The sequence below is a fragment of the Trachypithecus francoisi genome, unplaced genomic scaffold, assembly GCF_009764315.1.
Source record: "Trachypithecus francoisi isolate TF-2019V2 unplaced genomic scaffold, Tfra_2.0 Contig00208, whole genome shotgun sequence".
Taxonomy (NCBI): Eukaryota; Metazoa; Chordata; class Mammalia; order Primates; family Cercopithecidae; genus Trachypithecus; species Trachypithecus francoisi.
In genome coordinates this window covers 67,315-139,403 of record NW_022680507.1, presented here as the reverse complement: position 1 = coordinate 139,403, position 72,089 = coordinate 67,315, and the positions used below count along the sequence as shown (strand labels likewise).

General features: G+C 38.6%; 1 pseudogene; it reads right to left on the bottom strand.

The window, feature by feature from the left end:
- Positions 1-23,478: 23,478 nt before the first annotated feature.
- Positions 23,479-24,130, bottom strand: LOC117078240 (annotated as a pseudogene).
- Positions 24,131-72,089: the final 47,959 nt, after the last annotated feature.

Genomic DNA, 72,089 nt, shown 5'->3' with positions numbered 1-72,089 from the left:
TTTCCTACAGATCAGTCTAATTTGTCTATAATAAATGTTAGTTTTATATATGTTTGTATTTCATAAAAAGAGAAAGCTGAAATACATAAGACCAGAAAATTAGTCTTTAAATCAATGAGCAGGACAGTCAAAACTCTATAAAATATGACAAAAAGGCAGAAAAAAAGAAAATTTAAAAATTAGACATGACAAATTGAATAGGACAGAGAAAAGTTATTAAAGAATTTTAAGGCAACACTATTTACAAATCCCTAAGACAAACTGGAAAATTTTAGAGAAACATCATTAGAAAATATAAATTATCAAAATTAAATGAAGAATTAAAGTTAGAAATGTGTATAAATCAACAAAGGAAAAAATGGAAAGGCAAAACAAAAAAAAGGAAATGATATTCAAGACTCTGGGGTCACACAGATTTGCTAATGAGTGTATTCTAGCTTAAATAAAAATTCGGTCTGTCTGATGCCTTGCCTGTGCACACACTCATACACAGTGGGAACCCATTGTATTGTCAGACACTTGATCTGATGAATACAGAGGAGAAAGGCATAGTACATTTTGGTGCATTTAACTCTTACACACTTGCTTTTAACTGTTTTTCAGAAAACTAAAATGTAGAACAGATACAAAGGGAGCTGTTCTAGATGGAAAGGAGAATTGTGGGTGGGAGAGAAGGCGAGACAGCAAGTGGAACATCACCTGCTGTTCTCAGTTGTTTGGCAGAACCTCAACCCTCATTAAATCCACTTCATTGCCTCTTCCACACCTGCACCTCAACAGCCATATATAGCTGGAGAAAACTCACAGCCTAGCAGACTGGTCTCTTTAAAGACAGGATCATTATCCTCAAGGGGGCTTTCCCGAGTTTATTTACTTGTTTAACTAACCAGAGCATTCAGTCATCAAAATTGATTTCATGCTAAAATCACCTAGGTAGTTTTAAAACCTACTGATGCTGGGGTCTCAATCCCCAAAATATTGTTATGAAATTGGTCATGGGTATGACCTGGGCATGCAGATTTTTAGAATAGTCTTGATTCATTCCAGTGTGCAAATTTGAGAAAAGCTGGCTTTGAAATCACTTGGAGATCTTAATAAAGTGCAGATTCTGGTTTGTTTGTTGTGGGGCGATTCTTCATTTCTAACAAGCTCTGAAGTCACGCTGTTGCTGCTGGTCTATAGACCACATTCTGAATAGCACAGACCTAGAGTCTTATTTCTCACTTGTTCCTGTGTCCTCAGAAATGTCCAATAGTGCAATACCTTCTTTCTCCTGTCCTTACTTTCCATGCATGACCTTGCTTCCCATTTTACTAGGAAAATCCAAACCATGAGTAGGGAGATTACACAAGCTGTGACCTCAATTCTACCCACCTACATGCCATCATGCCCACACATTCTTCCCTTCACTCTTGTGATTTCAAACCATCTTTGTTCCCATCTATTGAAAGCACCCCACATTCACACCAGAGTGGACCTCTCTATCCCTTTGACAAGTCTCCTCTCTCTGTCATTATCAGCTCATCACCAAGGACTAGATCACTACATTCAGAAGCAGTCCAGAACTCTATCATACTAACAGGAAGAAAGGAAGGCAGGCAGGAAGGAAGAGAGGAAGGGAGGAAGGGAGAGGGGAAGGGGGCAGGAGGGGAGGAGGGAGGGAGGGAGGGGGAAGGTAGGGAGGGAGAGACGGAGGGACGGAGGAAGGAGGGGAGGGGAGGGGAGGGGAGGGGAGGGGAGGGGAGGGGAGGAAAGGGAAGGAAAGGGATGGTCTCTTTCTTATCCCAATTTCTTCTTCTAAACCGGGTTTTCTTCACAACTGACCAGTGAACATGCTGTTTTTCTCAATCACCAATGATCTTCACATTGCCACATGCAATGCCAACCTCAAACCTCAGCTGACTGAAGCTACAGCCTCATTTATTTGACAGAGTCATCATCACTCTTCTTACCTTAGGAAACTTTCTTGGTGTGGATGCCTCACACTCCTGGTCTTTTCCTTCTACCTCCCCTGCTGTTTCTTCCTAGCCTCTTTTATTGATTTATCCTTACCTACACAACCTTTAAACATGATTGTGGTACAGCCTTACCGTTTGAATGTTTCCATTTTCATATCTATACACACTCCCGTCCTGGTCTTATCTAAACTAATTACTTGAAATCCTATTTGTCTGCTGGTAACAAAATTTTTATCTCCAATTTATACTTCTCATCTGAACTCTAATTTTGTGCATCCAACTCTTCCTTAATAGTTCTACACAGATGCTAATATTCACCTCAATCTAACATGTCAAAACCAGAAGTCATCACCACAACCAAAAATTAAAACAAAACAAAACAAAAATGGAAAAAGAAGAAAGTAAAAATCCCTTCTTCCCTTGCAGTGTTTTCCATGTTAATTATTGTCAATTACTCAACTGAAGACTCAGGTATTGTTTTTGAGCTCTTTCTGTCCTTCCCAACCTACATCTGATCTTTCAGGAAATCTTATACAGTCTGTCTTTCAAGTACAAGCAGAATCTGACCACTTCTTCCCACTTTCTCTCCTCCCTTCTCTAAACCATTTCCATTGTACCCTGGAGGCATAGCATTCACATTTTAACTGGGTTCCTGATTCCAATGTTTTCCCTTGTAGAGTACTATTAACACATAGGCAGAGAGACACTGTTCTATGATAGAATGGATCATGCCAGCCTCGGCTCCAGCTTTCCAGGAATTCCCCATTTCCCTGGCAGTAAACATCAATGTCCTTAGAAAGATCTGCAAGGCCCCACATGACTTCCCTCCCACCACTTTATTACTCTTTCTCCCTTTATCATTCTAATCCAGCCAAAATAAGCTTCTTGCTGATCCTTGAACACTCCAATTGCCCTTCCAAGGCATGGGCAATACCTGCTTCCACTTCCTTTTCCCAGAATACTCTTCCCCCAGGCAACCAAATGGCTGGCTGTTTCACCATCATCAGGTTGTGTGAAAAATGAACTTTTCAGTGGCTCAGTCAAGTAGGCAGTAATACCCTTCCCCAAGTATTTCTCAATACTTGGAATTTACATTAAGAAAACAAAAAGTTAATGACAATATCAGGTACTTTTTTAAAAAATGGAGAGATCCATTTTATGAGTTATTACAATGAACTTTTTAAAAGTAGTACTTCTCAAACTGAATTTTACATGTAAAACACCCGGGGATCTTGTTAAAAATGCAGATTCATATTCAGTAGGCCTGGAGAGTCGGCTGAGGATTTTTGTTCCTAACAGGTGCCCAGGTGATATCCATGATGCAGCTGGTCTTTTTGCCACAATTTGAGTAGAGGGTCCTCAGAGGATTTTTAAGAACTTTTAGTAATATACAGAAATACCAAAAGTAAAAGAAGAAAAAGAAATCATCTGTGTTTTACCTACTCATAAATTGTTGTATGTCTTGGTCAGTACAGGCTGCTATAACAAGTCACAGACAGAGTGGCTGAAATAACGAATTATTTTTCCTCACAATTCTGGAGATTGGGAAGTCCAAGACTGAGATGCCAGCACACTCAGGGTCTGATGAAAAGAACCCACTTCCTGGTTTGTAGATGGATGTCTTCTCTATTTATCCTCACATGTTGGAAAGAAGGAAAAGAAGAAGGAAGCTATTTTGTGTCTCTTATAAGGGCACTAATCCCATCCTGGGGGCACCACCCTTATGATCTCATCACCTCCCAAAGGCCCCACCTCCAAATATCAGCCACTGGGAGTTAGAGACTTACGTATGATTTTATGGGGATATAAAATACAGTTCACAACAAATTATAGCATGTTTAGTATCACTGGGTTTTCTTCATCTATAGAGATTGCACATTCCTTTAGTGCATTTATTCATTAAAATAAGTATCAAGGATATACCATGCAACACGCAAGTAGTGTATTGGATGCTGAGCATACAAAAATAAGGAGAGGATCGACGCAGTAGCTTATGCCTGTAATCCCAGAGCTTTGGGAGGCTGAGGCAGGAGGATCACTTAAGGCCCAGAGTGTGAGATCAGTATGGGAAACATGGTGAGACCCTCATCTCTACAAAAATTTTAAAATATTAGCTGGGTGTGGTGGCATGCACCTGTAGTTCTTGCTACTTAGGAGGGTGAGGTGGGAGGATTGCTTGAATCCAAGAGTTCAAGGCTGCACTGAACTATAATCATACTACCGCACTCCAGCCTAGGTGACAGAGAAACACCTTGTCTCTAAAACATAAAAAATAAAACAAGTGAAGACTCGGCCCTTCTGGTCAGAGATTTCACAGAAATATTGGACTGTCGGTCTTTTCTTTCCTTTCATCTTTTCTGAAGACAGACAGGTAACAATTCAGCATTTGAGGACAGACAGAAGGTAACAATTCAGCATTCTGTGATAAGGTGAAGAGAAGCCAAAATTCCATGTAAACATGTGGACACTGTTTAGAAAATACTGCAACTTAGCATTGCCTTCTGGACATTAACAATCAGAAGTTTAAAAATAGCTCACGATTAACTCAAAGAGCTTTGCACATAATTTCTCTGTAAAATTCAGGAACAATTTCTATTACTGATATTTCATCTGAATAATATGTAATTATACAGTGTAGACAAATTAAGTGTGAGATATAAAGATATTTCAAGAGAAGTATTTCAGAAAGTTCATTCTGAGTGAACAAACACACATCTTATAATATTTTGTTTGATTTCCTTTCTAGCAACAATTTTATTCTGCTGAGAGACACAGTTACTGTAAAACTATCTCATAATATTATATTTGGACATAAAATTGGATGTTTTGCAAATTGATAATGAGCTAATTCACTTCTGTGGTTCATAAAAATGTAGTATTTGAACAATGGTTTGAATTGTTGTAGGTTAGTTTTTGATATTTGTTTTGAGACGCTGCATTCAGTCGCTCCTGGCAGATACATGCAGAAGAGGAAGAATGACTTACACTTACACTGCACCTCTGCTGGTCATTCCTCCACTGACTTGCAACGTGTTCATTGCCTGCACTTCTGCTGGGAGTCAGCTAGTGTGCTAGTCCAGCCCAAGGATGTAAAGAGGAATAAGACACGGTCTCTACCTTTGAACATCTTGGTTCAGAAAGAGTGTCATGTGAATAAATAAGTATTCTTTCTCAGGAGAAAGGAGAAAGAATGGAAATAAAGTATTGTGGGCAGAGGAAGGTAATAGGGAAATTGACTGCCTCATCTGAAAGGAACCTTAGTTTTAATTGGTCTTGAAGAATTAAAAACTTAAAACAACCTTATTCCAATTTTTTTATTCTACGGGGGCAGGTGAAGGAATTTGATATTAAAAGGTGCAGAGCATTAAAAAATTGGGGGCGGTTTCATCTTGGCCAAGGTGAAGGAAATGGGAGAAGATGGTTGAATGAAATCTGAGAAAGAATAGGCCAGATTTTGACAGACTTTTCTCCACAAAGGAGAAGTTTAGCTAGAAAGAAAGGACACAGCTTTGCTCAATGATACCAAAACTTAGAGGATGAAAAATATTTAAAGATTATGCAAATTAAACTGACATTTGCATGTAACAATGCGTGTATTCCTTTAGCAATATAGGGGAAAAAATCTCAGGGCATTCTCAACCTTTAATTTTGTAAAAATGTTAATTTCAATATAACTGAAGTTATATATATATATATATATATGTAATTTATTTATGTATGCATATTTTAATGAAATTGTCCTTATTGAGCTACAATAAAAACCAGTAGTTCCTTCCATCACTCTTCTCCATTTCTGGCATTGCAAATACATGCATTTTAACTACTTTAGTTGTTTTCTCAAGATATTTACTTCCTTTTTTTAAATAGCAAGCTTATGTTTTTGTTTGTTTGTTTGCTTTTGGATTTAGATATTATCCACCTATTACTTATTGATTTATCTCTCTTATCACTTCCACTACCATTTTACTTCTTTCACTCCCTCTCCACCTATAATGAACACAGGAATTGGCTAAATCAAGTATACTTTGTTTATGTTATTAACACTATATTTCAGTTATTCACAGTCAAACCATATGATGAACAATGATTGTATTCCCTTCTAGTACATCTCTTTGGTTTTCCTTGGAGTTAGTAATTGCCTTTTGTTTACTTGTCTAATTTTTATGTAACTTTTCTTGAATTGTCTCTGACTCTCCCACAGAAATATATGCCTGTTTTCAAAATAACCAGAAACATCTGTATGTTCTTGATCCACTGAACTCATTCCCTCTGGACATGCTGCATAGCTTTGATATTGGAATTTCTTATCTCCATTGCTCCTGTAATTTATTTAGTTTCTCTCTTGTGTTGCCACTACTACTTCTTTACTCTCAGTCCTTTTCTGTTTTGGTAAATCACTCCCTTGAGTAATTTCCTCAGAAAAGATGATACATTTTTCAGACTTTAAATATGTGAGGATATTTGTATTGTATGCTCACAGTTGATTGGTGACTTTACCTGGCATTGTATATGTTCTAGGTGGAGAATAACTTTCACATAGTTTTTTGAAAGAATTGCTTTTTTAGCTCCCACCCTCAAGCATTTTATTGCGAAATTCCATATCAACATTATTGATTTTTTTCAAAGTAAACGTTCTTAACCTTGCAAGTCTGAATTAGGTTAAATTCTTTATACACAATCATTAATTGGTTTTTTTTCCTCTTGTTCACCAACTGCTGACAGCCAGAATTCCTCTCTCAAGAAATTGACCAACCCAAAGTAAAAAAAAATGAGATGCTGAGAGTGATGGTCACCCAGTGAAATAGCAAGGTCTCTAGTGAGTTATTGTACTGTAAAGGTCACCATTAGAAAACAAGAGCTACCAATTGACATTTTAGTGTCACTCTCAACATGGATTGAGCAGTCCAGGAAGACCAAATAGTTGACATAGATTTTAACATGATATATAGACTAAGGCAAACAAAAAAGAGAAGATTAAAAAAGAGACTCAGAGGAAAGAGGAAAGCTGTCCTTAAAGGAGTATCTCTACTATTTCTTTTTTTTTTCTTCTGATGTTAGATACTTAGTGCATTACTTTTGAGCCTTCCATCTTTACAAACAAATATGACAAAGATAGTGAATGTTATGGCATAAAATATTAAAGTATAAAATACGTTTAGGGACAAAGGCAAGGAACATCTTCTAAAATAAAATCAGCATAGAGCTTAGACATATTGGACTACTGAATGAGCCTCACTCTGAAATCTTGCCCAGTGTCAAATGCTACTAATAATTTCACACAGCCAAAGCAAAGTCTGGGACCATCCACACTCCTCCTTGAATCCTTTCTTCTTTCATTAGGACACTTTTTGACCCTGGGTTCCAACTATGAGTTCTCTAAGCAGTGCTTGTGGAGCACCCCTTATGCAGAAGGGAGATGCTTCTTTCACGAGACATTTCCAAGTAGACTCAATTACACAGCTTATGTAACATTTTTCAGAAATCCATGTCCCTAAGTCTATAAACAGTACTAACCAGACCAGTTACAACAGTCTGCTAAAAGTGGATCGTAAAAACTTTGTAATGGTATCTCCCTCTAGGAGATAAAATTATAGTGTTTTCCAAGAGGTCTGACATTTGCAAGCTTACAGGTAAATTGCCCAAGTCATCTTTCTTTCTTTTCCTTGGCGTCCCCAGTAAACAAGAAAAAGAATACCTAAACTACTGTTAGCCCTTTTTTTACCAAAGGTTTTAAGATTTTGGCACTAAGGTATTTTTTTTCTCTAAACTATATCTATTTTATTTTTTTAAAAAATTAAACAAAAACATAAAATATGAGGAGATATTTTGAGTGTTCATATAATTTTTTAGGAAATTAGGTGAGCTAATATCAATATTTAAGATATGCACACAAGAAAACAATAATAAAAGTGTGCTTAGCAAGAAAGGCACTTCTCTAATAGAAAATTATTTAGAGACTGAGTGGTAGTTCTGAATTAATCCTGTGTCTTTGTTTATCATTATTGTTGAAAAGTCTGGAGATACGGTTCATATTGCCTTTAAATTTCTTCACATTGGTAATAGCATGATTTCTGACTTAGGGTAAGTGTTTTCACTTTAATAATTGTTGCAATTTATTTTGAACTATTACCCTATTCTTAGACAATATTCCCAAAATAGTCCTCGTATGTTTCAGATTGTTACACCTGCAGAGAGTTATTTTGTGGCTAAACCAGATGAACCCCCCTGTAACAGTTGTATGCATGGGAAAAGGTATTCTCAACAAATAGAAACTTTCCCAGCAGTTAAATTGAGTATGGGGCCAAGGAATCACTACTCTTCTGACTGAGGAAATGTTGTATAAATCAATGGTACTCTCTAAATAATATATGAGAGTGGATACTCAATCTGTTTCACATTGAGTTTGCGGGGGAGTAGGTTTGGGTTAGGCAGAGTAGAGATTAATGAGACCATGTGTATTTCCTGCTCTGTGGGTAAATAGCTCAATATTCACCAGGAAGTCAGTGAAAGAAAGCAGTGGACCCTGCGTGTAAGTGTTAGATATTTTGAAACCATGCTCAGTGGAAATTAATTAAGTACTCCAATGTCCATGATTAAATAAGTCTTTTGGGGGAAACTAGAAAACTCACTGAAAAGGAAATGGAAGAAAAATGAAATGAATTCTAAGCAGCAATGACAGAAACAACTGTAGACTATATTGTGACCAGGGCTTGTGCCAAGTGTGGTCAAAATGCCTCTGTATCCTTTATATATAATAGTTCTCACTTGCTTGTGTCATTCAATCAGTATTTGTCAGGGCTTGTACCTATAAAGAATGATACTTGAGTCCTCAAATAGGAGAGTAAAATAGTCAAGAGAAAGTCCAAGGCTGGTGGGACTGGGGTCTTGGAAGCGAGAACAATGAGGAGAACTAACTGGAGAGATGGTAGAATTATGGGAATATGATGGTGAGCAATGGCAAAGCCATCCCTGTCTTTATTGGGATGGCAGTCATATGGTGAGAAACAGACATATTTTCAAAAGCTACTACAACGTAGTATGATGAGTGTCTGAAGACGTCAGTACATGTGAGTTTACCTGAAAGATCCCTGATATGGTTTGGCTCTGTATTCTTGCCCAAATATCATGTTGAATTGTCATTCCCAATGTGGGGAGGGGGGCTTGGTGGAAGATTGGATCTTGAGAGTGGATTTCCCCTTGCTGTTCTTATGATAGTAATGAGTTCTTGTAAGATCTGGTTGTTTAAAACTGTGTAGCACTTCCGCCTTCGCTCTATCTCTCTCTCTCTCCTCCTCTGCCATGGTAAGACATGCTTGCTTCCCCTTCGCCCTCCTCCATGATTGTAAGTTTTATGAGGGCTCCCAGCCATGCTTCCTTTACAGCCTGTGGAATTGTGTGTCAATTAAACCTTTTTTCTTCATAAATAACCAAGTCTCAGGTAGTTCTTCATAGCAGTGTGAGAATGGACTCATACAGTTCCTAAATCAATTACAGGTGGAAGTCAAACTTCATGAAGAAAGTAGCATCTATCAGGAACCAGGAATCTGAAAGGGAGCAGATGAAATGTGGCAGAATTTTTTTTTTTTTTTAAACTTCCATCTTGGAAAAGATGTGTTTCCTTGAAATAGGAGTTGACATTATGTATGTGATAATCCAGAGAGGAGAATAGGGAGGAAATGGATGAATATACAATAGCAGAACATCCAGACAAAGGAAGAGCACATTCAAAGGCATTTGCCCTTTAGAGTAAAGACTAGCTTTAATTAAATATGACACTGGGGTCTCTATAAAATAGACCCTGCAAGACTGTCAGCATCATCTTTCATCACCCACTGCAGCAGACTGAATGTTTATGTCACCAAAATTCCTTTCTTGAAATCCTAACCTCTGGCTGGGTGCAGTGGCTCATGTCTGTAATCCCAACACTTTGGGAGGCCAAGGTGAGTGGATTGCTTGAGCTCTGGAGTTCGAGACCAGCCTGGGCAACATGGTGAAACTCTGCCTCTACTACAGATACAAAAATTACCCAGGCGAGGTGGCGCGTGCCTGCAGTCCCAGCTACTTGGGGGGCTGAGGCAGGAAGATCACTTGAGCATGGGAGGTCGAGGCTGCAGTGAGCCATGATCTTGGCACTGCCCTCCAAGCTGGGCAACCGAGAAACCCTGTCTCAAAGAAACAGCAACAGCAACCAAAAACAATAAAGAGAAGAAAAAGAAAATCCTAACTCCACCAGATGGTATTAGGAGTTGCGGGCTTTGAGAGGTGATTAGGTCATGAGGGTAAAGCCTTCATGAATTAGATTAGTGCCCTTATAAAAGGGATCCCAGAGAACTCCCTTGCCCCTTCCACCTTGTGAGGGCATAGCAAGAAGGCGCCATCTCTGTTAACCAGGAAGTTCGTTCAGCAGAAACAGAATCTGCCATGCCTTGATCTTGGAGTTCCAGCCTCCAAAACTGTGAGCAATAAATGTCTGCTGTTTATAAGCCACCCAGTTTATGATATTTCATTATAGCAGCCTTAACTGACTAATATACTACCTTGCCATCTGGGCATTCAAAGCCATACAGCTACTCTTGACTTTATTTCAGATCAGATAGCAACAGCTTAACAGCTGGTGGGATATGGGCAGTAGGGTAGAGAATTCAGTGGAATTATCAAATGGTAATGGAAGATTGTAAATTGCTACAAGCATTTCGAGGGACAACTCACCTTATGGTCTGCTAAGTGCCTTACAATTATTTTTTCCAGGTATTGTTGTCTCCATCCTACATAAGATGGAACCACAGCTCAGAAAAATATGGTGATCAACTTGAAGTCACATGTCAGAGCTTGGTTTAGAACTCACATTTGCCTGGTTTCGATGCCCTTCTTCCTTCCATTGTATCTAACTCTCAGCAAAGCCAAGATACAAACATAAATTATGCAATGTTACGGTGCTCGTTTTGCTAATGTAAAAATGAGATCTTTTTATTATGCAAAGACAAGACACCAGAAACTCATATCCATGATAGAAATGGCTATTTAATATGAACATTGTTTGTGTTCATCTAAGAAATGACATTGTGATGGGAAAATTGATTTAGTCATGGTATTTTGATTCCGTCATAATAATGCTTTATGTTTTTAAATGTGTTTGTATTTGTGATGGATTGGGACTCAAGTAACCTATGAGGAACTTTAGACCAACAATGGGCTTCATATATGTTCCAAATGGGTTTATTTTCTATCCACTTCTAAATCCATATTGGATAAGAAAAACACAAATTCTAAAAAATGAAACTCAATTGGTTAGTTCTCCCAATATAAAGACCATGATAAATGTATTTGTACTTTTGTAGGATTTGCTTCTTCATCTAGGTAAATTAATAAGACCAAATCAAAAGATGTACAAAAAAATGACACAAAGGAGAAGCCCAGTGAAAACACAGTTGGAAACACAAGAAGAGAATGAATTTAGCCACAAGTTGTCAATTTCTAGTTAGAATGTGATTAGTCAGTGAAAGTGAAATGCCAAATTAAAAATAATTAACACACTTTACATGAACTGGGACAATAATTAACCACACCACACATCACATACAACTCAGATTAAATATGTTGTGTCTGTAGACTGGGGAAAGAGTCTAAAAAAAATACAATAAAATAACAAAATTTATAGTAGTGTTATCTCCAAACCACAGAAGGTTAACTCTAAGAATTTTTATTTTGATAGTAAAGTCCACTAGAAAGGCACATTATTACATTCAATTTTTATGCCACAATCTTTGAAGTTGTGTCTTAAGATATAATATATTATTATTCAAAATTGTTTTCAATATATTCATTTCTCTTATTGAATAAGCGTATCTGTCTACTGTAAGAAATTGGAAAATAATTTGTTATATAGAGAGTCAATAGTGAGGCAATATTAGATTCACACACAATAAAAAAGCAATAAAGCAATTATAGAACATCATCTTCATGTTAATTATCTTTAAACATTATAGATAGCACAACAATATGAGTATTGTAGCAGTATCATTACTGCACTGAATAAATTAAAAGTAGAAATGTATGTTAGCTATCATTTTAACGTTCATACTTGCTGGTAAATCCACCTGAAAGATATTCACCTTCAGCTTAATTATATATTTATGTGGATTCAAAATTCTTATGAGCGTTAATGTGAACTTTGACGCTTTAATAAATGAAAAAGTAGGATGTTAGGATGAGATATTGGATGATATATTCAATTTATTCCTAAAATATATAATACTGCTTGCTGTGACTCTTCCAACTGGAGTAATTGTTTGCAATTAAAATAATGAGATATTCCAAACAGTGATATATGCATTACAAATGTAGAGTGATAAGTAATTTGTAATTCCTATATCATTTTATGCTGATACATTTCTTTCTAATTACAATAATCTTTTGAGCTAATAGGAATATGTTTTGTCATATGGATTATATTCTGGGATAATTACTTTTTTGTGATAGCTAACTTGAAAAACTTTTGACTATACGTAAAATATAGTATAAGTATGTATTTTGGAAACAGAACTTTGGGAAACTGTTCAGAAGTATCTACAAGCTGAATACATGCATGCTCTATGACCCAGTATTTTCATTCCTAGGTAAATATCCAACGTGAGTGGGTACTTGTGTTTACCAAAGACATGTGCAAGAATGGTTATAGTGTCATTGTGTAGTAATTTTAGCTATATACTTTTAAGCTTTGGCCATCTGACCTGCTTGAGTGTGAAGGCAATAATGATGATTTGAAAATTGGATATGGGCACTTAATGGCAGAATTAATATTTAATTATCGTCTGTGATTTAAAACAAGTTAGTTCATATCCTGAATAATATGATAGTTAATACTAGTCCACCAACATTTACTGAATGCTGTGTGGAAGAATAAATTGATTGCTTCTGTGAATATTTACTCTCAGCACTTGATGTGTATTAACTCCTTTAATACTGAAATCAACTTCACGAAATACGCTCTTTTTAAAGGCCTAGAACATAAAATGTAAAAAGATGACTTATTCAAAGTCAAGTAAATAGTAAGTAATAAATTGCACGAAAAAAATACATCAGGTAAATGTTAGGAAGACTGACTGGTAGATGGCTTCATTTTGTAGTGTCAGGGCTGGCTTTATTTATTTATTTATTTATTTTTGGGTAGATATATAAACTGCAATCTAAAAGAATGAGTGTGTAGCCTGAGTGTTTAGGCCTGAGTGTTAGCTTTAAGTGTTTAAGGAACAGAAACATTCAGCTAACAGAACTGAAGCAATCATGATTGAGAGGAGAGTGAGAGGCAATGAGGTTGCAGAAGGGCATAAGCCCTAGTCACATAAGAACTTCGCGGCTAGGTAAGAGTTTCACTTCCATTTTAAAGTATGTTTGGAAGTGCCGGAGAGTTTTGATCAAAGGAATAATATTTTATAACCCAAAGTATGGCGGTTTTCAGCTAATGGTGGCTGGAAGACCACTTAAGAAATTCTTGCAAGAATGAAGATGAAAGATGATGACTGCATGGAATAAGGTGACCCTAGAAGAAATGAAGAAAATTGAACAGATGTGGAATATAATGTAAAACCAGAACTGACAAGAGTTATTAATACAGCCTGTTAATGGATGTGGGATGAGGGAAAGACAGGAATCACGTGTATATACCTGGGTGCACATGCTGTTCACTGAGACACAGACACTGAAGAAAAGAGTTGAAGTTTGTGTGGGATCTAGAACCAATAGCTTTATTTTGGATGTGCTGATTTGAGTTGCACTGTAGGCATCCAAATGTAGATATGAATTAGGCAGTTAGATTTAGGATTTAGGAATTTAGAGGAGAAGTCAGAGCAGGAGATAAGAATTTGGGGTCATCCTGATACAAACACTATACACAACCATGGGAATCGATAACATTGTCTGCAGAGACATAAGAGCTGGAGGAAAAACAGGTGTCAGGAATGGGGCCTTGGGAGAGTTCAACATTTGGAAGAGGAGAAGACGGCCAAGAAGATAAGAAACATTGACTAAGTGTATGCTATCTTTGGAGATAAGAAAATGTGTTTCCAACAGAAATAGTTTACTACGAGTATTAAAACAAAAATAACAGCTAAATAATTTAAAATGCTTTTTGAAAATTTTCCAAGATTTAACATAATAGCAATCAAAATTATAAAATTAAAATATATACAAGTATATACTTTGTATACTTGTTTGTGTGTGTGTGTGTGTCAAAGAAAGAAATCTCAGCTATCTGAAATATGTCTGAAAAAAATCTCTGTCGTGCTGCATGAGGAGTTTAACTATCCTCCTGATAGCCAGTGTAAAGAGAGATCTAACAAGAAATATGCTTATTTTCTTGTGCCAACAAAACTAGATCAAAGACAAGGTCTTTTTCAAGTAACACTACTATAGGCTCCACATCTTTCAAGCTCATCTTTCTTTGGTTCAAACCCAAAGTGGCTACCCGATAAAGGATGGTGCATGATTACCTGATTCAGGGATGTTATGTTAATTTAGGTTTCCCAGGTGACCATCTCAGACGAATACCAATGGAACCTCAACCAGTTGTCAGACCACACAGAGCAGTTGGAACGGCATCTGCCTGGCACTCATGCCTTTGTTGAAGTACAATCAGGATCATCTAAGTTTCCTACTAACACACTACCTTGGAGTAAGAACGCTCTGTTTTCAAAAATTGTATTCATTCGTGTCCATTTGTGTAAAAGCACAGTTCTTTGGGTGCGTGCCAAAGCTACGGATTTAACAATTTAGCAATTATTTTCTTCATACTTGTCCTAAATGAATAGTGCCATTCTCCCCAACTGATATACAGGACCACAGTAATTTGTGGGGAAAAGGTGGCAAAACAACATGTCTTCCGTCTATAGGACAATCACCTTTAGAGTAATGCTTACTTGCTTTGAGTACACTATGCTTCCTGGTTTAAATTTAGTCTGAGTGGTATTACACTATGGGTAACTTACAGTTTGACACTTCCATGCCTTGAGACTAAATAAAGGGATCTTGCTGGGGATGCAGTGGCCATGCCGAGCCCACAGAATTGCTTAAAAGGAAGCCTATTTATCCTTAAACTTGATTCTTTAATGCAGACATTTTCTTGTCCCCTATTACTGAAAGTAAGGGCAGAGCCTCAAGCCTGATATTCACATTCTCCTGTGTTGTGTTCATCAGAAAATAACCAACACTAACCTCATGTAATGCTTGGGGCTTTGTCCCTATTTTTTTTTCCAATAGCAGGTTTTGACTCCTATGCATCATACTTTTCACAAAATTTGGGGTTTCAGCTTGTTATATACTCTTACTTTTATAAAGTACAAGTTAAGATAATAGTTAATGATATTTTGGAAATCTTGAAAATAAAAAACAGTAAGTTACTATAATGTTGTCACTTAGAGATAGTCATTTGTTAACGTCTCTTAAGATTCTATTTTTCCTCCTCCTTGTCATCTTCATCTTATCCTCCTTCCTCTCCCACTCTTCCTTTTCTTCTTCCTTCTCCTCCTCCTTCTCTTTCTTCATCTCCCTTCTCATCCCTCTTTTCTTCTTATTTTTCTCCTTCTCCTCCTTCATTTTCTTCCTGCACCAGCAAGATATTTTGTTATACCAGCCTGAATGGACTAAGACAAGAAGTGATTAACTCAACCTTCAGTTCCTCTCCCCTTCCTAGAGGGAGCTCTAACCCTCTAATGACATGGTTGGTTTCCCTGGCAATCAGCTCCCATCATGAGGCTGTTCAGGAGCCCACCAGGAGAACAAAAGATGCTCCTATCACCCAAAACATTCCTAGGGATTAAGAGCTCTGTGTCAGGAACTGAGGGTCAAATACAAAATATTAGAACAAAAGATTCTCCTAGCACCTCTACCTAGAGGATTTTAGGCATTCCTGGCAAGTTCCTGTGCAAGAAACTGAGGGCCAGAGACTAAACATGTATTTCTTATTATGTTATAATACCTGATATGGTTTGGCTGTGTCCCCACCCAAATCTCAACTTGAATTGTATCTCCCAGAATTCCCACATGTTGTTGGAGGGACCCAGATGGAGGTAATTGAATCATGGGGGCCAGTCTTGATAGTGAGTAAGTCTCATGAGATTTGATGGATTTATTATAGGTTTCTGCTTTTGCATCTTCCTCATTTTCTCTTGCTGCTGCCATGTAAGAAGTGCCTTTTGCCTCCCACCATGATTCTGAGACCTCCCCGGCCATGTGGAACTGTAAGTCCAATTAAGTCTCTTTTTCTTCCCAGTCTCAAGTATGTCTTTATCAGCAGCATGAAAATGGACTAATACAGTAAATTAGTACCAGTAGAGTGGGGTGTTGCTGAATAGTTACCTGAAAAATGTGGAAGTGACTTTGGAACTGGGTAACAGGCAGAGGTTGGAACAGCATCTTCAGCTTCAGTTCCATGATGAAATCATTGTCTGGCTATACCGTTAAGTGAACAGCATTAGAGACCAATGTAAGCTCACACCATTGTAAGGTCAACATTAGCACATGGACAGGGTGGGAAAGAGCCTTTCAGTGGCATATATCACATCGCTAATATAGATCCTCACTGAGGTTACCAAAAATGTTACTCTCTGTGTGCTTCTGTAAGGCTTGAATATTGTTACCCAATCTTGGATTACTGTTGTCACCAGGAAAATTTGAAGAATCAAAACCATCTGACTTGAGGCAAATTCTTAAACACACCCAAGTCAGTTTCCTTAAAAAGTAATCTAGGACTTGCTTTAAAATAACTGAGTGGGGCAGGGGACGGGTCAGGTTTAGAGAGGGTAACAGGTAAAATGGAATTAGCTGACTTTTGTAGTGATTGGAGCTGCATGATGAAAACGTGGTGATCACCATAGTTGTCTCTCCACCTTTGTGCATCTCTGACAAGTTTCAAAACCCTCTCAGTTTGGAGGATGTCAGAAACCACTCCTACAGGATAGATGGACCTGAGGACATTATGCTTAAGTGAAACAAGCCAGTCACAGAAGGACAAATGCTGCCCAATTCTACTTTTATGAAGTATTGAAAATAGTTAAACTCACAGAAAGTAGAATGGTCATTGCTAGGGGATGGGGGAGGGGAAAACGGGGAATTGAGGTGCAATGGGCATGGAGTTTCAGTCATACAAGACGAGAAAGTGTATTAGGGTTCTCTAAAGGGACAGGACTAACAGGATAGATGCATATATGAAGGGAGTTTACTAAGGAACATTGACTCACAGGATCATAAGGTGAAGCCCCATGATAACCCATCTGCAAGCTGAGGAGCCAGGAAGCCAGTCAAAGTCCTAAAACCTCAAAAGTAGGGAAGTCCACAGCACAGCCTTCAGTCTGTGGCCAAAGGCCAGAGATCCCCTGGCAAAACACTGGTGTAAGTCCAAGACTCCAAAAACCGAAGAACTTGGAGTCTGATGTTCGAGGAAGCTTCCAGCACAGGAGGAACATGGAGGCCAGAAGACTCAGCAAGTCGGTTTCTCCCTCCTGCTTTATTGTAGCCACGCTGGCAGCTGACTGGATGGTGCCCACCCAGAGCGAGGGTGGGCCTGCCTCTCCCACTGCACTGACTCAAATGTTAATCTCCGTTGGCAACACGCTCACAGACACACCCAGGAACAATACTTTACATCCTTTGATCCAATCAAGTTGGCAATATTAACCATCCCGGAAAGTTGTAAGCATCCACTGTAGCACAATGGGCATATAGTTCACAATGCTGTACCATGCACCTCAACATTTGTTAAGAGTGTGTAGGTCGTGTTGTGTGTGTTTTACCACAAGTTTAAAAATACCCCTGATTATCTTATTCCATATGCTTAACACCTTAGCAAACCTTAGTACTTCACTGCCCTTTTCTGGCTGCATGGCGTATCAGAGAAAGTGTGGGCTTTGGAGTCAGACAAGCTTCGGTTCAAGTACTAGGTGATCTGGAACAGGTTACTTAGCCTGGCTGGTCCTCAGGGTCATCTTTTGTAAATTCAGGATGGAATAAGACAGCCCCATCTATCTTCCAGCACCATTCTAAGGATGACTCATAGGCATTGCTCAGACATGGCAGTGATTATTGTTTTTTGATTAGCATCTAGCCCTCTCCCTGGACCATGGTAGGTGCCCAATAAATGTTTGTTGAATGAATAATTTAATTCATTGTTAATGAATCTGTATTTTATTTTACCCTGCTCCTTGCCATTTTTTTTTTAGTGCAATTACTCTTATCTAGTTTTGAGTTGCATCCAAATTCTCAATCTAGTTAAGATTCAAAATTACATATCCGCTTGCTGGGCTAGCACTTTTCCTTACCCTCTCCCTGAAGGGTCCCCAATTCTGTTTCTATTCTGTGTCTTTTTTCCCCACTTCCATGAACATGTGTCCAGGGCCCCTTGCTGCCAAAGCCCTTCAACTAGTTATTCTCCAGCAGAACATTTTTCTGCCAGTGAAAATATTTTCTTTCGGGAATTGACTGAAAGCTGTTTTCATATAAACTTCCCTGTGTGAATTAAGCCTATAATTATCTTGCTCTTTCTTAGGATTTCTGCAGAGCTTATGCACACCTAAAGCGTGCCAATTCACACTTGGTTCTGGGGTCTATAGTAAAGTCACAGAAACATGACTCCTGTCATGAATGCAAGCTAGGAGGTGGTCCCTAAAACAGGGGATGTGTCTCGAATGCCTCTTCAGTCCTCATACAGTGTCTAATACGGTGCTGCTTCCACAGCATTGAGCAGCAGTCCTTAAGAGGGTGGAGTTTAGAATTTGATCTTTGCAGACTTCAGTTTCAATCCTGGCTCTATAATCTATAAGCAGTATAAGAAAGGTACCCAAACTGTCTGTGTCATTTGTCCAGTGGGGACACTACCCATTTTACAGGGTGTGATGGTTAATATCAGGTGTCAACGTGACTGACTCCCTTAAGGAATACGTCAGGAATTGGTAAAGCATTGTTTCTGGGTGAGCCTGCACATGTATTCCCGGGAAGATTGGTGTAGGCTGGTGGACAGAGTGGGGAAGATGTCTGCAATAGAGACAGGCCCCATCCAGTTCTCTGAGGGCCCAGACAGGAGAAACAGGGCAGAAGAAAGGCACTTTCCTCCCTTTCTCTCCTGGAGCTGAGACTCTTCTTTTCCTGCCCTTGGACATCAGAACTTCTGGCTCTTTTTATACTGAGAATTACACCATCCACTTCCTTGGTTCTGAGGTTTCTGGGTGTGGGCTGAGTCACACTCCTGGCATCCCAGGGGCTCCGTCTTGCAGATAGCCTGCCCTGAGACTTTTCATCCCCTAATTCCCCTAATAAATCCCCTCTCATCTATCTTTGCTGATCACCTGTTGGTGTCTCTCTAGACCCCTGATTAATCCACAGGGGTAATGCGAGGGAGAAATGAGGACGTGCGTGGGGAGCATTTCACACCCTGCCTGACACATGCCCAGGTCCAGTGGGCTGCAGCTGCAGTTATTCTAGAGCTTAGCATCCGTGTTCAAAACAGCAGAAGGCCTTCCCTCTGGTACCCAGCCATCGCGTTGAGCTTCTCCTGTCATTTTTCAATTCCAGAGTGTTTTGAGAGCAATTCTATGTCCCGTGTGTCACTGACGTGGGGGCCAAAGACAATCCGTACGCGTGGGGATCTGAAGCTGGAATGACCAATGGGTCAGAAAGTTCTCAGGAGTCAGGAGCAGAGGAAGCTGCATGGTCAAGGGGAATCGACGTGAGCCTCCTGCCATGTGTCCTATTCCTGTGGTCTAATGAGACAGAGACATATGTATGTAGACAATAACTCATGCTGAGCTCTTTAATATGTACAAGGTGTTTTCAAATTTTCCCACCAACTGTCTTTGACAGCTGAGAATCTGCAGATCACTTGTTGTTCATGACTGTTGTCAAGGGGATCCTCCCTTTAGGGACACAGGAAGATTTGCCTAAAATGTCAGGAAGCTTTGATATCTATTATTTTATTATAAAAGTAAACTGCACCCTTGCAGTTATATTATTTCGGGTCTTTACTCATCCCACTGTTTATTTTAAGCCTGAGCTTGTGGGTAGTTAGAGAAGGAGGGAAAATATTTAACACTCTTATTAACTAATTTAACTGTGTATATAACATGTAGAATAAAGAAAGACTTAAATGAAGATGTAGTATTTATGACTGCTCCAACAAATTAAAAGATTACTTAAATTACTGATTTTTTTCTTTTTTTTTTTTTTCTTGAGATGGAGTCTTGCTCTATCACCCAGGCTGGAGTGCAGTGGTGCAATCTTGCAGTCTTGGCTCACTGCAACCTCCACCTCCAGGGCTCAAGCAATTCTTCTGCCTCAGCCTCCCAAGTAACTGGGATTACAGGCACACACCGCCATGCCTGGCTATTTTTTGTATTTTTAGTAGAGATGGTGTTTCACCATGTTGGGCAGGCTGGTTTCGAACTCCCGAACTCAAGTGATCTGCCCACATCGGCCTCCCAAAGTGCTGGGATTACAGGCATGACCCACCTCACCTGGCCTGATTTCTGATTAAACCACTTATTGTCTATAATGAGTTAAAAGTTGGTGAAAGTAAATTCAGTGACATTTTTGCATTTATAATTTCAAAATCATAGTAACTTTCCAAATCTGAAAATGTCTGAAACACAAGTCTGCCAAACATCACAGTAAAACATGAAACCCCAATGAAAGAGCTAGTCAGGATGGGTTCCCAACAAATAGCACTTGAAGCTCCTACTGCCATGAAATGATGAAAGAAACACGGTTTAAGTGCCATGGATAATTTTTTCAGTGCCAAAAGAATCATCACAGACTGTTGTGACATGCAGAGCTTGAATGGAAATATGGTATTAAAATAAGGTGCATGAAATTAATCCTTGAATCTAATTTTGAAACACACTGCAAAAGTGCTCCCTAATATACACCAACCCCAAAAGTGACCACTGACAAGTTTCAGTTTATTTTAGTTTTATGCTGTCATTATGGAAAAAACGATAGCGAAAGTTCACCAATTTCCCTTTGGAAAGATATATACAACCACAGCCAATAGGCTTTCCTAAAAGACAGCAGGAGCTTTTCATTCTGACTTGTTTCCCATTCATAACATACAAATATTTATTGTTCAGGGTCAATACAGCCTTGCAAATAAACAGGCTTTGAGTTATACCAAGTATGCTCATCCTTATATGGTATTTCCATTAAGAAATACAAAACAAATATACCACACAATAATGGCGTTCAGGAAATGGGGCAACGCCCTGTTTCTGTGGCCTAGGTTTCGTAGGATTCTGTAGGAGGCAGCTACAAGTTCAACATGCATAGCTCTGAAAGCCCTTCCTAAGGTAATGAAGTGAAGCCCTGACCACACCAAGGAAAGGATGAAACAGAACTCATCTGTTTCTCAAATGATGCTACCATCTCTTCTATGCCACCATTAATTTTAGCATCTTTAAAGCTATAAGAACAATTATGTAACAAGTGAAAATGGCCTATAAAGTCAGAGCTTTACATCTCAAACCCTTATTATATGGAAATTCATATTTTCATAATCACGTAAAAGTTTAACGTGTTATTCATGTAAGATTAAATGGCATGAATTATTCTGTAGGTGTAATTATTAATAACTGGAAATTAAATCATGATAATTTTGTACTTTTTCTTCTTACAATAATTCCTTTCTCCTTTTGCCTGTGAACCATGCTTCAACAATCATAACACCTTACCTTCTAAAATAAGTGATCACATATAGAATATATATTTTATATGATATATTTATCTTTATGCATTACATATTTATTATTTATATCTTATATAGAAATATAAATATTTACATATTTTATATTATTTATTAGAATATAAGTATATAGATTATATGTGAAATAGATCTCTATATAAATGTAATACATATAAATAGATATATAAATATATAGAGATTATATATTTATCTATAAATAAACATAAATTATATTATACACAGAAATACACAGGGCTTTTCTAAATATAGATATAGAAATACACAGGTCTTTTCTACATATATTGTAAATTCAACTACATAAAATTCTACTATATATAGAAAAGACCTGTGCATTTATATAATTATATATGTAAATGCACATGATATATATACACATTAGAAATACACATGTCTTTTCTATATATAGCAAGTTCTATATTATTCTCTCATTGTAATTATTGACAACTGGGAATTGAATCGTGATAATTTTGTACTTTAATTTTTTTAAAATGATAATTCCTTCTCTTTTTATCTGGAACGATACTTCAACAATCACAACACCTTACCTTCTAAAATAAATGATCACATATAGAATATATATTTTGTATATATTTATATTTAGATATCTATTTTCATGTATTTATATATAAATACATATACAGATCTGATATCTATATTTATATATTATTTATAAATATAAATATGTTTAATATATGTTTTATATAAATATATAGAATATAGAATATAGTTTTATATGTAATCTATAAAATAAAAACAAGAATAGATATATTAATATATAAACATACATAGCAGGTTCTACTATATATAGAAAAAAGTTGTGTATTTCTAATGAGTACATATATAATCTATATTTACCTATATTTATATTTATTTATAATTTATATATAAATATATATTCCATATTTTATATCTGTATTTTATATTTTACATGTAAATATATAAAATATATATGTCTATAGTAAATATAGTTGTATATTATTTATATAAAAATTTACATATATTCATATATAGTAAATTCCTACTATATATAGAAAAGACCTGTGTATTTCCAATGTGTGGAAATACGAAATGTACTTTTTGTCTCCTCAGTTGCAAAGATAAAAAGCTTTTTTTCAAGTGGATAGATTTTGCTCTACTTTCAATTTTTTTTCTTAATTAGATTGTAGGGAGGGGACGCTGAAAGGAAAGACGATGGAAAGGATTCTTGCATCAATTTCTATAAACGAAAAGGTATTTTAACAATGATACTAAGTAGGTAGAATGCAGTTCTTGGTACTTGGTGTATGTGCTAGCAAGATTGCATGAAGAAACAAACCTTACAAGAAGAGATGTCATCCTGCTAAGGGGAAATTTGTTTCCGGTGCTCAGCCGTGACGCAACCTTATCCTCCTGTCTGGCTGTGACCTGTCCCTTTGACCTCAACCCCGCGGGACCCCACTTCCCTCCCTCCCCATACCACTTATTTCTTCCGTCTTTCCTTTCTCCCTCCCACCACACCTCCTCTTCCTCCCTCCTTCCCCACACCCCACCTCTTCCCCCTCCCTCCCCACCACCCACCTCTCCCCCTCCCTCCCTCCGCTCACACCACCTCTTTCCCTCCTCCCTCCCTCCGCTCATAACCACCTCTTCCTCCCTCCCTCGCTCACACCACCTCTCCTCCTCCCCACACCCCACCTCTTCCCCCTCCCTCCCTCCCCACACAACCTCTCCTCCTCCCTCCCCCTCCCCACCCCCACCTCTTCCCCCTCCCCCCCCACCATCAGAAACATGGAGTCACTGAGATCATTTGCAACACATTCATTTTATTATCTTCACCAGGGGCCACCCTGCTGGTGAGATCTCTGAGGTCTGGCGACTGGGCCTGAACTTAGTGGCTGCTCAGGGAGACGGTGGAGTCGGTGGCCGCCGCCTCGCTCAGCTGGGTGTCCTGGCTCACGGTGTCGTGCTGGCTCCCCTCGCTCACGGGCTCCTCCACCGGCAGCTGGTGCTGAGGGAGCTCCTGGCTGGGCTGGTCACTGGGGCCGGGGGCGCTGGCCCGCTCCCCGCCTCAGGGGCCGTCGCCGCCGCCATCTTGCTCGCGGCCCGTTTCTTCCCTCCTCTCCGTCCACGAGCTGCTTTCCCTTCTTGGCCGCCCGGGTAGCCTGGAAGGACAACAGGGAGATCCCAGAAGGGCTTTGGTGAGGGAAAAGGATGGAGGAGGCTGGGAACAGGGACGTTTCCTCAGAGGCCGGCGGCCGGGTTGGTGGGGGGGCTGTGCCAGGGGAGGACGGCAGAGGATTCTGGTGAGGAAGGAGCAAGGGGAAGCCGAGGAGGAGCTTGGGTGGGTCCCTCACCTTCTTCTTCGGGCTGCTGGAGCCCTGCTGAGGAGAGACTTCCTCTTTTGGGTCTCCTTGGTCTTGGCCGGGGATCCCGAGACTCTCGGCTTCGGACTCATCTTCCACGCTCAATGTCTCCCAACGGTCAACCGCAGGCCGCCTGGGGTCCCCGTATATACCCCTCCCCCGGTCTCGGGACAATGAGGCGACCACGTTCCTGAGCTGTGACTGGTCAACACCCCACTCCCCAGCCAATGGTAGCCCTGGGCGGGAAGGGAGGCCTTCGACGTCACAAAGCGCCATCGCGACCTGACTGAGGAAGGTGGCGGGGGAGTGACATCTGATGAGGAAGGCAGGGTGCGCTGGTTGGAGAAAGGGAGATTTGGGTTAGCGCCCCTAAGGATAGTTCCCAAACTGACATGGCACCCCTGCTAAATGCCCCATGTTCAATTTTGGCAGATCACGTGGCACGGGAGGATATTTCTGCCACATGTTTCCCCCGGACCCCCCACTCAGTGGTACATTCTGTTCCTCCACACCTGCCATCATTACCCAGTTTCTGTGTCACCTACCTAAAATCCCTCCATGCTAACTGGGACGGGTTTGGGGCTATATAAAGACGTCAATTGACCAGGCACAGTGGCTCACGCCTGTAATCCCAGCACTTTGGGAGACCGAGGCAGGCGGATCACCTGAGTTCGGGAGTTTGAGACCAGCCTGACCAACCTGGAGAAACCCCATCTCTACTGAAAACACAAAATTAGTCAGGCGTGGTGGCACATGCCTATAATCCCAGCTACTCTGGAGGCTGAGGCAGGAGAATCCCTTGAACTCGGGAGGCGGAGGTGCAGTGAGCCGAGATAGCGCCATTGCACTACAGCCTGGGCAACAAGAACAAAACTCTGCCTCAAGAAAAAAAAAAAAAAGCTGTCCATCAATCATCCTCTCTCCTACAAATTCCTCTGCTGCACCTTGAGGACCATTCACTTCTTGGATGCGATCAAAGAACTTTTCCATCTCACTTCCTTCTCCAGCGTCCACATGGTGCCCCTCAATGTTTCATTCTCATGGTTTAAAGCACTGGCTTCAGGCGGTGAAGATCAGCAAACACACTCGCTCAGCTGGGTCTGTATCAAGCTGGGTTCCTCAGAGAAGGAGAAACTAAGCAATAGGATATTGTGTGTGTGTGCGTGTGTGTGTGTGTGTGTGTGTGTGTGTAATATATGTCATAAACATCTATTTACTATTGTATGGTATTTATTTATGAATAATATTATATATATGATATGCGTTAAGCAATTGGCTCACACATTCACACACTGTGGGGGTCTAGGAAGCTGAAATATGTAGGGCAGGCTGGAAACTAAAAGCTTCTGCACAGCCAACAATCAACAAAATGAAAAGGCAGGCTGTGGTTTGGGAGAAACTATTTGTGAACCATATATCTAATAACGAGTTAATATCCAAAATATATAAAGAACTCAGACAGCTCAATAGCAAAAAAAAAAAAAAGTAGTCTGGTTTACAAATAGGTAAAGGACTTGAATAGACATTTCTTGAAAGAAAACCCACAACTGGCCGATAGGTTTATGGAAATGTGCTCAACATCGTTAATAATCAGAGAACGCGAATGAAAACCACAGTGAACTATCACCTCACACCTGTTACGACAGGTATTATCAAAAAGTCAAGAGATAAAAAGTAATGATGGCAAAGGTGTGGAGAAAAGGAAACCCTTTTAGGGTGTGCAGAAAAGGGGACCTTTACAAGACAGAAATGTTATTGGTACATTATGAAAACAGTATAATGGTTCCTTGGAAAATCAAAATAGTTCTACCATATGACCCAGCAGTTCATCTGTTGAGTATGTACCCCTCCCCCAAAATGAAATCCACATCTCATAGAGGTATCTCCAGTACTAATTCTAACTCATTCATCACACAGGAAATAAGAGTTTCTATTTGAAAACACTGTTGTTGTTTTTTTCACCATCCTGGTGTCAAATACTTATCCTATTCTAGACATCTCTTCTTACTTCTTGCTTTGTAATAACCTAGGTACTACTACCCATTGACAGAACTAACTCGTTATTCCAACAAGAAATGAGAAATGTTGAGGAGAATGCAATGTTATACTTCTTGTCTTCAACTAGTTATTCTAGTTTTTTGGAGGATTCTGTATTTAACTCTTACCCAGGTAACTCTAGTTACTGTATCCACAGTACCTAGTCAACAATCCAAAAAAATGAGAACACAGAGTTGACTAGAATGGTTACTAAACTTTCTATGTTCGGCCAGTTTTCCTACTAATTGCTAGTTGTTTATTCAACTGTTTGCCTAGGTACCATTAAATGTCTAGTTTTATGTCACTAAGACATAAGAAAAAGTATTACAAAGAATATGTTTATTACAGGTACTGGCTTCATCTAGTTATCTCTAGCCCAGGAAGAAAAAGTGATTTTGTGGGCCAGGCCCAGGATCCCTGTGTTGTGTGCAGCCTAGGGACTTGGTGCCCTGTGTCCCAGCCACTCCAGCTGTGGCTGAAAGGAGCCAACATACAGCTTGGGCTGTGACTTCAGAGGGTGGAAGCTCCAAGCCTTGGCAGCTTCCACATGGTGTTGTGCCTGCAGGTGCACAGAAGTCAAGAATTGAGGTTTTGAAACCTTCACCTAGATTTCAGAAGATGTATGGAAACGCCTGGATGCCCAGGTAAATGTTTGCTGCAAGGGTAGGGCCCTCATGGAGAACCTCTGCTAGGGTAGTGTGGAAGGGAAATGTTAGGTCGGAGCCCCCACACAGAGTTCCTACTGGGGCACTGCCTAGTGGAGCTGTAAGAAGAGGGCCATCATCCTCCAGACCCCATCATGGTAGATCCACTGACTGTGGGCCTGGAAAAGCCACAGACACTCAACGCCAGCCCATGAAAGCCAGGAGGAAGGCTGAAACCTGCAAAGTCACAGGGACGGAGCCGCCCAAGACCATGGGAACCCACGTTTTGCATCAGCATGACCTGGATGTGAGACCTGGAGTCAAAGGAGATCATTTTGAGCTTTAAACATTGACTGCCCCGCTGGATTTTGACTTGCATGGGCATTGTAACCCCTTTGTTTTGGCCAATTGTCCCCATTTGAAATGGCTGTATTTACCCAATACCTGTGCCCCCACTGTATCTAAGAAGTAACTAGCTGACTTTTGATTTTACAGGCTTATTGGCAGAAGGGACTTGCCTTGTCTCAGAAGAGACTTTGGACTGTGGACTTTTTGGTTAATGCTGAAATGAGTTAAGACTTTGTGGGGCTTGTTGGGAAGGTATGATTTGTTTTGAATGTGAGGTTTTGGAGGGGCTAGGAGTGGAATGATATGGTTTGGCTGTATCTCCACCCAAATCTCAACTTGAATTGTATCACTCAGAATTTCATGTGTTGTGGGAGGAACCCAGGGGGAGGTAATTGAATCATGGGGGCCAGTCTTTCCCTTGCTATTCTCATGATAGTGAATAAGTCTCATGAGATCTGATGTGAGATCCAGGTTTCTGCTTTTGCTTCTCCTCATTTTTCTCTTGCCACTGCCATGTAAGAAGTGCCTTTTGCTTCTCACCCTGATTCTGAGGCCTCCCCAGCCTTGTGGAACTATAAGTCCAATTAAACCTCTTTTTCTTCCCAGTCTCAGGTATATCTTTATCAGCAGCATGAAAACGAACTAATATAATACCACAGGTACTTTAGGGGAGGATTGAGTGGAACTGGACAAATATGTCCAGGGTCCTCCAAGCTAGCTGCTAGGTCATTACTAGAGTGCAGGTCTTTCCTCATTCAAACACAAACACAGACCAGCAGCATCACACTGACTGACTCGAGAGAGAGAATAGACAGAGACATCCCTGCTCTTTTACTCAGGTCCCAGAACAATCAATTCCACCACTGGGAAAAATTAAAGGGGGTGTTTGTTTTCTGTAGGTGCTGGTGCTATCTTTTTTTTTTTTTTTTTTGCGTTGCATTTGCAGCTTTTGAAAATTATCACCTCCTCGCCCTTCTCTTTCTCTTCCTCCTCCCATACCTCCTCTTCCCTCACCTTCTTCTTCACCTTCTCTCTGTGTCTCTCTTTCTATGTGTGGTGGCAGATAAACATGAGAGTGTATAACAAGGGGCATATATAGGTCTATCTATCTATATATCTATCTATCGTCTATCAATCTGTCCTTAAAGATATGTATATCTCTAAAAACTTAATTTATAGATGGTGCAATAGCCTTTATGTGTCAATATTATATTTTGATCATTTACTCATGAACTTTAATGGGTTAAATACATGACTCTTAAAATCTGTATAATACTCTTTTTTATGCAGGGTCCATGATGTACCTACCTATTTTATATGATTTGGCTCTTTGTCCCCACCGAAATCTCATCCTGAATTGTACTCCCATAATTCCCACATGTTGTGGGATGGACCTGGTGGGAGATAATTTGAATCACGGGGGCGGTTTCCCCCATATTGTTCTTGTGGTAGTGAATAAGTCTCATAAGATCTGATGGTTTTATCAGGGGTTTCTGCTTTTACATCTTCCTCATTTTCTCTTGCCACCACCATGTAAGAAGTGCCTTTTGCCTCCCACCATGATTCTGAGGCCTCCCTAGCCATTTGGAACTGTAAGTCCAATTAAACCTCTTTTACTTCCCAGTCTCGAGTATGTCCTTATCTGCAGCGTGAAAACAGACTAATACACTATTCTTCTACATGGGCTATTTTGATCTTTTCCACTTTCTAAAATTAAGACACGATTGGATTTAGGATGCTTCTTTGACATGACTGTGACCCTGCATGCTGGTTAGCCAGAGCGTGTGGTATGTGACTGTGAAAGGAAAGCTCTTAGTTTCATGTAGCAAGAACAAGAGTTGACTTAAAATCAGCTACTCAGAAAAATAAATACATCAAATAATCATCCAACTGTGTATCTGGAAGATGTCGAGAAAATCCATAAAATAATAATATTATCATTGTCATTGTGACCAAGAGGAAGAAATAAGACTGGTTTGTACCCAAATCAGACAGGTATATAGTCTCACTTCAGTCAAAGTATGTTTTTTCAACATGATCATATTCAATGCTGCATGACCATTTTTAAAGCAGCATTTACTCTGAATAAATTTGAAGACCTCTCATCATTTAACCAGTTTTATATATGTTGACAGTCTGGGTAAGAGTTGTCTATGATCAGGAGAAAGATTTGGTGGGTAAGAAAATCATGAGGCATGTTTAGAAGTTGGAGAGGAGAAATTCAGATTCTGTGACCTGTTAGGTCTGTTTTTAATCTATTTCTGAGTCATCTACAATTTTGATGATCTTTTGGTTGTTCCCCCAAATTCATCAAGTGAGCTCACCTTTTAATTATTGTTATCCACTGAACCAAATCTTTCAGAATATAGTTTTTGCATTTATTTATGTTTTTCCTTTTGTATCCTTTTTCTTCATAGGTCCAGTGAGTCCTTGATACTCTACTGTATGGATGTACTGTACTGTATGGATGGCTCTCTCTTTTGCTGTATATCTAGAAATGAAATACAATCCATGGCAGGAAGCCCAAAGAGGAGTTTGGCAGTTAGACCTCCTTATGTCTCAGAATTGTGTCCTGAGAAACATAACTGGGAAAATGGCTTCTGGACACCAGAGGACACTTGAGATTCTCAAAGAGACAAGGCATGAACAGTCCCAACAAAAGACTGTCCTTCTCACTCATTTGATGTTTGTATCAGCTGAAAACCAAAAGATTGTGAAGCAACACTCGAATGAAGACAAGGCACAACATAAAACATAAAGAATACATGAAGACAAAGTCCATCAGAAAACCCTGAAGAATTTGGTACTCTGAGTGTCATATTGAGTAGTTTGAGCTTGGGTTGAAAATTTAGGTCAACATTGTGTGGGGATATATATATATATATACCTTACCTATGAACTCATATGGGTTGAAAACATGACTTGGCCAGTAGTGGTGGCTCATGCCTATAATCCTAACAGTTTGGGAAGCAGAGATGGGCGGATTGCCTGAGCTCAGGAGTTTGAGATCAGCCTGGGCAACATGGTGAAACCCTGTCTCTACTAAAATACAAAATATTAGCCAGGTGTGTTGGCATGTGCCTGTAATCCCAGTTATTTGGAAGACTGAGGCAGGAGAATCGCTTGAATCCGGGAGGCGGAGGTTGCAGTGAGCTGAGATTGTGCCACTGCACTTCAGCCTGGGTAACGGAGTGAGACCACCACCACCAACAACAAAAACATGACTCTTAAAAGGTGTATAATTCTCTCTTCATTATTTACCTACATAGGTATACTTTTTGCTGAGAAGAGAAAACATACACATTTATTCCTAGGGTGAATTCCTAGGGGTGAATCTTTTCCTTCCCCTGATCTCCTGCTATTTCTCGAATTAAAATTCAAGGAATATTGTGTGGGCTTTTATGAGTGACAGTAGATGCAATGTGCAATATTCATTTGCAAAATTATAAAAACACTAACCAAATCGACATCTCTGCAATAACGTTTCTCTAGAGAAGACAAAGATATAACATCAAATTGCCTCTCAATGAGTGTATACGCGAAGGCCCAAGAAGTGTGTATCTGCAATGCCCTGATAAACTGTTGACTTCAAAAGGACTGCACACAGTTTGCTCTCAAGCATCAACAATCAGAAGTAAAGCACTTGGCCTTTTTCAGAGTCTCCAGATATTTCTATCGATCCAAGAAACACATTTCCTGTGCAACAATAGTCCTGAATCTTGCTGCTGTTTTTGGACCTTTTCCTATCTGGTATTTGGGAAAGCAGTTTGCCAGGGAGGAAGGAGAATGACAGAGTAGACATTGAGTACCTCCTTCTATTTTCATAGCCCCTATCAAGAGGCTCAATATAAGAGTTAGAGGGGTGACTCATTCCTGACAACCTCATATGATTGCAGGAGGGCCTTCCTTCCTTCCTCTGAGGCTGCCCTTCCTTATTCCATTTGATAGTCTCTGCCAGTGCTAGAAAATTAATGACAGTCACCCAAAAGCTTCCCCTGTCTCTGAACGCAGAACATAATTAGGACATTATCATCATCATCATCATCAGATAAGAATTTCTGGTACCATCAGCAACATAGCAATATATCCTTGTCCTTTTCTGATACACTGAAAAAATCAAAATGAAATGACTCATACCTCACACTCCGTTTCAGCATGGCCACTGGAGCCCACATAGCATTAACTTCAAGAACAAGGATAGAAATGTCCTTATGCAAAGCACATATCACTCTCTGTAACAGTTCAAACTCCATAAATGTCAGCAAACTGCCTTCTGGGAAGAACGGATAAAAAAAGGCTAAATTGCTACAAATCTATGCCCCCAAAAGAGACAATAGGAAATCATTTTGCAATAGCCAAGTGCACAAAATATAATATTATAAAATGCGGAGCTGGAAATCACAAATTGGAAATAAAAATGGGGACCTCAACCCCTGCAGAAAGTGAGATAATCAGCTACTATATAATGACTAAGAAAAAAGGGGAGAAGAGCTACAATTTACAATAATAATAACCATTATTCTGAAGTGAAGTTGAAAAGATAATCTTTACAATATGGAGAGAAAGATGGAATTAAACCAATGCTACAAAATGATTTGTTCATATCTGAAGAGGCAGTGTGAGTGAATCATATTCACACAAACACTTTATTTTCCCATGTCAATAGAGTTATTGCATATGAATTTTCAATTTTATTTGTTCAAAACATGATTTTATAATTTTAAACAAAGAGGCAATTTTAGCAAAGCAGGATATGAAACATGTCTGGGATAAGTACCCTTTTTGAGAAAGACCTCAGGGTTTTTCCTATTCAATAGTGATGTTTTAGACTCATGGTCTCTCATGAATGACTCCTTGTAGGGGGTAGGGGAGGATAATCATTCAAGTTAGAATTGTTAGTTCTGATACTGGCAATAAGTTCAGGTTGGGTTTTGTAATATCTTCCATCATTTATATCGCTTACTTCTTTTGGAAGAGCATTTTCCTCGATAATCTACTCACACCTCCATCTCGTCCAGCAGCAAGTTTTCATCTGTGTCTTGGCAAATGTGCTATGAATCTGATGGCTTTGGCCCATGTCTGCTTGCACCTCCTGTCTGAGCCCCCAGGCCATTCTGCTTTTCTCACAATACCCCTTCACACCACCTTCCACTTGGTAACCGAATGGTCCTATAAAATTGTAAATCAGGCCTTCTTATTGAGAGGCTACTAACCTGTCCATCACTCTCCATCTAAAGTAATTAAACCCATCTTTTCCCCATGGTACATCACTTTTACTCTCTGAGTTTTCCTCTTACAACTCTCTCCCCTCCTGTTCATTATGCTGTGAACACACCACACCTTTCTAGAACCTTTATCTCAGCACCTTGCCAGTTCTTAGTTGCACTGCCAGAAATACATACTCCTCACATTTATTTTTCATGGTAGGTTCCTTCTTACCACTCAATTTTCTGCTCACTTGTTGCATCCACCAACTTATGCAGCTGTACCTGCCCCCAACTTACCCTTTGACCTGTTACTCTCTCCTTTTCTTCATAGAGGCTCATCTCATCCAATGTCATCTTCTGCTCCATTACCCTCTTTCATTTTCTTCATTGTTCCTAACTTTAACCAATAACAGCTGTTTTAGTGTGTTATGTACCATCTGTCTCACACCGATTTAAGTATCAGCTCCAGAAGACAAAAAGCCTTGTGGTTTTGTTCATTATTCTCTTTCTAGCACCTAAAACCACTCAGAACCCAGAATGCAATCTTTCCACTCAGAACCCAGAATGCAATCTTTAAGTGTTTGTTGAGTTAATGAATGACTCCATTCCTTGGTGCTTTCAGGAAACAGGACAATAGACAGGCAGCCAAGCTAGGATCTGGGAGTTGATGCCCTGAATTTGCTCCAGTGTTATCTGTCCCTTCCTGGCATTGCTGTTAGAAGCTTCTCTGAAGTGGTTACTGCGGCCAGCAGCACACTCCCCAGGCCCTTCAGAATGGCCCCAGCTAACTTGCTAGCAGTTCCCATTAGCCATCCTGAGCCAGCACCAACATTTATTTACTCACCACTCAGAACCTGTGAGTGGTCATTTATTTGCCTTTTTTTTTTTTTTTTACCCAGTCTTCTGTGAAGCAATGACTATGGCCATGTGGATGAGACAGCAACAGCAAAGGTGATGCTTCCATGAGGACATATCAAATACTGCACTGCCCAAGTGTGACTATCAAGAAATAGTTCTAGCAAGCTGCAAGTCCTCTCTTCTTTCTTTTCGATGTTGCCAGGAGGATGGTGTCCTTGGTGGTGGTAGGTATGACTCATGGTACACGTGTGAGTGAAGGTGTCTGTATGCCTGTGAGTGAATTTATGTGAGTATGTGCATGACTCTGTGTGTGTGGATGGGAGGAGGGCTTTGCTGCTGATGGAAGAGAGCCTGAGAGCACACGGGACAGGTAGGTGAACTGAACTTTCATTCCTGCTTGCCACTCAAGCATTTCTCTCCTTCATATGGGAGCGAACAGGACACTTTGTTACTGATTGGAGATGGCTCACACGTGAAAAATTGATTTCCCCCAAAAAATGTTTATAGTCATGCAGTGATTAATGATGGGGATACATTCTGAGAAATGTGAGATTGGGCAATTTTGTCATTGTGCAAACATTAGAGAGTGTGCTTGCACAAACCTAGATGGTATAGTCGACTACTCACCTGGGCTATATGGTATAGCCTATTGATCCTAGGCTACAAACCTGAACAGCATGGTACTGTACTGAATACGGAAGGCAATTGTAACACAATGGTATTTTCATATCTAAACATAGAAAAGGTAATGTGTTGTGCTACAATATTAGTAGGTGATAGAATATTTTCAGCTCCATTATAATCTTATAGGACTACCATTGTATATGTGGTCCATCATTGATCAAAATGCCATTATGCTGTGCATGACTATACTTTTGTTTTTCATTTCAGTCATAACAATACAACACCAACAACAATTATAATGATAAATATCCATTTTCTGCTTACTTTTGCCAAGCACTTTTCTAGGAAGGTTATATATGTTAATTTACTTAATTCTTGTAGCACCCATGGATTAGGTATTTTTCTCATCATTAGTGTTTTGTCGATGGAACAATGGAAGAACAAAAATAATTTTGCAATGTGTACATTGGCAAAATTGATATGCATGGAAATATGACTTGCAGGACTGATTTATAGCACACCCTTTGGGATAAACCTTTGTCTTCCCACAATTAGAGAAAGAAGAAGGGCATTTGATATGAAGTTAAATGGCATAAATGGCCCTGACCTAGCTGACAAAAAGAACAACTCTTGCCCCTTATTAGGATATCACTTTCAGCCTCTCTAATGCTCAATTTTCTCACTATGAAATGAGATTAGCGCCTGCCTCACAGAATATTGAGGAAATTAAATGAGCAAATGTATGTGAGAAGACATTTTAAACTGCAAGCACTATATTAACATGACATATTTAAAGCACACCATCAACTGACAATTGCCTGGGTCCTTTAGCTATTTGGGTCCTTTAGCTATTTCAATGTAATTCACCAGTATAGGTTTGTAGAGGAATATGACAATTGAAGATTGGTGTTTCAGAATTATCTGATCGTCATCTCTAAAGATACACTCTTGCAACTACACGTAATGGAAACATTTACTTCCACTTCCGTCCCTTCAATTATGATAATGTCCTCTGTAAACTTCTCCTGCATATATTAGCTAATATATTTTCTAATACCCATTTCAGCCCCTTGGAGAAACTCCTCTTAGGATCCTTTCAAGCATCCTAAGCCTCCTAGACATTTTGGCTTCTTTGTATTTCATTTGACGCTTTGTTCCTCCTTTATTGTTTTTAATTTTCATCACCTAGACACAGCCTTCACATAATCATCTTTCATGTTTCTGAATATTTCTTCCATTCTGATGGTTCTTCTTTCCCTTACCTCAGTAACTGTGGACCTCCTTAACATTTTGACCTAAGGAGCTCACTTATCCACTCATGCATGTGTCTCTTTTCAGAGATCTAATTTGTTTTTACGATGTGCTGTGGGCGGTTCTAGGCAAATACATCAGTGACATTTTACATCTTCTCCCTCACCTCTCTGCCTTTTCTCAGTGTTGCCCAATTGCCTGTTTCTCTGATGCTCTTATAAAGTTCCAAGTATCTCAGGGCCCCCTTCCTGTACAACATGCAGGATTTTCTGGTAATTTTTTGTCGAATTCCATCATCAAATCTTAGCATTTCTGAGCTTACTGCATTGTCAGGGGGTAACAACCAAACTAACGAAATCAAGATTTTACAACATTTTTATTTTGACCAAACCCACTCCTGCTTACATTTAAAGAAGTAGATAAATTCTGAACAAGAGAAGAAAGAGAGTAAGAAGAAGGAAGGGAAGGAGAAAAAGCAGAAAGAGAAGTAAGAGGGAGAACTAAGTAGAAATCTGGGAGGGTTTTTTTAGCTTCAGGTTACATCACAGGGATAGATGCTAAATCACTTAGAACACTTAAGAGATTGTCTTGAATGTTTATAACAGGGTAGAAAGTTCTTGTCCAGGAGGAGATCCAAAGTCTTACGAGGCATAAGACCTGCTACCAGAGGTGTTGTCTAATCTAATCTTTCTTTGAAGGGACTACTCTGATTTATTTGTATGTTTTAATAACTTCAAAAAAATGTAATGAACATTTCTTTTTCATTTTATGCCTTGCCCCTACTTTTTTTTCTTTTTTGCTTTTTTACTTTTCTTTTTTTTTTTTTTTTTTTTTTTGAGACAGGGTGTTGCTCTGTTGCCAAGTCTAGAGTTCAGTGGCACTATCATAGCTCACTGCAGCCTTGAACTCCTGAGCCCAAGTGATCCTTCCACCTCAGCCTCCTGAGTATATAGGACCACAGGCATGCATCACCATGCCTGATTAATTTTTTAAGTTTTTTTGGAGAGATGGGTTCACCCTATGTGGCCAAGGTTCATCTCAAACTCCTGGGCTCAAGCAATTTGCCCACCTCAGCCTCCCAAATTACTGGCTATAGGCATGAGCCACGATGCCCAGCCTCCTTCCCTCTTTTGCACACTATGAACCATTTACTAATCCATCCATCCATCCATCCATCCCATCATTCTATATATTGTCTTACCCTCATTCATTTGTTTAATAAATATTAATCGAGTACTTTTTCAGGCCAGATACTGTGCCATGTTGCAGAAGCAGACCCAGTCCTTACTTACTGTTTAGCAGGAGAGAAAGGCATTACATTCAGAGGTTCCAATAAACCCAGAGGTATTCACATAGAACCCGAATAACACTTTATAACCTCCACTTCCCTGTTCACTTCACTTCTGCATACAAAACAAAGTTTTCAGTAACAATCCATTACCCTTTCATCCAGAATTGCTCTCTTTCACTAAGAAAGATGTCACAATAGTAAAGTGAAGTTGTGGGCACAGGAAAGGAAACAGATAACTCACTTACTGTCAATCATAAGTAGAGCCTGGCAAAGTGGTCTCCTTGCTGAACAGGCTTTAAAGGTAACATCAACCCCCATTTTCACCTAAAACCATGTCAAAAGCTGCAGTCCTACCCCAACCCCTGAAACAACTCTGGCAGGGTCCAAACTAATATCCCAATGTCTAGGACACCCTTAGGGGCTCAAGCCCCATGTCCGAAGCAGCCTTCAATCTGCAACTTTGCATTTAGCGATTGACTTGGTTTGCCCACAGACATCCTGACATCCATACCAAAAATATTAGACTGATAGTTTGTATGCTTTATTTACAAACCACCCCATGTTCCTTCAGCCAAGGCACACTGACCTCCTGGCAGTCCCGTCCACCAGAAAACATCCTCAGTTTTGTGTTTTCCCTGTTCCTTCTGCAGTACATATACATAGTCCATAAACTGACATTGGAATTCCTAGTCTACTTTGCATGTAAATTCTTGAACATCCAAAGTGGCTTTTTCATTTTATATGCAACAAATCAGTAATAAAAGCCAACTTCTTTAATTCATTCACTGTATTCCTCTGGAGGGAAATGCAAGTAATAAAAATCATGTTAGGTCAAGCATATTATGTGTACTTCTCTGCTCTGAGGTACTATGCTTTTATTTGATTTACGATGAGCCTCAGACTATACAAATAGATAAATAGTTCATAGGAATTAATTCTCTTGTTGGTAAAATATTATTTTATTAAGTTTTATTGGATTTTAAACATTGTACAGTTAACCAAAGGTGTATTAGACTTTCCCAAGTGGATGTTTTCTGTTTAATAAGTGAATTAAAGTTCAAAATAATAGATAACTTTAAAATACTTTTGAGTGCAAAAGTTTTGAGTTCAAAATTTTGTTGATTTAAATGGCAAGTTATTAAATGACTTATTATGTAGAAGGTCTTGCTCATTGAAATACCACCATATAGCCATAAAAATTCTAGTTTTAAATGTTAAAAGAGAAGGTGGACTCTAGTATAAATTAATTTAATCCTTTAGAGTCCATACAAATATTGGAAATAGCCTCCTTGTGGAACACAACTCTTTTAAAAAAATCACACACACACAGAAATATATTTGTACTATATGTATGATTGTATGTACTGTATATATGTGTGTACACATACTACTGAAAAAATCATATGTATGTATATATATTTGTACTATAGATATGATTTTTTAGAGTTATGTATATATGCACACATGTTTGCATGCATACATAAATACACGTACATATGTAAACACAGATACGCCCACACCTGCATATGGAAGCATTTGAACCATTGAACCTTGTACTATATACAGAATGCTGTGTCACATTATTTATTTATTTTTGAGACAGAGGCTGGCTCTGTCACCCAGTCTGGAGTACATTGGTATGCTCTTGGCTCAATGCAACCTCCACCTCCCAGGCTCAAGCGATTCTCCTGCCTCAGCCTCCCGAGTAGCTGGGATTACAGGCACATGCTACCACGCCCGGCTAAATTTTGTATATTTACTAGAGATGGGGATTTCACCATGTTACCCAGGCTGGTCTCGAACTCCTGAACTCAAGAGAGCTGCCCACCTTAGCCTCCCAGAATGCTGGGATTACAGGTGTGAGCTACCACACCTGGCCCTATGTCATACATATTTAAATATAATTTTATACAAATTGACAAATATTCAATATAAATATATTAACTACGTTAATCCTCAAAATAGGTATTAGAGTGAATTAATGAAAATATGGCCAGATTCCTTACTCTGGGGGTAAAGAGCAAATGTTCTAATGAGAAGGATATAGGTCAATAGGGGGAGTTGTAATAATGCCTGGTCATGCGCATCTAGCAGTATATGATTAAGAACCATGGATTATCTTTGGCTTGGTATTTTCAACACAAGTCTTGAGTAGGAAAACAAATTGCGAAATGGTGTGCTATATTTTCTTCCCTAGATTTCCAAAACAAAGCTCTTTATTCACATGCACTTTTTTTGCATTGCTTATGTTTCCATGGGTTAAAAAAAATGTTTTCATCGAACACTACTTGAGATATGATTAGGCAAAAAATTGTCTAGCAAATAAACTCTTGAGACAAGTATTTGGATTCTTGTTCATTTTAAGCCTGCTGCCATTAATAAACCACCATCTCAATTATGAAATGCATTTTTGGAACTCAGCAATGCTATCATAATATTAGAACATGTTATTAGACAGTACGTGGAAGGGTGGTGGATCATTAAAAAAGTCAAATTAAAGTCTTTCTTGCTTGACACATACAAGGAGCACATGAAATACTCTTAATTTAAAAAGAAAGGAACTTAGAATAAAATAATCAAATAATGCCTCTAGAATTAACCTGAACTTGTGGCAAAAGCAAGGTTTGGATTTGCATTTCTATTCTCCTGCTTCAAACAATTATTTCTTCCTATAGGATGTAGAAAGCAATACTGTCCCTAAACTGTCATGGGGAAGATTTCAGCAATTTTAATTGAGATAATATTTTTAAAGGTGTTGATACACAGTAGAAACTCAGTAACTTTCTATTCCTTTCTTGCATGAAAACTGTGAATATCAACATTAGGTTTAGTATGCATATGATCTTCAAAGCCTCATTGGAGAGGGGCAATAGGGTTGTGCATACATATACTATTGCTTTGATCTTCTTCTCCAAGATGCAAACTGAGTCTGAGATTTTAAGAGATTTTTCTTGCATCCTCAGAGCTCCACTTGGCCAGAACTCCTGACCCCAAGATCTAATACTCACATCTCAGTGTTCTCCAGGAAAGACTAGAGCTTGGCAGTCCAGGCAGCCTAAGAAGTTCCTGCATAAAGTTAAGAAGTCCCCCATGGCTCATTATCACAAAGATAAGATCCTGCTTGTTGTACTCAGAATCAAATATATCCTCCTCAATCTTATGTCAGCACTTTTAAAGTTGCAACTGACAGCCAGTGGTATTCAAACTTTAAGATACCAAATAATCACCCCAAGTGCTTGTTAATAATAAGATTGCCAGAAGTAGTACCTGGAAGCTTCCCCTTAAGTAAGGTTGCCAGGTGATGCTGATGCCTTTATCCTAAGGGCACCATCTTGAAAACCACAGAGAGGTAGCTGTCTATGGAGGATATCTGCCAACACCCAGAAGTACTTCTGGTTTAAAATTGATGTCTCTCACCATTTGCATTCAACTAAGCCTTCTTTCTCTATTAAACAATTTTTTGGTTAAAAAAGAGACCTATATATTGGTTAAAGAAAAATGATTTATGCATACCTATTTAGAGGCAGAGATTGTATAGAAATCTGCCATCAGTATAACATATGTCCATTAATTGCATTTTTCTACCTGTAAATAACATTATTCCAGGTTTGCTTCCCTAATCACCTTATACAAAGTTGCCCACATTCTCCTTTTACTCTCTTTCAATCTGAAATACATAACTTTTTCTTCATAGCGTTTAACCCCATTTAAAGAAATAATCTTGTGAATATAATTTTGCTTGATAGTTCTCTGCCCCTCACCACAATCGAATGTGAGTTCTATAGTATTTATCGACTTTAGAGCAGTGTTTTAAAAATCAGAAAGGTTCAATGAATATTGAATAAATTTGAGGAGGGATGGAGGGAGGGAAGGAAAGAAGGAAAGAGAGAGAGAAAGAGAAAGAAAGAAAGAAAGAAAGAGAGAAAGAAAGAAAAAAAGAAAGAAAGGAAAGAGAAAGAAAGAAAGAAAGAAAGAAAGAAAGAAGAAAGAAAGAAAGAAAGAAAGAAAGAAAGAGAAAGAAAGAAAGAAAGAAAGGAGGGAGGGAGGGAGGGAGGGAGGGAAGGAAGGTAGGAAAGAAAAGAAAGAAAGGAGGGAAGGAAGGAAGGAAGGAAGGAAGGAAGGAAGGAAGGAAGGAAGGAAGAAATAGCTGAGTTATGTGGTCACTATGCTTAACTTAATGAGAAATTTCCAGGACTTTCCCTAAATTAGACTCCCACAAGTGGTGAGTAAGCATTCGTATTTTTGACAACACTTGAAATTGTCAGAATTTTGCACTTAAACCAGACTAGTGGGTATAGAGTGGAGTTGCATTGTGATATAATTGACATTTCCCTGATAACTAATGATATTGAGCAACATTCCATGTAATTATTGGCCATTTACATTTCTTCTTATGTAATGTGTCTTTTGCTATCTTTAATTGGCTTTTTTGATCTGTATTATTGAGTTATCAGAGTTCTTTATATATATTGAATTCCATTACATTATTAGATTAGTATTGCTAATGTTTTCTTCCATTCCGTGTCTGACTTTTTTGTGTGTATTAGTGTATTCCAGAGAAAAGTTTTTAACATGGATGAAGTCCAGTTTATCAATTCTTTACTTTTATAGTTTATAGTTTTATGTCTTATCCCCATGGTTGCAGATTTTTCTCTTATGATTTATTCCAGAAATGTTACTGCGTTAGCTTTTGTGTATAGGCCAATGAATTTATTTTGTGTTAATGTATTTGTAGTGAGATAAGGGTTGAGTTCTCAATACACACACACAGAACAAACATGTCCTTTAAAAATACTACAAGAAATAACTCTACTTTGCTCATAAATTTTCTAAGCTTTATGTTCCTGTGCTGTGTGAGTATATAACTTCCACTTAAATACATGTGTATATGAGATAAATAAATTTGAAATGCATGAGTTCATCTTTTCAAGGAACAGTTCAAATATTGCCCTCTTCATGTGGGTCCCTTTTTTACTGATGCAACACTTCCCTGCCTGTCCACTTAGCGTCCACACATGGCAGTGCCTCTCCATGTCTCCTGTCCAACATCCAATCACTCCCAAACCCCACCAGCTGACCAAGCTCAACCACTTTTCACCAATTCTACAACTTTTGTCTTCCACCTGGACTACTGGGTTGCGGTTAATTCTGCTTACTGGAGGTAGTTGTGCTCTAAGAAGTCATCACAAACACTGAATACGGAACCGTTTCTTCTTAGAAAATTCAGGGTTAGGTTCCCATGAGCCCCAGTTTTATTTTCATCAACCAACCAATATATAACTTTGTTTTGGTTGTGTTTTCGTACAAACATACTTTACTGGATATATATTGTTGATTCACCAACATTGAACTGACACCCAACTGCACTGTCATGCATGCATAAATGAGGCGTATCTAAGACATGTATTTCCTCTGTAAGGCAGGCACATCACAACTGCCTTGTGTTTGGGAACACTAGGCAGCACTTCAACACTGCATTTGTGGGCCATTGTAAACAGCAAAAGCGCCAACAAAAAGCACAAAAATACAAACAACATAGCCCTAGATAGACCACGAAAAGAATAGTTATTTACAGTATGAGAACTGAAACAAGAAAGCAGAGTGTCTCCTTACGCAATCTCAGCTGGGGAATATACTAGAATATTTCACCACTCTGCACACGTCCACCAAAGTACAGGGAGTATTCATTTGGGGGTTACAAATAAACTGTAGCAACTAGATGGATTTACAAATACAGAATCTGCAGGTAATGAAGGTCAACTGCAGTGTTCTAACTGGGTCTCCCTGTTCCGATTCTTACCCAGGCACCACTCAGCAGTCAAAGTGACTTATACTCAATCCACATGAATGATTATTAGACTCTTCTGCTTGACACCTTCCAGTAGCTTCCCATAGCAATCAGGATAATAAAATTGAAGGCCCTTTTACTGCATCTGAATAAATGGTTTCAGACTCTGGCACACATATGTCCCACAAAGACTCACTTGGGATATTTCTCCGAAAGATCTCCCTCTCATTACTTCCCCCTTGTTGGTTACATTCTGACTTTCTGTTTCTCCAAGTCCCTCAAATGTCTTTGCATTTGCTCTTTCCTCATTCTCTCCTCATGTATTGCCATGGCCAACCACCTTACTCCATAAGATCTCAGCTTAAAGGCCATCTTGTTGAAGAAAAATTCAATGATAGTCTATTATCAGGGAGGAAATATACTTTTTCTCATCCTCCATAAGCTTAGTTGGGATGAATTCCTATAACAAAAGGCAAGTCAACAGAAGGTAAAAGGAAGCTGATTTGCCATGCTCTTCACATCATACAGGAGAAATCTCAGTGAAAGGTAACTCATAGCAGTGGATTAGAACTCTGGCTTACAGGATATCTTCCACCAAGAACAATGCATGTGCAGAGAAACGGTAAGACAAAGGAAAGTAGTTTTAGCTTCCAAGAGACAGAAATGGTGGGAAGGTAAATATATTGTAAGAAACTTAATGGAGTAAGTTTTATTTGCAGATCTCTCTGATGCTGATAAGAGTTTAGAGTCATCCCCAGTAAAGGAGAATCTTTATTTTCTCTTTAGGCAGAAAAGCAGGAGGACAGGGCCAGCATTTCCTTCATTTTCTGCTTTCTAATTACTTTTGGCTCATAAATAATTTTTATGTTAAAGAGGCATCTTTTGTGGGACAGATCCTGGTTTCCCTCACTATCTATGGTCACAATTCCTCTCAACTCTGTGCCCTGGCTGTGTTCTGCACTTTTCTTGATCTGAAAGGGTCTTGTGTGTTTGCTTGTCTACTGGTTATTGATGTGCACAGGGATATAGAATTCCTGACAGCAGGATCCTTGTCCACTTTCATCCCTGCTGCATTTATAGCATGAAGAGCAACGTTCCTGGGACTCAGTAGTGTGCCATACACATGCATTGAATGAATAACTTGGAAAGTACTCCTGTGTACTATTTTTATGGTACTAATTTATGTATTCGTCCCCATTTTCTCCCATTATAATGTAAGCTCCTGAGCAGCAGCAGTGACTTAGGCTCTGGCTTCACAGGAAGATATTTTTTACTAAATCTCCCCTCCTTACTGTGTAATGTAGGGATGGCAGGATATGGGTAGCAATGAAGCCACACATTTGAATAACTTTGGTATGTTATAGGCTAAAAATACGTTTATCAAATAAATGGTTTCAGATTCTGGCACACATGTGTTTTAGTTGTGTTTTGCTTCATAACAAATGATACTTAGTGGCTGAAATCAGCAGCGGTCTTTTTTCCCCCCTACATATCTGCAATTTGGGCAGGTCTCCATGGGCACAGCTTGTCTCTGTTCCATGTGACAGCTGGCTTGCTGGGAGGATAGCTGGGGGCTCCATCATCGCGAGCCTGACGACTCACATGTCTGGAGATTTTGTTGCCTATCCCTGAGACTTCGGCTGTGGCTGCTGGCAGGGGACCTGATGTGGGGCCTATCTATATGACTACCTGGCTTCTCCAAAGCATGGTGCCTGCATCCCTAGGGGAGAATGCCACAAACACTGGGAAGAAACCATATGATCTTTGAGTACCTCGTGTTGGGAGACTTTCAGCATCACTTCCTTCTTAGACACATTGTAGGTAAGCATGTGTCCAGAATCCAGGGAAGGAAGCACTAATCCTACCTACTCATGGGAGGGCCATCAAAGACAGTATACCTCCATGTGTAGCAAGACAGTTTGTGTCCATCTATCACATTCGAATGGATCTGAATCTGGGGCAAAATGGTGTTACATGAATGCCTTTATTCTTTCATTTGCTTCTCCATAGTACGCATGTGAGCATGTGTGTGCATATGTGCGTGTGTTTCACTCATGGAAGCAGCAGGGAGCAGAGAAAATAATTTTTAAAAACATTGAATTCCCTTGGACCAATGAGTTTTTTAGAGCAAGTGGAGGAGTAAAATGTAATTAACTGCAGAGTTAAATCTCAAAATAGAATAGGGCCCCAATAAGTAATAATTTTCCCCAAGTCAGTTTTCTAGGAAAGTATACCAAAACATTGATCATTGTAAGCAGTTCCCAGTGACTATTTTTGATATTCAAATCTGTAATTACAAGCCAAATACTGACGATTCCAGGAACTCTCTTGCCCTTTAGCTATTACATCCACAGTGGAAGAGAATGCCAATGGGATTGCATCCTTTTGCTCCCACCTCAATAGGAGACATTGATCTATTTTAGTAAACTGTGTGTGTGTGTGTGTGTGTGTGTGTAGCTCATAATACTCACCCTTTGATGTCTATCTCTTTCCCATCTGTATTGCAAATTACCTTAGGTATTCTTTCAGTTAATACTTCTGAGCTACTCTGTGTCAGGAACTATATCAGGGTTTGGAGATACTGAGATATTAGCTGTGGTATCTACCCTCAGGAGCTTCCCAGTGCAGTAGATAAGAGAGGCAACTGACTCCAAATCTTATAGTTCATTTTGAAAGGAAGATAACATTTTGTAAACTCCCAAGGAGTTTAACTAACTTAGTAGTGTCAGTTCCTTCACGGGGTCTGCATACATGCTATGAAACCTCAGAAGCTCACTCAAACTTAAAATAGTCCAGTCAATGTGAAACTTTTAAGGCAGATTATTCCCTCTCAAAGTGGAATCATTACAATTCATATGTGGATATACAAATAGATATTTATAGTGCATGTATAAATGCCAATGTAGAATAATCAAAACTCAACAAATATATATTGATATACATTTATGTATATATAATAAAACACATGAAGAAATTGGTGGAATTGGTCAATGTCTATTCTCCTAACACTCTCTTCTTGTCAGGAAGAATGTATTACATCTGCAGGTGAATGTTTCCATGAAAATTTAGGTGGGTGGATATTTGGCTAAAGTTTAGCAGCTCTTATGCTGTTATGCTTTGATAAACCACCACCAAACTTCTAAATGAGCAGCCGCCTTACTCACTAATTGAATATTTTAACTTTTTTTCCTGTAGAGCTAGTGTTTCATTATATTTTCCATTTTCTGCCTTGCTTTTCATGCATTTAAAGTGCTGGAGCAGCTGTTTATTTGGAAAGGTTCCATTATGGCCATAATAATCTCCAACTAATTGCACATCAAATATTTATTTCTTGAACATTAAATTAATGAAGCAGTTTCAACAAGAGAAAAATTGGATCAGGATGGCAAACAGTGCCTATAAATTCATGAAAGATTCCCAGTTCTTTTTTGGCAGGATTCCTTTGATACAGATTAACAGTTTTTAAATAGAATATTTTTCTACTATTTAGTTGTGACTTTTAACATATCCAAGCTTTACTGTGTAAAGTGCTTTTCTCGATTTGCTCTGGATATATCGCATTATATTTTTCAGAAACAAAAGCTAAATCAAACTATCAATTTTTAAATAAATTATTTGCATCTGTTTTTGCCTTAGATTTTATATAAAATTTTCCTATTTCTACCTTTTTTTTTTGAGACAGAGAGTCTTGCTCTGTTGCCCAGGCACGAGTGCAATGGCATGATCTTGGCTCACTGCAACCTCCACCTCCTGGGTTCAAGTGATTCTCATGCCTCAGCCTCCTGAGTAGCTAGAACTACAGGCACATGTTACCACACCTGGCTAATTTTTGTATTTTTAGTAGAGATGTGGTTTTGCCATGTTGGTCAGGCTGCCCTTGGACTCCTGGCCTCAAGTGATCCTCCTGCCTTGGCCTCCCTAAGTGCTGGGATTACAGGCATGAGCCACCGTGCCTGGCCTAATTCTATGTTTTATACTGTATTTTTTTTTAGTGGGTGGACTTCAACTTATTTTCTGTTTTATTTTAGTTTTTATTTTTTAACAGCTTTATTGAAGTATAATTGATATACACATAGCTTCACATATTTAATCTGTATAATCTGATGCATTTGGACATTTGCAAATAACTGTGATACAATCACCACAAGCAAGGTAATAAACTGATACGGTTTGGCTATGTCCTCACTCAAATCTCATCTTGAATTGTTGCTCCCATAATTTCCACATGTTGTGGGAGGGACCTGGTAAGAGATAATTGAATCATGAGAGAGGTTTCCCCCATACTGTTCTCATGGTAGTGAATAAGTCTCATGAGATCTGATGGTTTTATAAGGGGAAAACCCTTTCCCTTGGTTCTCATTCTCACTTGCCTGCCACCATGTAAGACATGCCTTTCACCTTCCACCGTGATTGTGAGGCCTCTCCAGCCACGTGGAACTGAGTCCATTAAACCTCTTTTTCTTTATAAATTACCTAGTCTTGGGTATGTCTTTTTCAGCAGCATGAAAATGGACTAATACATAGACAAACTGAACATGTTCCAAAGTTTCCTTGTGTTGATTGATTGATTGATTAATTTTGTGGTAAGAGCACTTAACATGAGATCTCCCCTCTAAACGAATTCTGAAGTGTACAATACCACATTGTTAACTATAGGCATCACTGATGTGCAGATCTCTAGAACTTATTATCTAGCATAACTGAAACTTCATACCCATTGAACATGTTTCCCACTCCAGGTCCTAACAACCCCTGAGTAGCTTCCATGAGTGTGACTATTTTAGATGCCTCATCTAAGTGGAATCACAAATTATTATTTGTCCTTCTGTGACAGGCTTATTTCACTTCCAAAGCAGATATACAAATGGCCAACAGGTATATTAAAATATGCTCCACATCACGAATCCTTAGGCAGATGCAAATGAAACTATAATGAGATATCACCTCACACTTGTTAGGTTGGCTATTATAAAAAAAATGATAGCAAGTGTTAGTGAGGATATGAAAAAACTGAAACCCTTGTGCACTGTTGGTGGGAATGTAAGATGGTGCAGCCATTATGGAAAGCCATATGGAGGCTCCTCAAAAAACCAAAATTAGAACTACCATATGATCTAGGAATCCCACTTCTGAGTATATATCTAAAATAATTGAAACCAGGATCTTGAAGAGCTATCTGCAGTCCCATCTTCATAGCAGCATTATTCATAATAACCACAATGTAAAAACAGCCCAAGTGTCCAACAACAGATAAAGGGATTTAAAAATGTGATCTATATACTCAATGGAATATTATTCAGTTATGAAAATCCTGCCACTTGTGACAATACAAATGAACTGGAGGACATTTTGCTAAGTCAATGAGTGAGCTTTTAAGGCTTTGCTAATAAAAGTAGCAGTTGGCTAAGGATTTATTCTGAATATTTATTCTGAAAACTAATTTGTACTTTCAGCTTACATTTTTTTTGTTGATATGGTCTCTGAAAAATCTCTGATACTATTTTCTTTTAGTCCTATTGCTGGTGTGTATAAAATAACTAATTGTTTTAGGAAACAGTTTCAGAAAATAATTTCTCTAGACAGTTGGTCTGTCAATGTTAAGGACAATGTCTATGGATTTCTTTCTTTCTTTCTTTTTTTTTTTTTTTTTTTTTTGAGACGGAGTCTCGCTCTGTCGCCCAGGCTGGAGTGCAGTGGCCGGATCTCAGCTCACTGCAAGCTCCGCCTCCCGGGTTCACGCCATTCTCCTGCCTCAGCCTCCCGAGTAGCCGGGACTACAGGCGCCTGCCACCTCGCCCGGCTAGTTTTTTTGTAGTTTTTTTGTATTTTTTTTAGTAGAGACGGGGTTTCACCGTGTAGACCAGGATGGTCTCGATCTGCTGACCTCGTGATCCGCCCGTCTCGGCCTCCCAAAGTGCTGGGATTACAGGCTTGAGCCACCGCGCCCGGCCTTGGATTTCTTTCATTAGAATAAATTATGTTACAATTTTACAACAGGGAAAACTTGCACAGTTGTCACCAACGATTATTGAATACTTACAATTCTTGGTAAAGAATACAGTTCCCACACAAGGCTAATGGTTGACCATTGAGTTGGTATGAGCCAATAATTATCCTTTTTTGTATAACCCTTTTGAGTAGGGTTTTGGCTTCAGTTACTTATGAATGCAACATAACTTACATTTGTTTGCAGAAAAGTCCTTTTGAGGTAGTTGTCATCTCCCTATGTTGTTTCCTTAAAACAGCAAGTTACACCAGTAACTTGTCCTCTAGGTGGGGGCAGGATGGGTTTGTCTTTCTTCATTTCCACCCATTACCCTTTCTTGCACATGGTCTTTAATAGAGGAAAATAAGATGCATCACATATATGCTCTGAAAAGCAATCAACACAGCAATATTTGTTTTCTATATATTTTACTCAAAATAATCTGATGTGTCTAAATTTCTTTTAAAGACTCACAGATTCTGATTCTACCCTTTTCTCTTCAACGCATGCCTAGGACCAAGGGCAGGAGAGGCACAAGGGGCCATGCTAACCTACAGAAGGGCTTTGTTTGACCAGCCTGGACCTCATGTTTACTGTCTCCTCCACCTTCTCTTCTTCCTCCTCCTCTTTGGATTTCTTTTCCTCCTCCTCATTCTCTTCCTCTTCCTTCTCCTCCTTCTCTTTCCCCTTCTCCTTTCCTTCTCTTTCCCCTTCCCCTTTTCCTTCTTTTTCCCCTTCTCCTTTTCCTTCTCTTTTCCCTTCTGCCTCTCCTCCTCACTCTTACTCTTTCCTCCCTCCCCCCTTCCCTCCCTCCCACTCTTTCTCTCCTCCTCCCTCCCCTCCTCCTTTTCTCTCCCTCCCCTACTCTTCCCTCCCTCCCTTTCCTTTCTCCTCCTTCTTCTTCTCCTCCTTTTCCTCCTCCTTCTCCCCTGCCCCCACCCTCCTTCTCCTCCTTCTTGCAGTGGGCAAGCACTCTCCAATTGCAGATATCCCTAGTTCCCCGCTGTTCACACTCAGCCTGAATCATGCCTATGTGATAGCTGCCTGTCTCCTGCAGGCATTTGAATTTTCATCTCTGACTTAAATGATCATATGTGGCTCTCGTAAGATACAACTAAAAGGAGAAAGCGAAAATAATGTTGGTGATTATGACAGCAACTGAGACATGACACTGGGTACAACACTTACTTGTATTTACTGAAGATATCATAGTGCAATACCATTGTTTTGTTATGTACTTACTATTTTGTTATATGCCACTGTCTTTATTTTGCACTATATTTTGAAATTTGCATAAGTTATCTTTTTTTAAGTCTCACGATGGTGACATGAGTCATTTATTATAACCCAAACACATAGAGAAAAAAGCAGAATTAAACAGAATTAGTTATGTATTATAATCCAAACACACAGAGAAAAAATCATCATGTATCCAAGTTGACATGGAAATTTTGTAAGGAGTAGATTCAGGATTGCAGCATGCTTGAAAATGGGAACAGCATGTTTTTCCTCTCCAAAGCATGCTACTGAATATAATTTTGATGCTACCCAAAATGTATCAGTTGAAGAAAACAGTATAGGTATGTGGTCAAAGTTGAAAGCTTATAAAGAAAATGGAGACAAATACAAATTTTCTTTCGAAATACCAACATACTTGTTGTAAGGTCTTTTGGTCAAATTTGAAAGGAATAAAATTAAATAAAGAATAGAAATATAGTGAAAATGAATATGTATGCATGCATACATGTAAACATGCATTCATGCACACATAGATAGATAGTTATTTTGATTCAGGGAAAAATAAATGTTTAGGGAATATGTCATTAATCTTATCATATACTCTCTACCTGGAGGAATCCATGCCTTTTTCCCAAATTTTTATCAGTATCTCAGGAGATACCAATAGTCAATCTCCACGCTTCCCAGTGGTGACAACCAAAAATGTCTTCAAACATTACCAAATGTCTACTAGGGACACAATCGCCCCAGGTGTGCACCACTGCCCTAGCTCAATTCCATTTCATTGCAATGTCCCCTCGAAACTCTTCCATATTTCCTACCAGTGTATTAAGAGCTATGCAACCAATCTTTATCTAATTGTCAAAATGAAAAACCAGCAATTACTGTTGATTATTCCCTATGAGTAGTGACAGATTTAAACTTCTTTCTGCTCCTCTTACACCATTTCCAAGTCTTTGTAGAAGAAATCAGATATTATTGTTTAAATTCATGGTTCTTAACTTTGTATGAACCTTAGAATCATCCAAGGATTTGTTTAAAACTCCAAACACCTGGTGGCACCCCAGAAAATCAATTCATAATCTCAGAGATGGGGGGCCACACAGGTGTGACTGTCTTTGAAGTTCTTCAGATGATTCTAAAGCATAGAAACGTTTGCAAACTGCTGGTCTGGATTTTGACCAAATCTGAGGATGAGCCATGATATTGGAAATAGGATGCCTGTGTTGCATTCCTTACAAAATTTCCACATCATCTTGGGTATATGACTTCATCCAACTCTGTTTTTCTCTATGAGTTCGGGCTATAAGGCTTAACTCATGAGACTTAAATAGATAATGTAAATTTCAAAATATAGTGAATGGCATCTATAACAAAACAGTGGTTACTAAAATAACCCATAATTTTTACTATTATTCCTTTTCAATAATTATGTTGAGCTCCTTCTTTCCATTACAATCAAGTTTTCAATAATTGTCTAGAAAGCTAACTAAATAAATAATTGAATCAGGGGATTATAAGCAGGGTCATTATTTTAATCTATATGTTGGTAAACTAGAATATATATTCAAGTAATTTTTTTCAGGAAAGCTATTTGTGTGGTATATATTGTAAACCACAGCGTATCTGAGCGTCTCTTTCTATTGCCGTTATGCTTGAGGAAAATCTTTTTGGGGTTGAATTCTTGAACCCTGAATCCTAACCTGTCAACACTCTGTAGATGTTACTTGATCTTTCATTGTTTGGTATTACAGAGAAGTTGGAGCCAACCCAGGAATACTTCCATCCCATGCCACATACTTTGTATGCCAGGGTGATTATAGATGATATTTCACTTTTATTTAAACTGTGATGATACCACACATTTTGGTTTGGTTCTATTTTTATTAAATTTTGCTCAAAGCAAAGTGAACCCAATTAATCTGCAGCTCTGCAACTGTGCTTTTTCTTTCTGTAGAAAAGTTTTCTTTTGTTACAACCTTGAATATTATTTCTGCTCCATTGCTTTTAAATCATCTTCAAGAACACTAATTATAAGTTGATTCTTTTCTTTGTCCTTTGTATTTTCAATTTCTTTTAAATTTATTCCATTTGTCCTATTTTTCTGCATTCTGGGAATGTGCCCCATGTTTTACATGCCAGAAAATTTTTTAGTGTCAGTTACATTCTTTACAAATTCCAATGCAAATTTATATTTGGTCACTGAACTTTGAATTTTTTTAGAAGTCATGTCCATGTTCATTTTATCCTGTTCTCTTCTCATACTGCGTGGTTGCCTTGTATTTGCAATGCTGGGAGAATAAAATAATCTGAATATTCTGAAATCCAAATGTTTAAAATATTTAAAATCCAATTTTTAAAATAACCCCAAATGCTTAGAAGCCTTATTATGTACAGGAAGATCTAGAACATTTTCTAAAATGACTCTTTAGGAAAAACAGCTCTTACCTTTTAAAAGTTTCTCTTTTTCAAAGTTAAGGTACAGACACAGCTAGAGATTTCTGTATCTTACATGTACTTCTCTGAAAAGCAGTCTCTTGCTGTGAACCATTTACACTTCTATAGATAACCCATACCAAATTAGAAAAAAAAAAAAATTGAAGGCCTATATTTGTCCCTGCCTTGAAATAGGTTTGTATCTCATACTAGATTAACCCATGCTGTGAGGAACAGAGACAGTGAAGCACTAAGTTAGAGAGTGAATCTCACCTAACAAAGTCTGAGAAAGGCAACATTTTTCTTCAAGTGCAAGTCTCCACTCCCATTTGTGAAGATTTTGTCTCTTTTCCTTCCTGTGATCTGTCTCTATGGCATTCTTTCCTGTTATAAAATAAACTATTTTCCAACAAAAGTTAGGACTTCGTGACAGGGGCCACATGACTTTTAGGCAGGAAGCAGCTATAAGGAAGTGGGTTGTTGGGCAAACTGGTTAATGCCTAGCTTTGCTTCTGCTCAAAGCTTAGGCTTTTACTTAAAAACTAACCAATTCAGTTGCATTAATTTCATGGTGATGGCTTCACAGGCACTGTGTTAAGTGCTCACACTGCATGAATTCTTTGCATCTGTATGACAACCACGTGAGGTAGGTGCTCATAATATCTCCTTCTACAGATGAAGGAATAGAAGTACAGGGAATTTAAGTAATTTTTCAGATATACAAATGGGATGGTCAAAGCCAAGTCTGTTCATCAACTGTTCATAGTTGATTTTATAGCAGGAAAGAATGAAAAAGACTCAATGGAAAAGACTCTGTAAACTTATCCATATGAAGGGTTACATTTGGTGTATTGATCAAACAGCAATTATTGACTGAATGCTTGCCATATGTAAGGAAAATACAGGTTCTGGGAGGTATTGAGCAACCTCTGCAAGCAGCTTACAGGTTTTGAGTTAGCAAATGATTAAGAATAAGGCTTGCCTGAGGAAAGATGGAGCCTCCTGGTTGAAGAACATGGCTTTGCACGTCACTCCAGGTAATGGTAATGTGATTATCTAAGTGAGTATAAAGAGCACAAAACTTATATAGTGAAAGGAATGAATCACAGAGGACACAGACTAGAGGCAAGAACCTGAGTCCCAGGAATAAGACTATTCCAGGGAAAAGGGTAATTTCCATTTTGTGGTTGCCTTCTTACACCTGTCATTGGGTTGCATACTTTAAAGCATTGTTTTGTTTCATTGTCTGAACATGTTTATGCAGATGTAGGGATGGAGGAAGCATATAGAGTCCAGTCCAGACCTGGCTTTGACCATCCCACCTGTATATCTGAAAAATTACTTAACTTCTCTGCTTTTTCATCTGTAGATGGAGACATTATGAGCACCTACATCACGTGGCTGTCATACAGATGGAAAGAATTCATGCAGTGTGAGCACTTAACACAGTGCCTGTGAAGCCATCACCATGAAATTAATGCAACTGAATGGGTAGTTTTTAAGTAAAAGCCTAAGCTTTGAGCAGAAGCAAAGCTAGGCATTAACCAGTTTGCCCAACAACCCACTTCCTTATAGCTGCTTCCTGCCTAAAAGTCACATGGCTCCTGTCACAAGGTCCTAACTTTCCTTAATTGTTTCTATAGATAACATCTTAACATTAAGAAACTTCAAGTTCTCCATTGGAGATATTTTCCAGATTCTGTATTCCAATGGGTCCAGTGACGCCAGCCTGTCTTAAGATCCCCTCCAAGGAATTGACTCAATGAAAAAATGCAGTTTCTACATCTTTATGATTTCATCCCTAATCACATCCTATAAGCAACCCCCTGCTCCTCAGATCCCTACCCACCAAAATTCCCTTAAAAGCTCCAGTCCAAAACTCCTCAGAAAGGTGGGTTTGAGGTTCCCTCCCATCTCCTCATTTAGTTCCCCTATGATGATTAAACTCTCTCTCTACTGCAACTCCTGCTGTTTTGGTGCATTGGTACATTTGGTGCCAGTTACCATGCAATAGGCAATCAAACCTTGTTGTTGAATGTTTGCTGAATAAAGCTCTTCCTCCTGCATAGATAAGGAAATTTCATCCTGATGGAGTCAAGCTTGAAAATCAAATACATAGAAGAACCACAAAAAGTTCTGGATCCTGACTTAGGGGATGGAAACAGGAAAAAAAGGTTTACAAGAAAAGAAATAGCTAGACTTAGGGAACAGTCATCTGTAGTCACTCACAGAGTCATCTGGCTAATATTCCTTTCAATAAGTACAATTTCTCCTCCACTGTCTCTTTCTTTTATGCTACACTGGAAAACTCCTAGAAGAGCCTGACTTTCACTTTAATCACTGAAGAGGAAATAGGATAGTGAATTACATGTTGACTAAACAGAGTCCACATTACACAGCCTTTAACAGAGCTCACAAGGTGGTTAAATCTGGAAACCATAAGGTTTAGTGAGAATGATAAGGCTGACCACCTGTTTCCCACCACTAACAAGAAACACAGTTTAATTTTGCTTCCTTTAAGAAAATTAGCATGCTTATACTGGTCACACTTGAGGCACCATATGGGGCCACAGGTGCTAATGAAACCATCATGACTTCTCCTGGTCATTAGATGTATAAGAATAAAATCACCTTGTGATAAAGGGCTAGAAAACCAGATAATGAAAAGTGACACATTCTTTTCAAGCTCCTCTGCCACAGGTGTTTCAAATGCTCAAAGTAACATCTGATTCCTCTCACATTTTTTAAGATTTTGAACCAAAATAAGCAGCTAATGCACTAGCTTTTAAAAGATCTTATATAATCAGAACTGTTTGTTCTCCTTGTATCTCCCATGAAGGCATGGACATTATCAAGCCTTCCCTGACACACATGAACAAGGTAAGTCAGCGCCCCCCTCCCAGGCTCAAGATAATCTAGAATCAGTACTGTGTTGCAAAGCATATAGCTATGGCACTGACTCTACATTTTATGCACAGAGGAGCTTGGAGACATACGTTGTTTTAAACCAGATGTACTTTCTTTTCATGGGACTTCAAAGTCTCCCACTGACACTAGCACCAAAGTCTGAATGTCATGAATTGCCCATATAGGTAGACAATTATCGGTCTAGTGTGGGAAAACACTGAAGACCTTCATGCACAGAGACCTAGCTCATCCAAGCAGGGAGCCACCCTTGCTTCTCATTTCTATACAGATTCATGCCTTCTGCTTTTTCTTCCCCATTCTAGAGGTACAATTCCCTTGCAGGAAGATTTTCCACTGAAGAAAAGCTTTTGGGATGAAGGGGGCGAGAGGCTGATCACTGTCTATCTATATGGGCAATTCATGAAGTTGAGACTTTGGTACTAGTGGCAGTGGGAGACTTTGAAGTCCCATGAAAAGAAAGTACATCCTATGGTTTAAAACCATGTTATGTCTTTGATCTCCTCTGTGCATAAAACACAGAGTCAGTGCCATAGCTATATGCTTTGTAACACAGTACTGATTCCAGATTATCTTGAGCTTGGGGTGGGATTGACCTACCTTGTTCATGTGTGTCAGGGAAGGCTTGATAATGTCCATGCCTTCACAGGAGATACAAGGAGAAAAAGAAGTTCTGGTTACATAAAGACCTTCTAAAGGCTAGACATTCTGCTTAGCTGTTTATGTGTATCCTCAGGTGAATCTCCACACCTTCCCTGTGAGCCAGATACCGTACATCCATTTTAAAAAGGAGAGAATTGTCAATGTTGACCAAGAATAAAACCAAGTCTGTCCAGTGTGGAAAATTACACACTGGTCTTCCAAATGTCACTGGCCTCAGTAAGCAGGAAAGGAAAGGGATGAGAGTGTCTGAGGTATGGTCTAGCTCCCATTTTCTTTGCTCTTTTAGGGTCATAACATGCTGTGCTACAGGTGTGCATTGCTGTATAGAGTGGTGTATACCACAGGGCTAGTAGGAGTAAGAATAAACTTCTAATCTCATGTTAGGACCATGAGCTGCTAGAATAGCCACCCTTTGTTTCTTCTAGAAATGGGCATTGCTATGAATTTCAAATCAAAAGAGAAACATTTTTAGGCAGTGCCATTCTTTATATAACTGTAATAAGTAAAACACTGGTTAATATGTTTTCTGTTTTATGATGAATTCTTTTAACTATTAGGTTGGTGCAAAGGTAATTATGGGTTTTGCCATTACTTTCAATGGCAAAAACTGCAATTACTGTTGCACCACCTAATATATATGGTGCTTCAAAGAAAGTGGCATGTGACAATAACATTTATTTGAAGGACTAAGGGAGATTAATAATTGTACATGTCATTCTATAAGAGTACCCTTGAATAAGCCAAGATTCAGTAGCATTTCCTCAACTCCAAGTTTAAAGGAATCCAGACTGAAAGGTAATATCAGAGGACTGTCAGTGAATGGACATCCCAAATGTTGGGCATGAGCTAATGGCTTTTAATGCTAACTCCCATCTCTATGCATTTGGAATATAAGAATCTTACTGGCAACCTCGCACAACTTTGCTGGTGCCAAAGCATTCGGGCATTCTGCACTCTAAGTTATTTTGACTAAGTGACTCCATCCAAGTCATAAAAAGAGCATGGGTGAATTTGCATCTCTGGAAGGCAAGGTTCATATCCTATGATATTATTTTGCTCGTTTTCCCTCTTGCGTATCATGAATTATAAATTTGTGTATTATTCAGCCAGGCTAACAGCTAGAAGAAGCTCTCAAAATGCAGGGTGCACATGAATTTTGCTAAGAAAGACCCTTGTAATGTACGTATTTAAAATGCATATCATCCTTGTCTCTTGTGACTATACACATTCAATGAACATATTTGTATGTCTGAAAAGAGGGTATGCTGGCAAAATAGTAAAAAAGCAATCAGTGTTTTTGAGCTTCACAATCGGAGACTCAAACCTACTTCATCCCTTTCCACTCTTCCTCAATAGCCTCTCTATGACCCAGTTGTTTTATTTATTAACTGAATGTGTGAGGTGGCATTTTCTGTGAAAAATTAGAATCAGATATCTCTAAGCATTTTAACCTCAACAATAGAGTACTTAGTTATAAGGCAGTAATATTCAGTTCAAGAGCAAGTGTACAGGGAAAAATAAAAGAATAAGATGCATCTGGGTGAGAGGCATGGTGCAAAAGATGAAGTGGCCTGAACTGCCGCGCCTTATCACCACACAGATGCTCTGCGGACAGACACTCCATGCACTACCACTGGGAAACAGATAACCGTGCCTGCCACTGGAAGGGGAGGTCACAGAAAGAAATTGCTCCCAGACATCACAGAATGCATTATAAAACAAAAATATCTATATCAGCGAAGGCCTTTTAAATCCAATACAAAAAGAAGGGCTTTCTTTGTCCTTCCCTTTGTCATGCCTACAGTATCAAGGATAGCTGCTAGGTATATACTGCTTGTCTGAAAACAGCAGTAAGAGCTGGAGAAAAGGCCCCATAGATTTCCTTCCTAGTAAAGGAAGGCTATTATTATAGGAAATCACACTCTAATTCTGTTTATGTAGACAACTTCTCTTTAAGGGAAAGAGAGTATTGAATATTTAATGCCATTTACATTTTTCCTGCAACTTCTTAAGTTGATCAAAAGCCATTGTAGAAAAAGGTAAAAATGCATTGCTACACAGACAAGTACCATAAAACATTAAGGTAGAGGGTGAACTTCCAAAAGGGCTGGAAGTGGACATATTCAACAGGAAACAGAGACTACTGTTTGCATGGTAAGAAAATAATTGGACAAGGAAATCAGAAATTATTTTATGTTTATAATTTCATGACACTTATGTTTTCAGTAAAGTATAAGTTTTAGTTATTTAAAATTTAGCATGTTCATGGTATTTGAAAACCACATCCCACAACCATCCTCCCTCTAGAATTGGGTTTACCTGAAATAATAATTGCAATCTTCATCATTTGGTCTTAGTGGATGGCTCATGAAATTTACCAATGTTTAACAGTATCTGAAATCCCCATTATTTTCTGCCCAATTGTTTCCCCTTTATTCCTCTATTCTTGCTGTCCTTGTTAATTTGTTCATTAAGTATATATGGGTGGTAAATTCCTAGTCTTTGTATACCTGAAAGTGGTTTCCATAGCTTCATCTTAATCTGAGGCTACCTGGGTATTGGATTTTCAATTGATGATTATTTTTCAGTACTTAGGCTACTTCTCCAAGACCCTTTCACTTTTCCTGATGTTTATGTGAATGTACTAACAGACCAACGGTTTTTCTATTGCAATCTGCTTTTTATTAATATCTTGGGAAGGTACTTAACTTTATCTTCATTCTCCATATTCTTTAGTTTTACATCAATCTGAGGATTTACTGATATCATCTTATTTGGTACTCAAGTGATGTATTTCAACGTGAGAACTCATATGTTTCTTTAATTTAGGAATATTTCCATCCATTATCTACCCAATCATTGTTGTCATGGTTTGCTCTCATCTCCTTTTACTAACCCATGTCCATAAACATATCTCCTAACAGCTCTTTATGTATTCATATATTTTATTTCTTTGTGCATCCTCTGTACTGTGTTTCAGTGTTCTCTTTGATTGTAGAGTCTACACTTTACAGTATTATTTTTATTTCCATTACTGTATTAGTCTGCTCTCATGCTGCTAATAAAGACATAGCCGAGACTGGGTAATTTATAAAAGAAAGAGGTTTAATGGACTCACAGTTTTCCACATAGCTGGGAAGGCCTCACAATCATGGCAGAAGATGAAGAGCAAAGGGACGTCTTACATGGTGGCAGGCAAGAGAGTGTGTGCAGGGGAACTACCATTTATAAAGCCATCAGATCTCATGAGACTTATTCACTACCATGAGAACAGCATGGGAAAAACCCGTCCTCCATGATTCAATTACCTCCCATGAGGTTCTCCCACAACAAGTTGGGATTATTACAATTCAGGGTGAGATATGAGTGGGGACACACAGCCAAACTGTATTATTTACTGTATCTCTTTTGTTTCTGTAGTTGTGATTTTGCAATTTCTATACCCACTTGCTTTTATTTGGTGTCTGCCTGTCTCTGTTTCATGATTTTCTCTGCTCTTTTCATGATTGCTGTTTCTTCTTGCATGTGTCTTCCTTTGCTTCTCCTTTGTGGTCTCCAGAGGCATTAGAGGTCCTGCTCCCTGGAGGAATTGTAGGTCCTGTGCTAAAGGTGACTGCTCCTCTAGAGAATGCTTGCCCCATTCTAAGGAATTTTGCTTAATGTCTATTTTAAAATCTAAACTTGTGGTTAATTTGGAAGACTGCATTTTCCACTTCTTGATTCTTTTTGCATATGTTTTGGGATTTGGATCTTCAAGTGAGTAAGATGTGTCTCTCTCACTCTGTCTCTGTCTCTGTCTCTCTTTCTTCTTTGCACACACATCTGTCTTCATGTGTCTATTTCCTTGTCCCCTTGCCCTTCTTTATGGTCTTATCTTCAGTGGTTGGAGCTCCCACCCAGAGATGTGAGTCGCATGGTCACAAGTTCATTCACTGAATCTGCAGCATGCTCAGCTCGGTTCTTGGTGGTGACATTGTGTCAGCTCCCTTTCTCCTCCCTAGGATCTCAATTTCATAGAAATGCCAGCTCTGGGTAATGGTCAGTAGCTATCTTCAAACTCTCTTATTTCTGGAAAGAAAGGGCTCTGTCTCCCAGACTCCTGGGGCACCTTTCATAATTTCCCAGGAATTACACTCCGGGTGTCTCCTGGCTCTTGGGCCTAGAGTCCAGCAGTTCCTGGCCACTACTGTGTTGAGTCCCTGTCTGGTTTCCATTCCTAAGAAGACAATTTCCTCATTTGGAAATTTGACTATCACTGTTCCATTTTTACATATTATGTTTCATCTCTTGGTCCTATATGTTAGAAACAAAGAAGAGACCTCAAGTATGAGCTTATAATTTTGTCTACAATAAGGCACAACAAGAGGCATGACCCCCTCTATTAAACAGGCCAGGGGAGTGTACGTGAGTGAGTCAATTTAAGCTGGAGCCCAGTGTAAATGTATGCTGTGTATGGGCATGTTGGTATACATAATAATAATATGTAAATGTAGTTGAAATATTTTGGATACTGGATATTTTATTAAATACATTACCAGAAACAGATTTCTAACCTGAACCATTTCTTGACTATTTGTTTATTTATTTTGAGTCAGAGTCTCACTCTGTCACTTAGACTGGAGTGCATTGGTGCTATCTCGGCTCACTGCAACCTCTGCCTCCCAGGTTCAAGTGATTCTCGATCCTCAGCCTCCCAAGTAGCTGGGATTACAGGCATGTGCCACCACACCAGGCTAATTTTTGTATTTTTAATAGAGATGGGGTTTTGCCATGTTGGCCAGGCTGGTCTCAAACTCCTGACCTCAAGTGATCCACCTGCCTTGGCCTCCCAAAGTGCTAGGATAATAGGCATAAGCCACCATACCCGGTCTTTTCTTGATGGAGTTCTGATATCTTCAAATTGAGATGAATACGCAATAAGGATAACATTTCCTAGTGTGCTACCACCTTAGAAGCTTAGGGACAGGACAAGCTCTAAATAAATAAATGAATTAGATGGAAAATAGATGGATATGTAGCTAAAAATACAACATGTTTATTATTAGTGAGTGACTCAAGCCTGCTAGAAAAATGGAAACCTTTTCAAGGACAAAGCTAAACCTTTCCATTAATTACATTCCAAATACAGGAACTATATGAAAAAATAAAGCCACTGGAAATTGCTAAAAGTATTAAACAGCTACTTTTATATCACAGACAAGACTCATCTTTTATATGTGAGACAATATCACCTATTTAAATCTGAAGCTATTTTTGCATTTGCCTCGAATGTACAGGTACTATATTTAAGGCAGACAGATGATGAAGGAAATAACGCCTACTCCAGTGGATTAATTTAGTGGATTCACTTGAAAAATAGCCTTACCTTCCTCTAAATTAAGAAATATTTACTCTTATTCTGCAGATGTCGAATGAAAAAGAAATGATAGGGCCCGTGGTTTCAAGGGAGACGTCTCTTTATAGTGTTATAAATTGTGCTTTGCAAATTAAACTTGTACAAGCAAAAGTTTCCCTTCGTTCTGGAAAAATAGGCCTTGTTAATACAATGCTCTTCCTCCCCAACTTTAGAGTTTCTGCATAAACTTAAAAGAAGTCAAAAATAGACAAATATGATTTATTTAGCCAAAAAAAAAAGAAAAGAGGGTAAGTCATTCAACTTATTAAGAGAAATCTAACTATTCAAGTTGCTGAAAAGACCACAAATCCTTGTTTTCGCAGAGATGTTATTATTTTTCAGTCTATTTATTTTACATAGTGGCCTCAAATACAATTTTTAGATAAACATAAGTTATGAGCAGACTTTTTTTTTCTGCTTTAAGTATTATATTCCACCAGATGGATAAAACTTAACAGCTTTATTAAACTGCCAATTTGAAAACTGCATTTTTAAAAAGTCAATATCCACACAAATAATTAAAAACACCAATGTATTTTTAAATTCAGATCTATGTATCTGGGGATGAAAATCTTAATCCAGCCTTCCAGTCTTTCACCTTAGGGTAGGGGGAGCAAACGTTAGCACTGTGGTTGGGGAGAGAGGAAACTTTACTGATTGATTGATTGATTAATTGATCGAGATAGGGTCTTGCTCTGTCACCCAGGCTGGAGTGCAGTGGCACGATCATAGCCCACTGTAGCCTCTATCTCCTGGTCTCATGCAATCCTCTCACATCAGCCTCTCAAATAGCTGGGACCACAGGCATGTGCCACCAAGCCTGGCTAAATTTTAATTTTTTTTTTTTTTTTTTTTTGTAGCAATTGGGTCACCTTATGTTGCCCAGGGTGGCGTCAAACTCCTGGGCTCTAGCGATCCTCCTACCTTGGCCTCCCAAAATGTTGGGATTACAGGCGTGAGCCACCACATCCAGCTGGTTTTGAAACAGAATGTTTCAGTAAAAACAATTACTTCTATGGCAAGAGGTTTTAAAACGTGGCCATGGAAGAATGATTGTTTCTACTGAAAATGATAAGGTAATGTGACACTTCACTGCTGCCATCATGTAGCTTATATCAATAAGGGCATATCAGCAACTCACTCTCCCAGGCAGAATAAAATGCATAATAGAGCTAAGAAAAAAGTTGTGATACCTCGAAATAAGAAAGAATCCTTCCAGAAAGAGTGGGGCATGAGGACGGGGTGCATGGCAGAGGGTGGTATGAGGGAGATGGCCTTGACACCAAACCTTGGAAGAGGAAGACATATTAAGTTGTAAAGAAAACAGCCTGAAATTACACTAAAAATTAAATCAATGTTTATGCTACATGCTTTTATTTCAATTTGAAAAATAAAAATAAACAATCTTTTTTCATGTTAACTGTTTCAGGCATCTTAATTTGTTACGGGTTTGCCTGATAGAAGCATTATGATGGAAAAAAAAGAAAAGAAAAGAAAAGAGGAAAAGGAGGGAGATGTAATTCTGGGGGAAAAAAATGTACACTGGAGGTAGAGAGCTCAGGGATGGCAGCTCAGATCCGGAACAATTACAGTGCAATACTTGGGCATCAGCACTCTAAATCCCAAGGAGCTGGCCAGGAGCAAAGTGAGGAAAGACCAAATAAATTTAAACAATGCTAAATACCAAAGACAAGCTAGCTATTTCTTACTTTGCGTGAGGCTTGCCCATGTCCTTTCTTGTAAATTGTCTGAGCCATCTCTGGTCATTTGGTGGCATCAGCAGGACAGAGATATAGTGAGATGCAGAGAGCCATCGAAGTTGTCTGACTTGGTGGGAACAAATGTGACTTGGCTTGGAGTGTCAAACCAAGAATGAATGCGTGCATCAGATGAAAGCTGCCCATTCTTGCAGACATGCATCGCTGCAATTGCAGTCTAGTGAAAAAACAGAATTCAGATGCAAAACACCATTTTCAAAACTTCTCTTTCAAAACCCAAATGCAAAGTGTATTTCTCCATATAGAATATACTAAATAATGCATGGCCAAGAGACCCATGCTCACAGTACATCATGGAAACATTCCCAATGCCTTTCTTCAACCAGTTATTTTCAACTCAATATCATTTATCAAAAACAGAAAACCTTTTTCCTTTATTGCTTAAAATTCCTTGAGAGGCTTGGGCATTGTATAGATAGAAAAAAAAAATGCTTTCAGGATGAAAATAAATAATTAATGACTTTCAGATCTGAAGCACGGAAGCAAAAACAAAATCGGTTTTGCATTTTCACCCTCACTCAAATATATTTATAGTCCAAAGCCGCTTCTCTGAAAGTAGACGTGGTTTTAAAAGAAAGCTTACCATGTACTTTTTGCAAGGTACTTGAACACGTGATTTTTATTTCACGAGGAAATAGGGGATGGAAGTGAAATAATAGAATACAAGATAGACCCTCCTAATTAGAGAGTGCTAAGGCAACTATATGAGGGGAAAATCACACTTGCTTAATTATTAAAGATTGGAAAAGAAATATCCATTTCCTGTAGAGGAATGTCATTTCACAGCAGCTACAAAGGCAGGTGAATAAATAGGTTGCAGAGAATCTTATTGACTGCTTGCTCCAGTTTACAAATTAAAGAGAAATTGAATGCATTTTAATGAATATAACAGTGCCCAGGTAGAGAGAGAGCATATTATTTGTGGCTTGCACACACTGCTAGAGATATGCAATTTCATAGGAGTAAAATCTATAATTTGGAATTGGTTTAACAGTTATCATGACTAGCACACTGCTGATTCTTAATGAATGTGTGTTAACGTCAAGTGTTAATTTAGAGTTTAAAAATCAGGGCTCCCTGTTGACTTTGACGAATGTTTATTGATACTGACATGTGATAGGCACAGTATAAGTCACACAAAGACAGAACCATTGTAATGCTTGCTAACTGTGTATACTTGGAGTTAAATATTCACCTGACTACCTGTCCCCAAGTAGCTGGGACTGGCAGGCAGACAGCAAAAGTATAATATGTAGGAAGAAAGTGTATTCCCTTCATTTTTTAAAAGTTTCTCTTTTTCAATACTTTCTATGCCAATCTCAAAACCTTCTTTGTTCTCCTAAAGTCCATGCAGGGTTTTAACTTTTCCCTCATAGGTGCTTCCGTAGACTCTGGATCTCCTTCACCCATTACCTCATCTCTATTAATTTTTTCCTCCCAATTCTCGCCTCCCAAGAGTCCACCCACAAGTCCCAAGCACAACCTCACAGCACTCCAATAACCCAATTTTGTGCTCAGCCTAAGCCAGTGCTTCTCAACCTTTGCTGTGCATTAGAATAACCTGGGCAGCTTCCAAAAATTTCAACAGATTCTGCCAACAATGTTTTCTAAAGCTCCTCTGAGGTCTCCTGTGATTCTAGTGTGCAACCAATGAACCCTGGGCTGAGGGGAGGCCATTGGCTTGTTCTTTGAGTCATTTTGGGGTATTTCTACATTAATCAGGGCATTCTAAAAAAAAAAAGTCTTAACATAGCAGTCCCTTAGAGAAACACTTTTGAGATTTATTAATAGGTATTGGATGCATCAAAGAAAAATTCGGAGTTCTACATTCTGATAAATTTGTCAATGCATGCATATCATATCACCCTCTCAGAGACAGGAGTGAATACATCAGATACTCTAGGAACACATGGCTTTTAAAAAAACAAACCAAACCCCAAATAACAAAAAAAAACCTCATTTCAGTTTTATTTAGTTGAGGACTTCCAAATTTATTTGACCACTAAATCGATTTTTTTTTTCAGAGCATCAAAATTAGCATCCTATGAAAATGAGACTCAGTTTTCCCTTAGGAAAAGGCTGTTTCAACACCATAGGATTTGTCTTAAGAGGTGGAACTTGGTCTCAGTGCAAACTCATGGGGAAGAAATCAAGGAGAGGTTGTAGGGAATTTTCTCAGACTTTCTTCATTTCTTCTATAGAAGGTCAGTTGATTATTCAATCTGTAAGGTCAGATTAGAATGCAAACTTTTATTCAGCCAAGCTAAGCTATTCACCACTTCTGTAGTGGAGATTCATGTTACTTTATTTCCATGACAAAATTTAAATTTTGAACCCATCAGAGCTGGAAAAATTCTAAGACATTATCTAGAATGAAGAACTAATTTTTCCACTGTGGGTTCAGTCACCTAACTCAAAGAAACCTCAGCTCAATCATCTATAAAATAGGGATGATGAAAAAAACATTGTCCTTCTCATGTATCTGTGACAATTAGATAAAGCGCACTTCCCAATAACCCAGTGAAATGACTGATCCAGAGAACACACTCCACACATGAATGCAGCCAGTATTGCCATTTTCAAGAAGCCAGATTTTATGGGAACACCAGGTACAGCGTTTACAGGAAAGAACATGTCAGTAAGACACACACACAGATCTTTGACCTTCCCACATGGGAACTGGAAGAAATGTGTGGCTTTGTCTTTAGCAGGTCTCAAATTCTAAATGACAAATATAGAAGCAGGAAGGAAAGGAGCAAGATGAGACATCTGCAAAGAGGTTTGAGGAGATCCCCTGGTCAATTTGCTTGAGAAGACCTAGGGATATGGCACAAGTATACATATGTAACAAACCTGCACGTTGTGCACATGTACCCTAGAACTTAAAGTATAATAAAAATAAATAAATAAATAAAATAAAAAAAGAAAATATGCTATATATACACCACGGAATACTATGCAGTCATAAAAAGAATAAAATCATATCCTTTGCAGCAACATGAATGCAGATGGAGCCATAATCCTAAGCAAGTTAATGCAGGAAAGGAAAACTGAATGCCACGTGTTATATCTTATAAGTGGGAGCTGAACTTTGAGTACTTGTGGACATAAAGATGACAACAATACACATCGGAGATTATTGGGAAGAGGGAGGGGTCAAGATTTAAAAATTCTCCATTGGGTACTATGCTCACTACCTGGGTGATGGGATCAATCATACTTCAGACATCAGCATCACACCACATATTCATGTAACGAACCTGCACATGTACCCCTGAATCTAAAATAAAAGTCGATAAAATGTTGGAATCAAAAAAAAAAAAAAAGAGTGGGATGTAATATACAAAACTATGAGGAAGCAAAGAGAATTGAATGTTGATACTTAAAAGTAATGGATGATCAAAAGGAAGGAGTGCTACGAATAATTTAGGCTGGATTGAATTGGTGGAAGATTTCCAAAATTAAATGTCCTTTAGGGCTGGGTGGGTGGCTCATGCCTGTAATCCTAGCCCTTTGGGAGGCTGAGGTGGGTGGATCGCTTTAGGGAAGGAGTTTGAGATCAGCCTGAGCAACGTAGTGAGAACATGTTTGTACAAAAAAAAATAAGAAAGAAAGAAAAAAAGAAAAAATTAGTCAGGCAGGGTGCTACACACCAGTAGTTTCAGTTACTTAGGAGGCTGAGGTAGGGGGATCACTTGAGCCCAGTAGTTTGAGCCTTCAGTGAGCTGTGATTGCTCCACTGCACTCCAGCCTGGGTGATAGAGGAAGACCCTGTCTCTAAAAAACAAAACAAAACAAAAAGTCATGCAGTAATGGAGATAAGTTGTGAATTTTGAGGAGGAAAATGAGATGGTCACAAGAATAGTTTATTGCTGTTAAAAATTTTTGTTTTAAGTAATTGCCTTAGAAAATGGACATAAGTTACAGCTTCAGAAGTTTACATCAGATCCTTATAATTTTTATCTATCATACTGGAAAATTTTCTGAGAATCAAAGTATAATGTAGGCAAAATCATCTGTTAATCCAGATGATTAACAGATGGATTAACATCTGTTAATCCATCTATACCTGATGAAAAGCCACTTCTGAAAATACCAGATTAAGATACATTCATTAGGATATTCCTCTCCTACAATAAAATGTCATTATTGCTGATCTAGCTAACTGAGAATTCATGATGATTTAGACATCACTTAGCAAAATGTTACTCATGTAAAGCAAAGCTCTTCTTTACATATTGTGCAAGTTCTTAAAGTAATAAATGTGTATGTACCTGCAAATTGTAACATAATTCAGACTACTTTTTCCACTAATGTAAAGCAGTTGGGTTTATAGATTTTCTCTTTCAATGTGCACTTCTGAGTTTTCAAACTAGAATATATGTTTCATCCACTGCATACTGTTTATTCTCACATTTACTTCCAACCACTCATTTTGTAAATGTGAGCATTGCATGTAAAATATTCTATATATCTAATTCTTATAGGTTCAGATGTTTCTTTCCTTTTTCTTAAAGTGGGAAAGGTCTAATTTCGAGGGCTCATGAATCCATATAAAATCAGAACCATTACCTGTGCTGTTCGTTGCTATGGCTACATACTCATGGGATCTGTAGATACAACATAATTCAGGTATTTGCAGAGCAATATCATTGCAAAGAAATTAAGAAAATTTAAACAGCACAAGAAACCAAGAAAAATAATTTATAAAAAGGATACTCTTGGAGATAATAAAATTTCTTACTTTATTTTGTAATATATTTTCAACTTTTATTATTAAATATTAACATCTTTTTATATGTGTTCTGTCTCTCCTAAGAATCTAATTCTTCCATTTAATACTTAAAATGTATTCACTAACTGGATAGGAAAAAAGTAGAGAAGATTTTTTTAGCTATGGCATATTGCATAAAATAATGTAAGACAGTAGTAGAGATTAAAAGTTTATTGTTTGCTATTATAAACAAACAAATATTGCTTTTAACTTGTAACTTGTAGAGGGTATGTTTGTGTAAAGAGATTTCTTTTTCTGGCATCAAACATATTAAATTTACTGAATGACCTTTGATAAAATAAAAGAGCTATGTTGCTTTTCTAAACAACAATCTAATTAGCAGTTGGGTTTATAATCCGGAAATACAAATAAAAATTTAGAATAACACAATGATTAGGTGTTCCTATTATAAATAAGACAAGCCTGTTAGTATTCATGCATGGCTAGATGATTGAGAGACAGGTGGTAAGCCAAAAAAATACAAATGCATTCAGATATTAATTGCATAATAATTCATTTCACTGGATTGTACATGATTTTCACATGAATTCATTGTAGCCAAAACATGTTATTCACCTCCTGAATAACAGGAAACAAGGCTTCTTGATTGATATATTAATGTGACTGGTAAGTAAACATTCTTATAAGAATATTATATTTCTGACCATGTATTTCCTTAATCAAAAGTTAAAATTTTAGGAACTATAAATTTGGATAAGCCTGATAAAACACTTAAAAGAACATCAAAGTGCCAATGAAACTTTAGGGAAGTGTATTAGTCTGTCCTCATGCTGCTAATAAAGACATACCAAAGACTACGTAATTTATAAAGTTCCACAGTTCCACATGGCTGGGGAGGCCTCACAATCATGGCAGAAGGTGAATGAGGAGCAAAGTCACATCTTACATGGCGGCAGGCAAGAGAGCATGTTCAGGGGAACTTCCCTTTATAAAACCATCGGATCTCGTGAGACTTATTCACTAGCACCAGAACAGCATGGGAAACACCTGCCCTGATGATTCAATTACCTCCCACTGGGTCCCTCCAACAACATGTGGTAATTATGGGAGTTACAATTCAAGATGAGAATTGGGTGGGGACACAGCCAAACCATATCAGGAAGAAAGAAAACCCACCAGGAGACAAAAAGAAATTGATGTTGATGAAGATGAAAAACACTGAAAAAAGAGAAGAGCGACTGAAGATAAAGGAAACACTGTGAACAAATCCAGATAGAAGCCCTGGGTGTGAGTAATCAAGTAACAGTCAGTGTGAAAGAAAGCTGGTTTCATAAATATAAGTTTTACCCGTGAGCTATCAGTCATACTGATCTGTCCCTTCACACTGACTGCATTGGTCAGAGTTTTCCAGAGAAACAAAAACAATAGGATAAATAGATAATGACATAGACAGATAGATATATAGATGATTGAAAGATAGATGATAGATAGATAGATAGATAGATAGATAGATAGATACAGCTAAGTAGATGACAAATAGCTAAAGAGAGATGACAAATGATTGACAGATAGGCAGATGATAGGTAGATTATAGATAGATCAGTAGATAGACATGGATAGGTAGATGATAAATAGCAAGTGATAGATGACAAATGATTGACAGGTAAATGATAGGTAGATGATAAATAGATGATAGATAGATAGACATGGATAGATAGATGATAAATAGCAACAGATAGATGAGAAATGATTGACAGATACGTAGATAGATAGATAGATAGATAGATAGATAGATAGACAAATACACATACAGATTCCTGTCTTTCTATATGTATCCATTGATGACATTTACTTGTAAGGAATTGGTTCACATGACGGTGAGGACTGGCAAGTCTAAAATAATTAGAAGAGGCAGTATGCTGGAAACTCAGGATTTCTATGTTACTGTCTTGAATTTCTTGAGGCTGAGTTTCTTTACTCTGGGAAATCTGTTTCAGCTCTTAAGGTCTTCAAGGGATTGGGTGTAGGCCATCATGTCTTGAGGGTCAACTCCCTGATGTCAAGTGATAGGGAATGTTAATCCCATCTACAACATACTTTCGCAGCAATATCTAGATTGGTGTTTGGCTATGATAGCCTAGACAAATTGACTCGTAAAATTTAATTATCACACCTACCTGACTTCTCACTGCTACAGACATGCCTCTCATATTGAAGAGAACAAATTTATCTTATTTAGTCTTTTCGGTCACCATGGACTGGACAAATCTGTGTTGTGTTCAGAGTAAGTTGCACTATTGAGTAATCTCTGGAATCTTTAAGAGCTTTGTCTGATGATAAGAAGGTTAATTGTATTCACAATGAAATATGTGAGAGGGAACCGGAGAGACAAAGGAGAACACTTGGGCCCAACCTCTACATCCATGGACTTTATGGCTACAACAAGATTGGTTGATACAGTCAAATATCCCTGCATGTTTTGACGTTCTTTTGTGTGAGGCTCAGTCAGGGGTGGTGTATAGCATGGTGACTTCTGTCATCAGGCTACTCAGGGTCTGATATTAGCCTTGTCATGGATTAGTTGAGTGGCTTTCAAGAAATTTTTTAACCTCTGTAGATCTTAGTTTCTTCACCTGTAGGGCAGGTACAACAATGGTACCCAGCTGAATTGCTGTGAAGTTGCAATGGCATAATTTGTGTAAATTAGACAAGACAAGGTCTAGCATGTAGCAAACATTCAGTAAATGTGAGCCAAAGTTCTTAGTTCCTCCCCTGTCATCTATGATTCAGATCATGGGAGCATGAAGTGTCTGCTAAAGATGGGGTGGCATATGTATGTGACTCTCCAGAAAGCTTGCTCTACCCCGACAGTAAGTTGGCCTGTAGCAGTATGCAAGGCTGATGTTCAAGTCTTTCCTATTAAAACATCACTTATGTGATTGGATGACTTGCTGTAGCTATTATTCTTTCCTTCACAGATAAACTTATTAACAGAGTTGTGTATTACTTGTCCTTGAAATATTACTGCTCAAATCTCCACAACTTGGCTTCTGCACCAAGTATGCTACTGAACTGAATTGCAAATACTATCATCTTCTCAGTAACCTTTCCTGCCTGCCACCAAGCTCATACCTATTTCCTAAATCTTAACAGTAGTCACGTTTGCCTTATAAGTCACATTGTAGCATCGCAGACAAAAACTAATGGTGATACAATGTATTGGCGTCCCACATTAGCTAAATAACTTGTGAACCTTATTAATATTTTATAGGTCCTTTAAAGAGGGCTCTTCTGATGGCTGGGTATGCCAGAGTGATAATTAATCATCCTCCACACTGTCACCCTGCCAGGCATTTTTCAAGTCAGGAGGATGGATTCTGGTGGGGCTTCCTAGATTCTTATCTGTACACATCTCCACAATTTTTTCTTTCTCCTTCTGTTATTTATGTTTTTAATCTGTGAGGCAGCAGAAAGTGGCACAGTCAGTTGGTGACTTCATAGTTTGTTGTAATCAAATAAATATACCCCCTTCCCCATCTCTATGGGTCTCCTTCTTATTTAGTCTTGAGTATTTGAATTAAATAGAATAAAATGATATAAATCCGAATTTTCTGCAAATACAGCAATATGGTTTCTTATGGTGAAACTGAGTGGTAGAGAGAAATGATACAGAAAAAAGGCTTACTTTATGCCCCTTTGTACCTTTGAATTTTCTGCCATGTGCACGTATTACTTATCAAAATATGTTAAATAAGTAAATTAAATGAACAATCATATGAACAAATTTAACTGTAGAATATCAAAACCTGTAGTTTTTGTGATATACATACATATATATTCAAGAATAAATGTTTTTATAGATCTTCCTTTATTATTTCCTTCTTCCAGATTTAGCTTTTCAATAAATAGAAACTGTGTCACAAAAGGAACTACTTGAGGATTTAAGACACGGATTTCAGAAATCAAGATGCCAGTCATGTTCTCTTTGAGGAAATTCAGAAAGACATGTTGCAGACTGCCTTCCTAATAATGTCTGATGAATGGCACCTCCCTGTGTCCACCATAAAGACACAGAGTCTATTTCCATACCCTTGACCTGGGACTAGCCTTGTTATGTACTTTGACTAACAGAATGTGGCAGAGGAAATGCTGTGCGAAGTCTGGGAATTCAATCTTAAGAAACCTTGAAGCTTTCACTCTTGTCCCCTGGTAAAGGAACTCTGAGGCCACCATACAGTGAGGAAGACAAGTGTAGACTCTTGCAGAGAGGTCTTATACAATGCAAACCAAGGCGCCCTAGCCAGCAGGAAGCAGCAACTACAGGCAGGTGAGTGAGGGTATGTTTTTCTACTTCTCAGTTCCTTCATTTTATACCCTGTGATCTCCAATCAGTGTAAAATGAGATTTCTCTTTTTGATGTTTTCTCCTGACATTTCTACTTTTGAACCATGAAATGCACCTATAAATTTCTAGAACGATATGAAATGAACCTATGCAATAATAAGAATTCCATATTAGATATCAGAACTGCCTTTCAAGTTTCTTCTCACCTTAGAAAGCTATACTTTATCCAAGCGACTCGAAACGGCTGAGTTTCTCAAATAAAGAAGAGCAGATGCTTCTAAAGAGCTATCCTCTGGGCTCATTCTCAATGTACAGCTGCCATGATGCATCCCTTCCCATAGCCTTAGCTTCTGGTGTTGAGCAAAGAATAGAAAACCAGGGTCGCAGCTCAGTGGCATCACAGAGCCAAACAGCATTTAACCATCTCCACGCATCACTCCGATTTGACTTTGAGACTAAGGTCTCTCTTTTTCCTCTTTGCATCAAGAAGAGAGGGGAGCAC